The sequence below is a fragment of the Sphaerodactylus townsendi genome, linkage group LG08 (assembly GCF_021028975.2).
Source record: "Sphaerodactylus townsendi isolate TG3544 linkage group LG08, MPM_Stown_v2.3, whole genome shotgun sequence".
NCBI lineage: Eukaryota > Metazoa > Chordata > Lepidosauria > Squamata > Sphaerodactylidae > Sphaerodactylus > Sphaerodactylus townsendi.
In genome coordinates this window covers 5,104,831-5,176,707 of record NC_059432.1, presented here as the reverse complement: position 1 = coordinate 5,176,707, position 71,877 = coordinate 5,104,831, and positions in this window count along the sequence as shown.

The following is a 71,877-nucleotide window of genomic DNA, read 5'->3' as shown; positions in this document are numbered from 1 at the left end:
AAGGAGCCTTCTGTGTGCCCGCAGCTGAGTCACTCCAGCATGACCTTTAAGGGAAGGGGGATAGAAGGAAGCCCCTCGTGCGGCAGCTGAACAGAAGTGGCTGCTGCAAGTTAGGATCTTGCTCTTCTCCTCACCCTACCCTCGCCTGCTACTATGAAGGCAGGTGGCCCTAAAAAAGCCCATGGATTTTGCTCTAGAGGAAATCTAATGCCCCAAGTGTGTGGGAAGATTGGAGGGGGGGATTCCCACCACCACTACCACCATCGAAAAATAAGGAAAAGGCAACATAGTATTGGAGCTCGGAACACAACATCTTCCTCTTGCATCAACTTGGCTTTTTATTTGGGAGGGGGGTGGAAAACTCAGCTCTGGGGGGGAGGGAGGCGGAAAACTCAATTCTTGCCTCAGACTCCATTTTCTGTTGATACGTCACTGCCTGTAGTCTAACCTCTAGAAGCGTTTGTTTTTTTTTTTTTTTTTTTTTTTTTTTTTTTTTTAGTCCTTTTCCCCAGGGAACTGAATTCTGTTGTCTGGAGATCAGTTGTAATTCTGAGAGATTTCCAGGCTCAACTTGGAAATTGGCAACCCTACTCCAGGGAGCTCTCTGGGCCAACTTGATGCTAGGTAGAAAGCCAGCGTGGTGTAGTGGTTAGGAGTGGTGGACTCTAAACTGGAGAACCGGGTTTGATTCCCCATTCCTCCACATGAGCAACGGACTCTTATCTGGTGAACTGGATTTGTTTCCCTGCTCCTACATGTGAAGCCTGCTTGGGCTAGTCATAGTTCTCTCAGAACTCTCTCACCCCACCTATGTCACAAGGTGTCTGTTGTGGAGAGAGGAAGGGAAAGGAAGGGAAAGGAGTTCATAAGCTGTTTTGAGTCTCCTTACAGGAGAAATAGGGAGGTATAAATCCAAACTCCTCCTCCTCCTCCTCCTCCTCCTCCTCCTCCTCCTCTTCTTCTTCTTCTTCTTCTTCTTCTTCTTCTTCTTCTTCTTCTTCTTCTTCTTCTTCTTCTTCTTCTTCTTCTTCTTCTTCTTCTTCTTCTCTACCTGAAAAGTAGTCCATAGAAACAGTAATTGAATTACAAAGCGGAGGGAGTGCCTTTTTTCCACCTACAGTCTTTGCATTTAGAACTGTTAGCCTGCACTACTGTTCTGTCCACAATAGATCATACGATCATACCCAAAATCCTACATGCGTACTGTTGCAGAATCATGCATGCATCTTTCCCCCACCTTAAATTCCTGCCTGACATTAGTATACAGTCTGCTGTGTCAGGGAGAGTGAGATAAAAATCCAATAAACAAACAAACACACACACACACACACACACACACACACACACACACACACACACACACACACACACGCACACAGAGAGACACGTATACATACATACATATATACATAAATTTGCCCCATCTATACATTATGTAAGCTGCCCTGAGCCCATTTATGGGGAAAGGCACCCTATAAATTGAATTAGAAATAAAAATGAATGATGAAATGTCAGACATCATTCATTTACATGGGCCGAGCGTTCCTTGCGACTGCCTATTTGTATGGCACCCTGGGAGGAACGGTAAGCGCGTTCCCAGGGAATGACTCGCCTGACATAAGGTAGCGCTGCTGCTAAGCAGCAGCGCCGACCTGGCGTCGCTTCCTCCTCCCCCCAGCGAGCGGTCGGGCCAGGTTCTCCTGAAAAAAACAACAGCGGCTTTAAAGGGTTGTTTTCCCCGACTTAAGCGATGTTCCCGGCGGTAGCTGGATGCGAACAGCACCGGCGGAAGAGTGCGCTTGTTCCACCCGATCCCACTCACCTTGTCCTGCCGTGTCGTCGGCCTGCTGGTTACCTGGTGAAGCCCGCATACGCTGTCCTCCGGACCCCTGGAGGTGATTTGGACCGGGCAAAGTGAAGCGTCGACAGGCTTCAATGGACCAACAGGTCAGCTGATGTATTGCGAATTTTAAAGATGGAACGAAAGCGGCTCACACGGAGTCCGCCTGCCGTCTACCGGAAGCCTCTCCAGGAACTGGCCGCCCGCATCAACTGCGTACGGGCGGCCTCCGCCTCCACGGCCGTGCGGAAACAGCCTTAGTTACTGAATTTATAGCTTTCCTATCTGACTGAGGATTGCAAAATATTTTTTTAAAGCACCATCTAGCAGCATAAGATGTCCAATAGACAACGCAATGCTACAATTACAGGACAGCATGTACCCAAAAAGTATAAAATATGACAAGCCACAGACGAGGCAGAGAATTGATCACAAAAGCAGAAAACACTGCACTAACAGCAGGATGTTGCATACAATAAACAGTGCAAAAGGCTATAACCCCCAAACATGCCCAGCTTAGCCATTTCATTCTACAGCCTCTCTGTTTCCTTTGTAAAAATGGCAAATAGTTAATCCCACAATCCTAAAAACACATTCCCGGCAGTCAGAAAATGTCTGCGTCAGATTGCTCTCTTAGTCTGGAGCCTCAGGTCCTGAGGTCTTCAGAATGTGTGGGTGGATGCAATTTGTTATTTTATTTGGTGCCACTTCTCCAGCTCCAGAGGGCTTTTTGGCAGCACGGGGAGGTGAAAAGCAACGCCCCCCCCCCCCTTCCCAGGACTGCAAAACCTTCCATAAAATACCAGCTTGGGCTCAATGGGCTCAGGGTGGTGTAATTCTAAGCCCTGGGCGCCGGCATCCTGGGAAACAAAACCGGGTGGAAGCTGACTAGCACTGGCTCCATCCTTGGCCACACTTCTGGAACCCCCCCCCCCCCCCCGGCTGCACCCGCAGAGCTGGAAGGGATCCAGGACCAGCTTACACATTGGGCTCTGCACTGCATCTGGCCATCATGGAGAGCCGTGGCGGATGCCCACAGGTGGGTTTGCCCCTCCATTGGGCTAAGTGCCCTGCGGAGGGCAAATCCACCAGCGTAGGGCCCCACCGCCTCCATGACTCCCTTCACCTCCCCCGCACTCTGGACTGGGCCATTGCTCAATGGAGTACCTAGAGGTTATTCTGGACCCAGCTTAATCGCTGGAGGATGCAGCTGCAAACAATAACATTACTTTTTAAAAAGCATTTTACTGGTTTCATTTAGCCCAGAAGATATCCCCCTTCCTCACTTGGCTGATCTGGCCCTGGGGAGCTACACTGGTTATCTGGAGGCTAGACTAGTAGTGTAACACATGGGTCTGTCCTTAATTCCAGGTCATAAATTCTAGTTATTACAGAATGGGAATATTACAATCTTGATCCTCCTTGATCTGAGATTGCAAATGCCTTAGCAGACCAGGTGCTCAGGAGCAGCAGCAGCAGAAGGCCATTGCTTTCACCTCCTGAATGAGAGCTCCCAAAGGCACCTGGTGGGCCACTGCGAGTAGCAGAGTGCTGGACTAGATGGACTCTGGTCTGATCCAGCAGGCTCGTTCTTATGTTCTTATGCTCTTAATGCTGCAGCCCAGGTACTGCTGGCTGCTAGGAGAAACATGCATATCATCCCTATCTTGCACTCATTTCACAGGTTGCTGATGCGGTTACCCATGTACAAGTTGCCATCTGGAGATCTCCTGCTATTACAGTTGACCTCCAGAGGACCAAGGCCAGTTCCTCTGGAGGAAATGGCTGCTTTGAAAGGTGGTCTCTATCATGACATTATACTCTGCTGGAGTATACTCCCCCCCCCCCATCCAAACCATATCCACCCCCCCATATCCCCCCCCCAAATCTCCAAGTATTTCCTGACTCAGAGCTAGCAACCCTACTTGCTGATCAGTTAGTGGGTTTAATTCAAGGTTCTGGTTACCACCTACAAAGCTCTTACTGGCCTTTGCCCGTCATATCTGCAGGGCTGCCTTTCCCACTATGCCTGGCCCCAACTGCTTCATTTGTCCGAACCAAACCTTCTGAGAGTGCCATCCTGCGAATGGTTAAGCGTCCTGCGATGTGCGCTCCCTTCACCTCCTGCCATTTTTCAGGCAGGGAAACCATTCAGTGACCAGACTTGTCAGATTTTCCCACCTTTTTCCCTTCAGGAACTGAGCTGCTTCAGAAATGGCAGCCTTTGGTCACAAGAAGCACTTTCCCTCAGCCCTGTTGTATTTCCCAGAAGGCAAAGGATGCCCGTTGACTTCTGATTCCTTTCCAGACACTCCCCTCACTACGCGCACCTAAAATAAATATACTGAGGTAGAAGTAAACTTAAACAGTAACCCAGATTTATTTAACAAAGGAGATGGTAGGTTTTCCATTGCCTGGCTTGGTGCCACACTCCTGGTATTCCTTTGAAGGTTTCCCATCCAAATACTAGCCAGAGGTGGATTCCACGTAGCACAAATATATTGTCCTTAGGATGTTATAAAAAGTGTTTTGAGGAAGAACTTTGCACAGCTCTCTTCCCTAAAATGAGTTCAGCCCATTATATTCCAATTTTTTATATCTAGCCCAGCCTGATGAGCAAATGCTAGCTTAGCCTAGCCTGCCCTGCCTGCTGAGCGAATGCTAAGCAGGCAATAAATAAGAACATAAGAACATAAGAACAAGCCAGCTGGATCTGACCAGAGTCCATCTAGTCCAGCTCTCTGCTACTCGCAGTGGCCCACCAGGTGCTTTTGGGAGCTCACATGCAGGATGTGAAAACAATGGCCTTCTGCTGTTGCTGCTCCCGAGCACCTGGTCTCTTAAGGCATTTGCCATCTCAGATCAAGGAGGATCAAGATTGGTAGCCATAAATTGACTTCTCTTCCATAAATCTGTCCAAGCCCCTTTTAAAGCTATCCAGGTGAGTGGCCATCACCACCTCCTGTGGCAGCATATTCCAAACACCAATCACACGTTGCGTGAAGAAGTGTTTCCTTGTATTAGTCCTAATTCTTCCCCCCAGCATTTTCAATGAATGCCCCTGAACTTTAGTATTGTGAGAAGAAAAAGTTCTCTCTGTCAGCATTTTCTACCCATGCATAATTTTATAGACTTCAATCCTATCCCCCCTCAGGCGTCTCCTCTCCAAACTAAAGGGTCCCGCACGCTGCAGCCTCCCCTCATCAGGAAGTTGCTCCAGTCAGACAACCATCCTCGTTGCCCTTCTCTGCACTTTTTCTATCTCTTCGATATCCTTTTTTGAGATGTGGCGACCAGAACTGGACACAGTACTCCAAGTGCGGTCGCACCACGGCTTTATATAAGGGCATGACAATCCTTGCAGTTTTATTATTAATTCCTTTCCTAATGATCCCCAGCATAGAGTTTGCCTTTTTCACAGCTGCCGTGCATTGAGTTGACATTCCCATGGAACTATCAACTAAGACGCCCAAATCCCTTTCCTGGTCTGTGACTGATAGCAATGCTTCATTTCTCCTGCCCAAACCTTTTGTTTCCACCACTTGCACCCGCCATTTTGTGTGCCGCAGCAGGTTCTCTGTGAAAATTCCCCACAAAAGTTTCCTCTGCTTGCAGCTCATCCGTTTGCCATTTCACTGCAAAAAGCAGATGAATCAAGTTTGTTTTGCCTGGTGATCCTGCACACGTGTCATTTTTCCTTTTTAAAATTTTTAAAATATAATTTCCCTTTTTAAATTTTTGTTTTGAGGGGGATGTCTGTGAAACTACAGTGACCCAATTAGAAAAAACTGCAATATTTGTGATTTCAATGCCCTAAACTTTTTTCCCACATTGGGTTCCTGAGTTGCAGTGGGTTCTCCACCAATTGGAAGTGTTCACTTGGAGGAGGGCAAGAACAGGCAGCAGGGAAACAGGAGCAGCCAATCAGAATGCAGGAAAAATGGGACGTTTGGGCCTGCGTAGCTATGTATGCATTGTAATTTTTTTTAAGTAGTGGGTTCATGCAATGGGGCAGGAAGAAAACAGATTATTTTCCCCAACCTCAACTCGATTCCTTCACGGAAACTGGGCACCCATGCAAAGGAAAAAACAAACCCAGATTCAAAAATACCATTATTGCAACCCATTACTATTAGGCTGTGCGGAATCCGTCATTGCGGGAGGCAGAATCCCTAACACTCGCCTGGCAGGGAATTTTTTTCCGGAGAAGACTTTTTTTCAAAAAAAGAGAAAACAATGGGTGAGGTTTTGCTTCTTTTGGAGACCTCCTATAAGTAACACCAGTGTGATGAAGTTGTTAAGAGCAGCCGACTCTAATCTGGAGAACCGGGTTTGATTCCCCACTCTTACACATGAAGCCTGCAACTTGTGATCTTGGACCTGTCACAGTTCTCTCAGAACTCTCTCAGTCTCACCCTGCCTCATAAGGTGTCTGTTGGAGGGAGGGGAAGGGAAAGTATTTGGAGGCTGCTTTCAAACTCCTTTGGTAGAGAAAAACAGGGTTTAAAAACCAACTCTTCTTCTTTGGTGCTGTGTGGTTTCCGGGCAGTATGGCCGTGTTCTAGCAGCATTCTCTCCTGACGTTTCGCCTGCATCTGTGGCTGGCATCTTCAGAGGATCTGAAGATGCCAGCCACAGATGCAGGCGAAACATCAGGAGAGAAGGCTGCTAGAACACGGCCATACAGCCCGGAAACCACACAGCACCCCAGTGATTCCGGCCGTGAAAGCCTTCAACAATACATTCAACTCTTCTTCAATTCCCATGATATAATCTGACCCAAGGCAAAGCCAGCTATGAGCCAGTATCAGGCCATGCTTTGGGAATAGCTGGTCTGAAGTCCTCCCGGTACCTTTTAAACCCTGACACATGTTTTCCTTGCACAGAATTTCGTTTCCAAGTACCAAGTTCCAATTAGTAGCCCAAACGTTTCTGTTATCATCATGACCTGTTACGCGTTTAAGTTCCTCTGGTTTCAGTGGCACAAACTAACCCCCCCCCCCCCCGCCAAGGAAATTAAACCGCGGTGAAAAATACTTGACTTTCCCTGACTCTCACTCTCTTATTAATTAATATTGTTACCTTACCGCAGCTTGACCTTTCTGTTTCCCTCAAGAGACTTTGTTAGAACATATTAGCTTGGCTCAAAGCAGCAGAAGAGAATGATTTCAAATGTTTTCGGCTGGTTTCCTTTACGGAAGCCCGGCCGCTTGGCACACGGCACCCACCAGCTCCTTGGCTTTAACGTTTCAGCTTCCTGCCATGATTTGGGGGGGGCAGAGGGGGGTAGAAGGGGAGGGGGATGCCCCACCTATCGCTTGCACACGGAACCAGAAATGTTTATCGTACTCAACAGTACTTGGAAAATCCTGTGCTGAGCGCTCCTGGCCCACGCTAGCATTTCTAAATGCCTGGGATCTGAATGGGTCTGTTGTTGATTCAAACTGTCCTCTCCCAGTCAGAGGGCAATTTTCCCAGTTTCAGCCAACTTTGATCTTTCTCGTGTAACACTTCAGTCCCTGGAGTGGCCCACGAGGGCACCGTGGAGCCCCTCCCTGCGTGTGTACAAAGGGCTGTCAGGTTGCAGCAGCCAATTTATGGCAACCCACACATTGGTTGTCAAGGCAAGAGGCTTCCAGAGGAGATTAGCTATTGCCTCCTACCTCTGGGTAGAGACCCTGGACCTCCTCCCGTCCAACCCTGCTTAGCTTCTGAGATATGCCGAGATCAGACCAGCCCGAGCCATCTAATCTGGTCAGGGCTTGCTTCATGAGTATCAGGGATCAAAAATAAAGGGTCTGGAACAAAGGACCCAGTGAACCCAGATCACCTTCTTCCTCCTCTTCCTCCTCCTCCTTTAAAAGAGCAGCAAGAACTTCTTCCCTTTGTACCAGCTAATAGGTTGATGGAGCCAGTGGCGTAGTGCCAACAGAGCGGGGGGCATGACCCCCCCAGGTGCGAGCAGGGGTGGGGAGTTCCAGGGCGTGGCCATGGCGTGAGCGTGGGTGTGTGCCCTGGGCACAGTCAGTTCCCCCTTGCTCCGCCCCTGGATGGATCCCTGGCTTATCTGGCCTGGAGGAAAATTCTGACCCAGCCAGAGTTCCCCTGGGCATGTTAGAAAAGACCACAGGAGCCAAATGGTGCCTTAATGTCATGACTCCCTGGAAGCAGACAATGAAACATTTGTAGAAAGTTCAAAGGTTTCTCTTTTGCAGGACGCAGAGCGAAGCTTGAAGTAGCAAAGAGAGTTCTGGGGCTCAACCCAGTGCAGAGAGATATTATAGAACAAGAGACAGCACTCCCCCCCCCACCACCACCCGCCTCTTGTGTGAAGAGAACCAGGCGAGCTTTCACACAGCTCCAAACTACTGATAAGGCACCTGGTGAGCAATGCAAAGCAAAGCAACCCACCGTTGTCCCAGGCTCCCATCCCCCTTTCAAGGCCCAGCCTGACACTCATCCCTTCCTGCCCCCCTCTCATGATCTACCTAAAATCACCGAAACAGCATTCTTGTCTTCTCTTGATTTGACCAAAGTACAATAGCCCCTGTTGAGTCATTTTGGCTTCTAGGGAGAGTTCCGGCTCTGCAAGCTCAGTTGCAAAGATCTCCCAAGCCCATTTCAGCTTCCAGTTTGTTCCTGTTGTTGCCTCTAACCATAAATTATTTTAATGTGGCTCAAAATAGCAAATGCGAAAATAGCAGATGATAGAATATTGCCACTGTTTGTACATCAGTGTGAAATCGGTTTGTAAAAGTTTGCCTTGCTTTTTGGAGGTCGAGTGTCTAGAAGCACAGGGGGCCCTTCAAAAGCTCACTTCCTGAGCTCATCAGCTATGTGCAGAGCTTTGAGGGGAGAGGGCACCTGCCCCCTTTCATATGGATTATTTCCCTTCCCCTTCCCCTCAACGTACACCTTGGTAGGTAGGTGGGGCTGAGAGAGTTCAGAGAGAACTGCGACTGGCCCAAGGTCACCCAGTGTAACCTCAGCTTGTGGGTTCTGTGGGGCAGAACTTGGAATGAGTTTGCAACAACAAATTTTAAAAACAAAATGGTTTACTTTCTTAACATATAACATCAACATTTAACATCACACTTCAAGGTCCTGTTCAGGTTGCATTTTCAAGTCCTTCTAGTTAAAGTCTTGTAATGCCAAGTCCATTTCTTCTTGCAAGTGGGTTGGCTCCTGAAGACTCCAAGGGCTTGGTGAACAGGATTCAACATGATGAAGGTTTCCAGGAGAACTCTCACCCATTACAAACATAAAAAGAAACCCTGAAACAATAAACTCCAACATTTACAAAATAGCAAAAAACAAACAGCTACCTTCCCAGTAGTTCCCAACAACATTGTAGTTACCTTAACAAGGTGTTAAGGGCTTATAGAAACCAAGGTCCGAGTCTGGTAGCCTTGTCTCCTCCAAAGAGCTCTGCAGCCTTTTGCTGCTCTGAGTTTCCACCTCTTTCTGGGTCAACCCATTCTGAGCATGGGGGTTACACCAGCAGGCTTCATGTGCAGGAGCAGAGAAAACAAATCCAGTTCACCTGATAAAAATCTGCCTCTCATGTGGGAATCAAACCCAGTTCTCCAGATTACAGTCCACTGCTCTTAACCACAACAGCACCAGAAGCAGTCTGAATAAGAGGTCACCCTATTTATCTACACACCCACCTTGAGAGGTAGATCAGGCTAATAGATTGCATCACACACCAGCCAGTGAGCTACACAGGTAAACAGAGATTGTCCCTTGTATATTTCTCAGGCTTTACTTGCTGTACTACACTAGGCCCCAATTTGTTTTTTTTTAAGTTGTGAAATCTGCCCACTTCCACTTCCATCAACATGCCAAAGTGGTTCCTTGCACACCCGTGCCTCTCATGCAAAACTGTGGCCTTTTCAGCACAAATCTCCTAAAACGTTTGGCAAATGTCTTCAGTCCCTCTCCCCCACTTCACCTTGAAATGATTCCTGGCCTCCATTTTGTGATTTCTCCCTTTTTAGAAATAGCTCTGTGTTGAATCAGTGCTTCAGTGCTTCACAGTCTTGCGCTACGTTCTTTATTCCTCATATACTTGATACTTTGAAGACTGGCCTCCTAAAAATAAAAGAACAAGCAGAGAAATGCTGCAAATAAAAAGGGGAGGGGGAACGGAGGGCGAGCTGGGAAAATGGTGCCGAGGAAGAAGTTCAGGGAAGCAGAGAAGCCTGGGAAACATAGTTAGTAGATTGCACGGCAAACTGAAAACATTTTCAAAACATTTCAGCCAGAGAATAATTTTAAAACAGGATTCATATAAAATGTTTTGAAGCTGGAAATAAAACGTTTGGGGATAAAGCCACGTGGAACTCCTTGCAGGAAACGTTCTATTTCTTGCCTCTGAACGTTTTAAATAAATTGTGTGGAAAAGCCCAGAAAATCCACATATGCTAATGCCAACTGCTCAACATTTCTGCCCATGCTGGGCTTTGACAGGAAGCCAAGCAAACGGCGATGTCATCTGCTCAGTTATGAAGAAAACTTGTACCAACAGGCTACAATGATGACAACAAACTATGTCGGCTTGAGAGCTTTTTTATTTTCAGATTGGATACTGTGCAGCCTGCTGGACTTAATTCAAACATTGACTTCAGACCTTTCCTGTGATTCCTTAATTAACTGCACCTGTCTCCCTTGACTTTCTGCATAAATTAGGTTGCTTCTGTCTTGGGGTCAAGGGCATTTCGAGAGGCATAAGAATAAACCAATTGCAGAGCGTTGTCCTCCCTGGTATTTTGGCATTTTTTCTCCTTTATAAAATAATCAAATTGTTACTGGTTGAACGCTATAATTCCAACCATTTACTTATTTTTTTGTAGATTGTAACCATTATTGTACTTTGAAAAACCCTGACCTGCCTTTGTAAGTATTTTTATGTTTTGGAAATCAGTTTCACATGTAAATTGTAATTCTTTGTAACAAGTCTTTATTTTGTTTCTTTTCAGAACAGCCGTGAAGTTTAACGAGGCCAGTTGGTTAATTATCTAGAATCTGGCTAGCTGTTATATTTATATTTAGATTACATTGCCGTGCCGTTCTAACTTGTGTTTATATATATTACTCCAATGGGAGAATGTAAACAATTTTTCCAAAACATTTGGTTACTGTTTGTAAAATTATAAAATTATTTTGGTTACTTAAAAGTAAATTGCTACTCCAGTGGGAGAACTAATTGTTTGAAGTCATCATTGTAGCCTGTTGGTATAAGTTTTCTTCAAGTTTTCTTCATTTTCACTTTGGTGTGTACCTAGTCACAGCTTTTTAGAGCTCTCTCAGCCCCACCCACCTCACAGGGTGTTTGTTGTGAGGGGGGGAGGGCAAGGAGATTGTAAGCCCCTTTGAGTCTCCTTATAGGAGAGAAAGGGGGGATATAAATCCAAACTCCTCCTCCTCCTCCTCCTCCTCCTCCTCCTCCTCCTCCTCCTCTTCTTCTTCTTCTTCTTCTTCTTCTTCTTCTTCTTCTTCTTCTTCTTCTTCTTCTTCTTCTTCTTCTTCCTCCTTCCCCTTTTGCTTAGCATGGAGGAACCTGCTCAGTTATGGCAGGCCCTTTGCTGGGTCAGAGATGTTGTGGTGAGAGCCAGTAGAGAGTTTGGTTCCAGACACCAGTCTGGGAAAGTCAATCCAACTCAGGAGCAGCTGCTGATGTGGTTGTGTGCCTGCCACTGAATTATTTGGTCCTCAATGTCCTGGGGCAGCTGGGGAGAAAGAAGGGTAGCTAGAAGAATTTCTTGGGAAATTCTTGGGGATTGGGGGGTGGAACCCGGGGGAAGATGGGATTTAGGAAGGGGCCTCAATGAATTATAAATTCCTCCCTCCAAAACATAATTACATTATGACTACAATGTAAATGTGACTACAATGTAAATGGACTGATAACCCCACCCACATTACAATGCACTCAACCACACCTTTGCATAGCAAGTTCCACCCAAACGCTTACTGATTGGTTCCCCACCCTGGGACATGGACAATATATACCCCACTAAAAATTCCCTTCTCACTGGACACAGTGTGTAACAGACTTCTCTCTGTGATACACCTCTGAAGATGCCAGCCACAGGTGCAGGCGAAACATTAAGAACAAGATCTATCAGACCACGGCCACACAGCCTGGAAAACCCACAACAACCAGTTGAATCAGGCCGTGAAAGCCTTCGACAATGTTTATTGATTCAAGGTCCAAGACCTAACAGTTATCTGATATTGTGCTTCATGGAGGTCCATAATATCTTTTTTAAACCCATGAACAACACTTCATCTCACTGAAGAAAATTTCATAAGTTTATTATGTGCTGTGTATATTTGTCCGTCCTGACTACAAGTCAGTTTCATTTGGTGACCTTCAAGGTTTAGTGTTCAGCTTTTCTATAAAATTCACAGTTCTTTAAATCTTTATTGTGTTCTCTGCCTTCTTTTCTTTTTTAAAATTTAAACATCTAAAATACTTCAGCTTTTCTCTACAGATGCTCTATCCCTTGTGGCACTTCAGTATCATCACAATGTAATATTACACTGCTACTCATAGACAAAAAAATTTAAATGATTGCAAAATTAAGCCAATCAATTGAATATTAGGATCCTTTCATATAACTGATTAATTGGAGATTAATTTAAAGCATAAAAACTGTGGGTCTTTGACCAGTATCCATCTCATACATTTTTGTTTTTGTTCTGCCTGTACTCTTGCAAAAAAAGTGAGGATATATCAAAATGAACATAATAGAGACAAGAATATGGACAATTTCCTTAAAGACTGGAAACCCTTGTGGATTACTGACAGAAAATATAGCCAAATAGAAGAAGAAGAAGAAGAAGAAGAAGAAGAAGAAGAAGAAGAAGAAGAAGAAGAAGAAGAAGAAGAAGAAGAAGAAGAAGAAGAAGAAGAAGAAGAAGAAGAAGAAGAAGAAGAAGAAGAAGAAGAAGAAGAAGAAGAAGAAGGTTGGATTTATATCCCCCTTTCTCTCCTGTAGGAGACTCAAAGGGGCTGACAAACTCCTTTCCCTTCCCCCCCACAACAAACACCCTGTGAGGTAGGTGGGGCTGAGAGAGCTCAGAGCTGTGACTAGACCAGGGGTCTGCAACCTGCGGCTCTCCAGTTGTTCATGGACTACAATTCCCATCAGCCCCTGGCAGGGGCTGATGGGAATTGTCATCCATGAACATCTAGAGAGCCGCAGGTTGCAGACCCTTGGACTAGCCCAAGGTCACTCAGCTGGCGTGTGTGGGAGTCACAGGCTAATCTGAATTCCCCAGATAAGCCTCCATAGCTCAAGCGGCAGAGCGGGGAATCAAACCCAGTTCCTCCTGCTCTTAACCACTACGCCACTGCTGCTCTCAATAGGAAAATAATGGCAGGATTTGAGATTTAAATGAAAACAGTGGGTTGGACTAAAATAGTTTTATAAGGGCTAAAAGTGAAGGGAATGCTAATATCAACCATAAGCACGAAGCTAGATTTGCGTCCCGATTCATAATGTGGTAACTGGAAGTCACCATTTGTACATGTAGAGATGTCTTTGAAATGTGTGTGTGTTTTCATTATTGGGGAGAGGAGATCAGATTTGTTTTTCCCCCTCTTTCTTTCTTTCTTTCTTTCTTTCTTTCTTTCTTTCTTTCTTTCTTTCTTTCTTTCTTTCTTTCTTTCTTTCTTTCTTTCTTTCTTTCTTTCTTTCTTTCTTCATGTGATGTTTATATACTCAAAATAAATTTTAAAAATTCATAAAAAATGAATATAATAAATACTGGTTTTATTCCAAAAACACAGGTAATTCATCTAACAGATTAGAACAGTACCTTTTAATGTGAATGTAAAGCCCTGCAAGACGAAATCCAAACTAGAAGGTCGGGGAGGGGGGGGGCACATGAGATGTCAAGACTTTCTGTGCGTCCTTCGCGAGATTCCCCTTCTGTGCGTCCTTCTCAAGATTTTACCTTGTGCGGGCTGCAAAAACAGATTGGACATCCTCGCTGGTTTCTCTAGCTTGCTAGAGAGGGCCCAGTCAGAGCCGGCTGGGGTGATCTCAGCTATGGTAGGATGACTGATCCCTGTCAACTGGAGATCAGTTGTAATTCTAGGAGATCTCCAAGCTCCAGCTGAAGACTGGCAACACTAGAAAAGATTGCTGCAAAAGACAGCGAATTGCATTTTGTTCCTCTGGCTAGCTGTGTTTGCCGTCTGCCAGTTCTGATAACAAATCTTGTCACTTCCTGTGGTTTGGGAGCTGGATTAAGTTTAATTTGGCTTTGCTGAGAGTACAGGAAGCTTCTCGATTCTTGTTTCTTGTTCCCCTATCAGGCAAACATCTAATTCTAGGCTCTATTTAAAGCATTATGATAACGGAAGACAAAACGACTGCTGTGTTAGACAAACTGGACCCTGGTTAACAGTGCATTTGGGGGATCCAATTTAGATAAAGCTCAGGTTGCTTATACATTTAGCAATTTTATTCATTTATTTGTCCAAAGGACTGTACTTTCCAGCCAAAGAAGAAAACAGAGCTAGTTATTCAGGGCTTAAATTATACCCTTGCTCTGGCTATCTGTCTCCTGTTGAGCAACTTCAAATTGAGTAATAAAACTTGATGACTGCAGTTTGGAGTCAGAATCACAAACTGTTCAAAGTAGATCTGGGATTGCAGCAGGCTATTCGCTTTCTCTTTTATGTATGTATGTACTTTATTGGACTTGCTACCCCACCCTTTTCCAGCCAAAGTCAGGCTCAAGGCGACTAACATACACAAGTATATAATATACAAAATTGAGTGTAAGCTATAATAAGCATAAATACTAAAAACGTTAAAACTACAATATCAAAACCAATAAAATTCCTAAAGATGGTGGTTAACAGTTCATTTCAGGTTGCCATTCAAGGCCCCAACCTAATTAGAACAAGGGGACCCTAATCTGGAGAACCGGGTTTGATTTCTCCATTCTTCTACATGAGTGGCAGACTCTTATCTGGAGAACTGGATTTGTTTCCCTGCTCCTACACATGAAGCGTGCTGGGTGATCTTGGGCCAGTCTCAGTTCTCTCAGAACTCTCTCAGCCCCACCTACTGCGAGACCGCAGTCCCAAAATAAAGCGACCTGTAGTTTTCTTTTAAAACATAAGACTTTATTGAGAAGTGAAGCATGTGAGAGATAGACGATTTCTGAGGAATATAGAAAGAACCAAACCTTAAATCCCTGCTGCCCTTGACCCGCCCCCTAGCCGGGCCCAAGAGCCGCAGTTACAGTAAGATAACAAAGGGAAGAATACCAACATTCAAATACAGAGTTAACATTACAAAGGATAGGGGCTTGGCCACACCTTGGAGAGCTGTGGCTGCATTTTAGCTTTCGTTTCCTGGAAGGCTGGAAGGGGGAGTGGGGATGAGCCAAGGGGCCCATCCTGACATTCCGCCCCCCCCAAAGGCCTCCCTCATGGATGCGGGCATTATGGGTATGCTTTATGGAACACCTGTACTAAGCGTAGTGCGCTCACCAGCGTCCACCCACTAGTTCATTCAGGGTGTTTGTTGTGAGGGGGGAAGGGCAAGGAGATTGTAAGCCCCTTTGAGTCTCCTACAGGAGAGAAAGGGGGGATATAAATCCAAACTCTTCTTCTTCTTCCCTCCAGGAAATGGGTCCATGCCACCAAGTACTGCAGTCTCTTCTGGTAGATGCGGGAATCTAAGATGCTGTGCACCTCCTGGGGTAGTTCTCCTCCTACCCATTCTGGCGGAGGAGCCTCTTCTTGCATGTGCCATTTGTCCGGAGGGGGCGCTACCTTCAGCAGGCTACTATGGAATACCTGGTGCACCCCCCGGAACCTCTTGGTTCTGGTCCATGGGTTGCGTGAGCCAAGTGGACTCACGCTGCCCAGCCACCTTGGCCCCCCATCACGGCTGCCGAGAGGGGGCCCAACAGTAGGGTGATCCAATGCTCACCCCACCATTGGTGCTTTGCGCGGCACCCAAGTGAGGCTCGTGTTGGTCGGGGACAAGGGCATCCTTCTCCTCGTCACCTAAGTCCGGGTCGCGGGGTGTCTCGTCCTTGTCTGGAACTTGCCCCGTTCCCTCATCAGGTTCTCCAGTGAGGGGGCTGCCTGTCGTTCCATCCGTTCCGGCCATGGATTTGAGTGCGGGTCAACTGGGAGATCCTGCTTAATGTCAGACTCTCGAACGTGGAAATAACAGAGACCGTAGGAAAGTCCAAAAGCAGTTTATTCCAGGTGATACGAAGAGTAACAATGTAAAGCAGGATCTGAACTAGAGAGCTCAGATCCTGGACCTATATCCTTTCTCTTTCTCTCTCTCTCTCTCTCTCTCTCTCTCTCTCTCTCTCTCTCTCTCTCTCTCTCACACACACACACACACACACACACACACACACACACACACACCCTGTTTCACCCCACACCAAATGTCCACTACAGATTCTACTACAATTACACTATAGAGCTTCAAAGAACCTGGGAACCTTTCACACCTCTTTGAAGATGGGCTGGTGCCAGGAGATTGCCAGGAAGGGAAGAGAGAAACAGGGAAACATTTGCAATTAACACACAGCAAGACATCAAGGTACTGACAGGCATGGTATTGACAACACCATACATCTATATGGGACATTCCAATATTGGCCATTTAATCAACTATTTTCTCTTAATAATCCCTACCACGGAATTTGCCATTTTTCACTGCCCCGTGTGCTGAATCAACATCTACTTCTAGAGAAAGATTGTCTGCCTCTGTTTTATAGCAAGGCCTGAAGCCAGATGAGTCAGGCCTGAGCCATATGAGGCCAATGAGTCACTCAGAAAACCACTTAGTTGCCCCATCTCCATATTTTCAATTACTTTCCCCACAAAAAAGGGAGATTAGAACTGAATCCACGCAATACCTGTAATTAGGACCAACCCAGTGACACATAACAGTTTGCAAGCATTCCAGTTCCCCGGTTCAAGCCAGCGGACTATAAATAAAGTATATAAATCTTGTTCTTCCTGGGTTGTATTCCCCTTGAGGGGGTTAGCACGAAAAAATAAATAAAAATATAAAAAGTAAAAAAAACCCTCCATACTTTTAAAGAACATTGTGATTTTAAGGACTGTCAGATGTCAGGACGTGGTGGAACTTCCAGCAGGCAAAAAATCAGTTTTGAGGTTGGTGCTGGCCCTTAATTGGCCAGAATCCTTTTATACGGGGAAATGTTCTTATTTATTGGATAGCCCATTGTCTCTTTCAGAGATCTGGGGCAATCTCCCTCTATCGAAGCAGGACTGTTCATACTTAGCAGACTCTTAACTTTCTCCCAGGAAGCTTTAGCCAGCCTGTCAATGCCGGGCTGTAATCTACTTGGGGTTGCTTTTGTAAGAGAACATCATTTGGGGGGACCAGGCAAAAGGAATGCATACGATATGAACAAAATGGCACTCTAGACCTCTTCACTAGCTGACTGACTTGTCAATTGACCTCCAAATCAGAATGTATCTAAGACACTTAATTGGCCAGTCTCAGTTCTCTCAGAACTCTCTCAGCCCCACCTACCTCACAAGGTGTCTGTTGTGGGGAGAGGAAGGGAAGGGCATTGTAAGCAGCAGTGGCGTAGGAGGTTAAGAGCTCGTGTATCTAATCTGGAGGAACCAGGTTTGATTCCCAGCTCTGCCACCTGAGCTGTAGAGCTTATCTGGGGAATTCAGATTAGCCTGGGCACTCCCACACACGCCAGCTGGGTGACCTTGGGCTAGTCACAGCTTCTCGGAGCTCTCTCAGCCCCACTCACCTCACAGGGTGTTTGTTGTGAGGGGGGAAGGGCAAGGAGAGTGTAAGCCCCTTTGAGTCTCCTGCAGGAGAGAAAGGGGGGATATAAATCCAAACTCCTCCTCCTCCTCCTCCTCCTCCTCCTCTTCTTCTTCTAAGCCACTTTGAGACTCTTTTTGGTAGAGAAAAGTGGGATATTAAAAAACCAAATAATTGAATCACAGAATCATAGAGTTGGAAGAGACCCCAGGGGCCGTCCAGTCCAACCAGCTGCCATGAAGGAACACACAATCAAAGTACCCTTGACAGATAGCCATCCAACCTCTGTTTGAAAACCTCCAAAGAAGGAGACTCCTATACACTCCAAGGAAGTGTTGAACAGCCCTCACTGTTAGGAAGTTCTTCCTAATGTTTAGGTGGAATCTCTTTTCCTGCATCTTGAACATCACTCCTTGTCCTAGTCTCTGGAGCAGCAGAAAAAAAGCTTGCTCCCTCTTCAACATGACATCCCTTCATATATTGCAACATGGCTGTTACATCACCTCTTAGCCTTCTCTTTTCCAGACTAAACATACCCAGCTCCCTAAGTCGCTCCTCATACGGCATGGAATCCAGACCTTTTGCCATATTGGTTGCTCTCCTCTGGACCCGTTCCAGCTTGTCAAAATCCTTTTTGAACTGTGGTCCCCAGAACTGGACACAGTATTCCAGGTGAGGTCTGACCCATGCAGAATAGAGTGGTACTGTTACAGCTTTTGATCTAGACCAGTGTTTCCCAACCTTTTCAAGGTCAGGGTACCCTTGTATACTCAATGCGGCGAAGACTGTTCCCCCAATAAGAGAACAGAGAAATGCTGCAGATAAACAGGTGAGGAGGAACTGAGTGAGCTCCGAAAATGGCGCCGAGGAGGAAGTTCAGGGGAGCAGAGAACCGCAGGAAATGTAGTCAATAGACCGCACAGCAACTGAAGACATTTTCAAAACATTTCAGCCAGAGAATTGTTTTTAAAAAGGATTCATTTAAAACATTTTGCCCCCCCCCCCCCCACCCACCCATCCATCCATCCCCCCACCCCCCACCCCACCCCCCCTCCCCCCCCCCCACCCACCCCCCCCCCCACCCCCCCCCCCCCCCCCCCCCCCCCCCCCCCCCCCTCCCCCCCACCCACCCACCCCCCCCCCCACCCCCCCCCCCCCCCCCCCCCCCCCCCCCCCCCCCCCCCCCCCCCCACCCCCCCCCCCACCCCCCCCCCCCCCCCCCCACCCACCCCCCCCCCCACCCCCCCCCCCCCCCACCCCCCCACCCCCCCACCCACCCCCCCACCCACCCCCCCCCCCCCCCACCCCCCCCCCCCCCCACCCCCCCCCCCCCCCACCCCCCCCCCCCCCCACCCCCCCCCCCCCCCACCCCCCCCCCCCCCCACCCCCCCCCCCCCCCACCCCCCCCCCCCCCCACCCCCCCCCCCCCCCACCCCCCCCCCCCCCCACCCCCCCCCCCCCCCACCCCCCCCCCCCCCCACCCCCCCCCCCCCCCACCCCCCCCCCCCCCCACCCCCCCCCCCCCCCACCCCCCCCCCCCCCCACCCCCCCCCCCCCCCACCCCCCCCCCCCCCCACCCCCCCCCCCCCCCACCCCCCCCCCCCCCCACCCCCCCCCCCCCCCACCCCCCCCCCCCCCCACCCCCCCCCCCCCCCACCCCCCCCCCCCCCCACCCCCCCCCCCCCCCACCCCCCCCCCCCCCCACCCCCCCCCCCCCCCACCCCCCCCCCCCCCCACCCCCCCCCCCCCCCACCCCCCCCCCCCCCCACCCCCCCCCCCCCCCACCCCCCCCCCCCCCCACCCCCCCCCCCCCCCACCCCCCCCCCCCCCCACCCCCCCCCCCCCCCACCCCCCCCCCCCCCCACCCCCCCCCCCCCCCACCCCCCCCCCCCCCCACCCCCCCCCCCCCCCACCCCCCCCCCCCCCCACCCCCCCCCCCCCCCACCCCCCCCCCCCCCCACCCCCCCCCCCCCCCACCCCCCCCCCCCCCCACCCCCCCCCCCCCCCACCCCCCCCCCCCCCCACCCCCCCCCCCCCCCACCCCCCCCCCCCCCCACCCCCCCCCCCCCCCACCCCCCCCCCCCCCCACCCCCCCCCCCCCCCACCCCCCCCCCCCCCCACCCCCCCCCCCCCCCACCCCCCCCCCCCCCCACCCCCCCCCCCCCCCACCCCCCCCCCCCCCCACCCCCCCCCCCCCCCACCCCCCCCCCCCCCCACCCCCCCCCCCCCCCACCCCCCCCCCCCCCCACCCCCCCCCCCCCCCACCCCCCCCCCCCCCCACCCCCCCCCCCCCCCACCCCCCCCCCCCCCCACCCCCCCCCCCCCCCACCCCCCCCCCCCCCCACCCCCCCCCCCCCCCACCCCCCCCCCCCCCCACCCCCCCCCCCCCCCACCCCCCCCCCCCCCCACCCCCCCCCCCCCCCACCCCCCCCCCCCCCCACCCCCCCCCCCCCCCACCCCCCCCCCCCCCCACCCCCCCCCCCCCCCACCCCCCCCCCCCCCCACCCCCCCCCCCCCCCACCCCCCCCCCCCCCCACCCCCCCCCCCCCCCACCCCCCCCCCCCCCCACCCCCCCCCCCCCCCACCCCCCCCCCCCCCCACCCCCCCCCCCCCCCACCCCCCCCCCCCCCCACCCCCCCCCCCCCCCACCCCCCCCCCCCCCCACCCCCCCCCCCCCCCACCCCCCCCCCCCCCCACCCCCCCCCCCCCCCACCCCCCCCCCCCCCCACCCCCCCCCCCCCCCACCCCCCCCCCCCCCCACCCCCCCCCCCCCCCACCCCCCCCCCCCCCCACCCCCCCCCCCCCCCACCCCCCCCCCCCCCCACCCCCCCCCCCCCCCACCCCCCCCCCCCCCCACCCCCCCCCCCCCCCACCCCCCCCCCCCCCCACCCCCCCCCCCCCCCACCCCCCCCCCCCCCCACCCCCCCCCCCCCCCACCCCCCCCCCCCCCCACCCCCCCCCCCCCCCACCCCCCCCCCCCCCCACCCCCCCCCCCCCCCACCCCCCCCCCCCCCCACCCCCCCCCCCCCCCACCCCCCCCCCCCCCCACCCCCCCCCCCCCCCACCCCCCCCCCCCCCCACCCCCCCCCCCCCCCACCCCCCCCCCCCCCCACCCCCCCCCCCCCCCACCCCCCCCCCCCCCCACCCCCCCCCCCCCCCACCCCCCCCCCCCCCCACCCCCCCCCCCCCCCACCCCCCCCCCCCCCCACCCCCCCCCCCCCCCACCCCCCCCCCCCCCCACCCCCCCCCCCCCCCACCCCCCCCCCCCCCCACCCCCCCCCCCCCCCACCCCCCCCCCCCCCCACCCCCCCCCCCCCCCACCCCCCCCCCCCCCCACCCCCCCCCCCCCCCACCCCCCCCCCCCCCCACCCCCCCCCCCCCCCACCCCCCCCCCCCCCCACCCCCCCCCCCCCCCACCCCCCCCCCCCCCCACCCCCCCCCCCCCCCACCCCCCCCCCCCCCCACCCCCCCCCCCCCCCACCCCCCCCCCCCCCCACCCCCCCCCCCCCCCACCCCCCCCCCCCCCCACCCCCCCCCCCCCCCACCCCCCCCCCCCCCCACCCCCCCCCCCCCCCACCCCCCCCCCCCCCCACCCCCCCCCCCCCCCACCCCCCCCCCCCCCCACCCCCCCCCCCCCCCACCCCCCCCCCCCCCCACCCCCCCCCCCCCCCACCCCCCCCCCCCCCCACCCCCCCCCCCCCCCACCCCCCCCCCCCCCCACCCCCCCCCCCCCCCACCCCCCCCCCCCCCCACCCCCCCCCCCCCCCACCCCCCCCCCCCCCCACCCCCCCCCCCCCCCACCCCCCCCCCCCCCCACCCCCCCCCCCCCCCACCCCCCCCCCCCCCCACCCCCCCCCCCCCCCACCCCCCCCCCCCCCCACCCCCCCCCCCCCCCACCCCCCCCCCCCCCCACCCCCCCCCCCCCCCACCCCCCCCCCCCCCCACCCCCCCCCCCCCCCACCCCCCCCCCCCCCCACCCCCCCCCCCCCCCACCCCCCCCCCCCCCCACCCCCCCCCCCCCCCACCCCCCCCCCCCCCCACCCCCCCCCCCCCCCACCCCCCCCCCCCCCCACCCCCCCCCCCCCCCACCCCCCCCCCCCCCCACCCCCCCCCCCCCCCACCCCCCCCCCCCCCCACCCCCCCCCCCCCCCACCCCCCCCCCCCCCCACCCCCCCCCCCCCCCACCCCCCCCCCCCCCCACCCCCCCCCCCCCCCACCCCCCCCCCCCCCCACCCCCCCCCCCCCCCACCCCCCCCCCCCCCCACCCCCCCCCCCCCCCACCCCCCCCCCCCCCCACCCCCCCCCCCCCCCACCCCCCCCCCCCCCCACCCCCCCCCCCCCCCACCCCCCCCCCCCCCCACCCCCCCCCCCCCCCACCCCCCCCCCCCCCCACCCCCCCCCCCCCCCACCCCCCCCCCCCCCCACCCCCCCCCCCCCCCACCCCCCCCCCCCCCCACCCCCCCCCCCCCCCACCCCCCCCCCCCCCCACCCCCCCCCCCCCCCACCCCCCCCCCCCCCCACCCCCCCCCCCCCCCACCCCCCCCCCCCCCCACCCCCCCCCCCCCCCACCCCCCCCCCCCCCCACCCCCCCCCCCCCCCACCCCCCCCCCCCCCCACCCCCCCCCCCCCCCACCCCCCCCCCCCCCCACCCCCCCCCCCCCCCACCCCCCCCCCCCCCCACCCCCCCCCCCCCCCACCCCCCCCCCCCCCCACCCCCCCCCCCCCCCACCCCCCCCCCCCCCCACCCCCCCCCCCCCCCACCCCCCCCCCCCCCCACCCCCCCCCCCCCCCACCCCCCCCCCCCCCCACCCCCCCCCCCCCCCACCCCCCCCCCCCCCCACCCCCCCCCCCCCCCACCCCCCCCCCCCCCCACCCCCCCCCCCCCCCACCCCCCCCCCCCCCCACCCCCCCCCCCCCCCACCCCCCCCCCCCCCCACCCCCCCCCCCCCCCACCCCCCCCCCCCCCCACCCCCCCCCCCCCCCACCCCCCCCCCCCCCCACCCCCCCCCCCCCCCACCCCCCCCCCCCCCCACCCCCCCCCCCCCCCACCCCCCCCCCCCCCCACCCCCCCCCCCCCCCACCCCCCCCCCCCCCCACCCCCCCCCCCCCCCACCCCCCCCCCCCCCCACCCCCCCCCCCCCCCACCCCCCCCCCCCCCCACCCCCCCCCCCCCCCACCCCCCCCCCCCCCCACCCCCCCCCCCCCCCACCCCCCCCCCCCCCCACCCCCCCCCCCCCCCACCCCCCCCCCCCCCCACCCCCCCCCCCCCCCACCCCCCCCCCCCCCCACCCCCCCCCCCCCCCACCCCCCCCCCCCCCCACCCCCCCCCCCCCCCACCCCCCCCCCCCCCCACCCCCCCCCCCCCCCACCCCCCCCCCCCCCCACCCCCCCCCCCCCCCACCCCCCCCCCCCCCCACCCCCCCCCCCCCCCACCCCCCCCCCCCCCCACCCCCCCCCCCCCCCACCCCCCCCCCCCCCCACCCCCCCCCCCCCCCACCCCCCCCCCCCCCCACCCCCCCCCCCCCCCACCCCCCCCCCCCCCCACCCCCCCCCCCCCCCACCCCCCCCCCCCCCCACCCCCCCCCCCCCCCACCCCCCCCCCCCCCCACCCCCCCCCCCCCCCACCCCCCCCCCCCCCCACCCCCCCCCCCCCCCACCCCCCCCCCCCCCCACCCCCCCCCCCCCCCACCCCCCCCCCCCCCCACCCCCCCCCCCCCCCACCCCCCCCCCCCCCCACCCCCCCCCCCCCCCACCCCCCCCCCCCCCCACCCCCCCCCCCCCCCACCCCCCCCCCCCCCCACCCCCCCCCCCCCCCACCCCCCCCCCCCCCCACCCCCCCCCCCCCCCACCCCCCCCCCCCCCCACCCCCCCCCCCCCCCACCCCCCCCCCCCCCCACCCCCCCCCCCCCCCACCCCCCCCCCCCCCCACCCCCCCCCCCCCCCACCCCCCCCCCCCCCCACCCCCCCCCCCCCCCACCCCCCCCCCCCCCCACCCCCCCCCCCCCCCACCCCCCCCCCCCCCCACCCCCCCCCCCCCCCACCCCCCCCCCCCCCCACCCCCCCCCCCCCCCACCCCCCCCCCCCCCCACCCCCCCCCCCCCCCACCCCCCCCCCCCCCCACCCCCCCCCCCCCCCACCCCCCCCCCCCCCCACCCCCCCCCCCCCCCACCCCCCCCCCCCCCCACCCCCCCCCCCCCCCACCCCCCCCCCCCCCCACCCCCCCCCCCCCCCACCCCCCCCCCCCCCCACCCCCCCCCCCCCCCACCCCCCCCCCCCCCCACCCCCCCCCCCCCCCACCCCCCCCCCCCCCCACCCCCCCCCCCCCCCACCCCCCCCCCCCCCCACCCCCCCCCCCCCCCACCCCCCCCCCCCCCCACCCCCCCCCCCCCCCACCCCCCCCCCCCCCCACCCCCCCCCCCCCCCACCCCCCCCCCCCCCCACCCCCCCCCCCCCCCACCCCCCCCCCCCCCCACCCCCCCCCCCCCCCACCCCCCCCCCCCCCCACCCCCCCCCCCCCCCACCCCCCCCCCCCCCCACCCCCCCCCCCCCCCACCCCCCCCCCCCCCCACCCCCCCCCCCCCCCACCCCCCCCCCCCCCCACCCCCCCCCCCCCCCACCCCCCCCCCCCCCCACCCCCCCCCCCCCCCACCCCCCCCCCCCCCCACCCCCCCCCCCCCCCACCCCCCCCCCCCCCCACCCCCCCCCCCCCCCACCCCCCCCCCCCCCCACCCCCCCCCCCCCCCACCCCCCCCCCCCCCCACCCCCCCCCCCCCCCACCCCCCCCCCCCCCCACCCCCCCCCCCCCCCACCCCCCCCCCCCCCCACCCCCCCCCCCCCCCACCCCCCCCCCCCCCCACCCCCCCCCCCCCCCACCCCCCCCCCCCCCCACCCCCCCCCCCCCCCACCCCCCCCCCCCCCCACCCCCCCCCCCCCCCACCCCCCCCCCCCCCCACCCCCCCCCCCCCCCACCCCCCCCCCCCCCCACCCCCCCCCCCCCCCACCCCCCCCCCCCCCCACCCCCCCCCCCCCCCACCCCCCCCCCCCCCCACCCCCCCCCCCCCCCACCCCCCCCCCCCCCCACCCCCCCCCCCCCCCACCCCCCCCCCCCCCCACCCCCCCCCCCCCCCACCCCCCCCCCCCCCCACCCCCCCCCCCCCCCACCCCCCCCCCCCCCCACCCCCCCCCCCCCCCACCCCCCCCCCCCCCCACCCCCCCCCCCCCCCACCCCCCCCCCCCCCCACCCCCCCCCCCCCCCACCCCCCCCCCCCCCCACCCCCCCCCCCCCCCACCCCCCCCCCCCCCCACCCCCCCCCCCCCCCACCCCCCCCCCCCCCCACCCCCCCCCCCCCCCACCCCCCCCCCCCCCCACCCCCCCCCCCCCCCACCCCCCCCCCCCCCCACCCCCCCCCCCCCCCACCCCCCCCCCCCCCCACCCCCCCCCCCCCCCACCCCCCCCCCCCCCCACCCCCCCCCCCCCCCACCCCCCCCCCCCCCCACCCCCCCCCCCCCCCACCCCCCCCCCCCCCCACCCCCCCCCCCCCCCACCCCCCCCCCCCCCCACCCCCCCCCCCCCCCACCCCCCCCCCCCCCCACCCCCCCCCCCCCCCACCCCCCCCCCCCCCCACCCCCCCCCCCCCCCACCCCCCCCCCCCCCCACCCCCCCCCCCCCCCACCCCCCCCCCCCCCCACCCCCCCCCCCCCCCACCCCCCCCCCCCCCCACCCCCCCCCCCCCCCACCCCCCCCCCCCCCCACCCCCCCCCCCCCCCACCCCCCCCCCCCCCCACCCCCCCCCCCCCCCACCCCCCCCCCCCCCCACCCCCCCCCCCCCCCACCCCCCCCCCCCCCCACCCCCCCCCCCCCCCACCCCCCCCCCCCCCCACCCCCCCCCCCCCCCACCCCCCCCCCCCCCCACCCCCCCCCCCCCCCACCCCCCCCCCCCCCCACCCCCCCCCCCCCCCACCCCCCCCCCCCCCCACCCCCCCCCCCCCCCACCCCCCCCCCCCCCCACCCCCCCCCCCCCCCACCCCCCCCCCCCCCCACCCCCCCCCCCCCCCACCCCCCCCCCCCCCCACCCCCCCCCCCCCCCACCCCCCCCCCCCCCCACCCCCCCCCCCCCCCACCCCCCCCCCCCCCCACCCCCCCCCCCCCCCACCCCCCCCCCCCCCCACCCCCCCCCCCCCCCACCCCCCCCCCCCCCCACCCCCCCCCCCCCCCACCCCCCCCCCCCCCCACCCCCCCCCCCCCCCACCCCCCCCCCCCCCCACCCCCCCCCCCCCCCACCCCCCCCCCCCCCCACCCCCCCCCCCCCCCACCCCCCCCCCCCCCCACCCCCCCCCCCCCCCACCCCCCCCCCCCCCCACCCCCCCCCCCCCCCACCCCCCCCCCCCCCCACCCCCCCCCCCCCCCACCCCCCCCCCCCCCCACCCCCCCCCCCCCCCACCCCCCCCCCCCCCCACCCCCCCCCCCCCCCACCCCCCCCCCCCCCCACCCCCCCCCCCCCCCACCCCCCCCCCCCCCCACCCCCCCCCCCCCCCACCCCCCCCCCCCCCCACCCCCCCCCCCCCCCACCCCCCCCCCCCCCCACCCCCCCCCCCCCCCACCCCCCCCCCCCCCCACCCCCCCCCCCCCCCACCCCCCCCCCCCCCCACCCCCCCCCCCCCCCACCCCCCCCCCCCCCCACCCCCCCCCCCCCCCACCCCCCCCCCCCCCCACCCCCCCCCCCCCCCACCCCCCCCCCCCCCCACCCCCCCCCCCCCCCACCCCCCCCCCCCCCCACCCCCCCCCCCCCCCACCCCCCCCCCCCCCCACCCCCCCCCCCCCCCACCCCCCCCCCCCCCCACCCCCCCCCCCCCCCACCCCCCCCCCCCCCCACCCCCCCCCCCCCCCACCCCCCCCCCCCCCCACCCCCCCCCCCCCCCACCCCCCCCCCCCCCCACCCCCCCCCCCCCCCACCCCCCCCCCCCCCCACCCCCCCCCCCCCCCACCCCCCCCCCCCCCCACCCCCCCCCCCCCCCACCCCCCCCCCCCCCCACCCCCCCCCCCCCCCACCCCCCCCCCCCCCCACCCCCCCCCCCCCCCACCCCCCCCCCCCCCCACCCCCCCCCCCCCCCACCCCCCCCCCCCCCCACCCCCCCCCCCCCCCACCCCCCCCCCCCCCCACCCCCCCCCCCCCCCACCCCCCCCCCCCCCCACCCCCCCCCCCCCCCACCCCCCCCCCCCCCCACCCCCCCCCCCCCCCACCCCCCCCCCCCCCCACCCCCCCCCCCCCCCACCCCCCCCCCCCCCCACCCCCCCCCCCCCCCACCCCCCCCCCCCCCCACCCCCCCCCCCCCCCACCCCCCCCCCCCCCCACCCCCCCCCCCCCCCACCCCCCCCCCCCCCCACCCCCCCCCCCCCCCACCCCCCCCCCCCCCCACCCCCCCCCCCCCCCACCCCCCCCCCCCCCCACCCCCCCCCCCCCCCACCCCCCCCCCCCCCCACCCCCCCCCCCCCCCACCCCCCCCCCCCCCCACCCCCCCCCCCCCCCACCCCCCCCCCCCCCCACCCCCCCCCCCCCCCACCCCCCCCCCCCCCCACCCCCCCCCCCCCCCACCCCCCCCCCCCCCCACCCCCCCCCCCCCCCACCCCCCCCCCCCCCCACCCCCCCCCCCCCCCACCCCCCCCCCCCCCCACCCCCCCCCCCCCCCACCCCCCCCCCCCCCCACCCCCCCCCCCCCCCACCCCCCCCCCCCCCCACCCCCCCCCCCCCCCACCCCCCCCCCCCCCCACCCCCCCCCCCCCCCACCCCCCCCCCCCCCCACCCCCCCCCCCCCCCACCCCCCCCCCCCCCCACCCCCCCCCCCCCCCACCCCCCCCCCCCCCCACCCCCCCCCCCCCCCACCCCCCCCCCCCCCCACCCCCCCCCCCCCCCACCCCCCCCCCCCCCCACCCCCCCCCCCCCCCACCCCCCCCCCCCCCCACCCCCCCCCCCCCCCACCCCCCCCCCCCCCCACCCCCCCCCCCCCCCACCCCCCCCCCCCCCCACCCCCCCCCCCCCCCACCCCCCCCCCCCCCCACCCCCCCCCCCCCCCACCCCCCCCCCCCCCCACCCCCCCCCCCCCCCACCCCCCCCCCCCCCCACCCCCCCCCCCCCCCACCCCCCCCCCCCCCCACCCCCCCCCCCCCCCACCCCCCCCCCCCCCCACCCCCCCCCCCCCCCACCCCCCCCCCCCCCCACCCCCCCCCCCCCCCACCCCCCCCCCCCCCCACCCCCCCCCCCCCCCACCCCCCCCCCCCCCCACCCCCCCCCCCCCCCACCCCCCCCCCCCCCCACCCCCCCCCCCCCCCACCCCCCCCCCCCCCCACCCCCCCCCCCCCCCACCCCCCCCCCCCCCCACCCCCCCCCCCCCCCACCCCCCCCCCCCCCCACCCCCCCCCCCCCCCACCCCCCCCCCCCCCCACCCCCCCCCCCCCCCACCCCCCCCCCCCCCCACCCCCCCCCCCCCCCACCCCCCCCCCCCCCCACCCCCCCCCCCCCCCACCCCCCCCCCCCCCCACCCCCCCCCCCCCCCACCCCCCCCCCCCCCCACCCCCCCCCCCCCCCACCCCCCCCCCCCCCCACCCCCCCCCCCCCCCACCCCCCCCCCCCCCCACCCCCCCCCCCCCCCACCCCCCCCCCCCCCCACCCCCCCCCCCCCCCACCCCCCCCCCCCCCCACCCCCCCCCCCCCCCACCCCCCCCCCCCCCCCCCCCCCCCCCCCCCCACCCCCCACCCCCACCACCCCCCCCCCCCCCCAACCCCCCACCCCCCCCCCCCCCCCCCCCCCCCCCCCCCCCCACCCCCCCCCCCCCCCCCCCCCCCCCCCCCCCCCCCCCCACCACCCCCCCCCCCCCCCCCCCCCCCCCCCACCACCCCCCCCCCCCCCCCCCCCCCCTCTCCCCCCACCCCCCCCCCGCCCCCACCCCCCCCCCCCCCCACCCCCCCCCCCCCCCACCCCCCCCCCCCCCCACCCCCCCCCCCCCCCACACCCTTTTACCTCATTTTCTGCTGCCATCCACCATTTCAGGTGAGTGATCGTGACCCCATAAAGTTTTCAAGGCACTAGCAGAGGTATTTTGCTATTACTTGCCTCAGCAAACCTGAACTCCCTTGGTGACAGAAGCGGAGCTGCAGTGGGGACATCCCATATTACCCTGCGCTGGATACCGGCATTGCGGTCGCGTCAGCCGGGGTAGAGTAATGAGAATTAGGGCGATGTCGAGGGTAGGAAAATTATGTGGGGGTGGGGCGTGTGGGGGGCATTTCAGGGGCATTTCAGGGCATTTAGGGGTAGGTGGGGTGGGGCAGGAGTGGGTGCGTGGGCAGTTCATGTCCCAGCCGCAGTTTCCTTTCCCTTCGTCACTGCTTGGGGGTCTCCCATCCAAGCACTAACTAGGGGTGACTCTGCTTAAAGTCCAAGATCTGATGACGTCGGGTCAGGCTGGGCCATCCAGGTCAGTGCAACTCCCAAAACGGCAAGATAGTCACAGGCGTGGTGGGCTCTGCAGCCCAACACAACTTGTCCACGACTTGTTTACAGTGGTCAGCCTCAATCACTCACCAGTTCAGGTCACGTTCTGCCTGTTACAAACAGGCACCTATCATTCCAACTGTGTCTGAGCCAACTCAGATGTGCCCAGTTTGCACACGTACAATGCTTGCTCTGACAATTAGGCCTCTTTTCTCACAGTCCCTACCATCCATCTGCCTCGGCAGCATTGATAGCATGCCTAGTTGTAGCACCTGTTCTTCGGGGTAGCCTTCCAGAGGCAACGGAAGAGCCTTCCTTTCTGCCCTTCCGACAGCTAGGCTGTTCGGAGGACATTTGCTTCCAAGCTGCTAGGGTTGTTTAGCAACCTGTAGCCAGGGAGAAGTAATAGCTGTAGTTTGTCTCATTTTTAATTCATGTGCGTCTTTACACGGTTTTGTTTTTAGTGGGTTGGTTGTTAGCGGCCTTGAATTTACAGGGAGGCCGACTGTAATGTTCCAATAAATCACCCCAAAAAAGTTCCGAGTAATTCACAGTGCAGAGTTTTGATTAAAATTATGTTGGAAATGGCCTCCACTCTTTAAATATGAACAATTATGAACTTTGTCATAATTACATACATACAGGCCCTGATACGTGTATCAATGACTTTGAGGTTGTGAGGGGAAAAGGGAAACTTTTAAGGTTTCTCCATGGGATTGTGATCAAGACAAGACTTTTGCAAAGCTGAGATCTCTCAGAAGACAGTAATAGACTAAGTGCAATTCTATGAACACTGTCTTGGGACTAAGCCCTGCTGACTTATGATCACTTTGCAAATTAGTGAAGTAACTATGGTGCATTGGCAAAGACAGCGAGGGGTGAAGAGGAGACTGATAGGCCTGGAAAGAAGTAGACTTTTATATCCCACTTTTCTCTCACTTATAAAGTCTCAAAGTGGCCGGAAGAAGAAGAGTTTGGATTGATACCCTGCCGTTCTCTCCTGTAAGAAGATTAATAGAGGTTTACAAACGCCTTCCCTTCCTCTCCCCACAACAGATCCCTTGTTGAGCAGTTGGGGCTGAGAGAGTTTGGGGAGAATTGTGATTGGCCCAAGGTCACCTGGCAGGCTTCATGTGTAAGAGCAGAAAAACAAATCCAGTTTTCCAGATAAATGTCAGCCACTCATGGGGAGGAGAGGGGAATCAAACCTGGTTCTCCAGGTTACAGTCCACCGCTCTTAACCACTCCACCATGCTGGCTCTCTCGGCAATCACAGTTCCTCCTTCTCCTAACAACAGACATCTTGTGAGGCAGATATGGTTGAGAGAGTTCTGAAAGAACTGTGACTGGCACAAGGTCACCCAGTAGGCTTCTGTGCAGAGGGGGTTCTGACAGGGCCAACTTTCCCCCAACCATATGCTAACTAGGAAGTACGTGCAGGTGACACCCTTAGTGGGCACATTTGTGGGGTTTCTATCTGTAAACACTACCCAACTCCATCAGCAAATGACTTATAATCAGCCGGAAGGCTCATGAATAGGCGGGGGAAGGAAGGACACATTTATTAGTTATTTGAAACATTTTTACGCTGTCTTCCATTTATTTAGTTATTTAGTTATTTATTTCTCTCTCTCTATATACACACACACACACACATATATACACACACACAGAGAGAGAAATATATCTATATCTATATCTATATCTGTATATATCTGTATCTGTATCTGTATCTGTATCTCTCTCTCTCTCTCTATCTATATCTATATCTATATCTATATCTATATCTATATCTATATCTATATATCTATATATTTCCTGTCCATCACCAAAGTGATATATATATCACCAAAGAGATATATCTATCTATATCTATCTATATCTATATCTATATCTATCTATATCTATATCTATATCTATATCTATATCTATATCTATATCTATCTATATCTATATCTATATCTATATCTATATCTATATCTATATCTATATCTATATCTATATCTATAGCTATAGCTATAGCTATCTATCTATCTATCTATCTATCTATCTATCTATCTATCTATCTATCTATCTATCTATCTATCTATCTATCTATCTATCTATCTATCTATCTATCTATCTATCTATCTATCTATCTATCTATCTATCTATCTATCTATCTATCTATATCTATATCTATATAGATATATCGATATAGATATATCGATATAGATATCGATATCGATATAGATATAGATAGATATAGATATAGATATAGATATAGATGATATAGATATAGATATAGATATAGATATCACCAAAGATATCACCAAAGATATCTATCTATCTATCTGTATATTTATTTCCTGTCCATCACCAAAGTCCCTGGGTGGGATACAATTGCAAAAATACAATCATATAAAACCATCAAAAAATCTCCTTAATAAACCATCTGCATCCCCTCCAAGCCTGCCCTCCTAATATATATATAATCATCCAACCCACATGAAGACCATCCCAACAAGTTTCAGGAGAGAGCTGGTACAGGAGAGAGCAGGTACTAAAAAAAGGAATAGTATAAGGGAAAGTATAAGGGAGGGGGAGGCACCGGAGGAATGACCGATACGCCTGGCTAGAGAGGTCAGGTACCTAAAACTCCTGCAGAAGTGATGCCTGGTGAACCTCCAGGGGAGCATGTTCCAGAGCTTCAGGGCCTCCTCAGAGAAGGCCCTCCCAGTGACCCACCCCTCCTAATTGTCAGGGAGCGCCCTTGGCAGCAAAGAGCCCCTGACATCAAACGGGGCTATGGTCTCTGCAATGATCCTGTGCTTCCTGACTTCGGCTTCCTGCCGCATTTGTGCTTTGCAACCTGTAGTATGTAGATTGCACCCAAGCCCCAGTGGGGCTGAGAACCCTCTCTGTCTGTCGGCTTGAGAACCAACAGTTGTCACCTTCTTGCTCTGTAATGCTTTACTTCGATGTTCCTGGGAACGAAAGGGAGGAGGGCACCTTTGGGACATTAAAGGGGTACTAGAAGAGCCAGTTTTTCGAACTGGCTCCTTAATCTAGGCCATGCTGCTGACTGCCGATAAAGATTTCTGAACACAATAATTGAATCCGATATTGGTCCAGATCCAGGGCTTGACACTAATCTCAGAAGGTCTGTATGGGAGGAGATTTGTAAGGCCCAGGCTGTGTGGTACCAGCAACTTGAATTGGTCCCGGCAGCCACTAGGGAACTAGTGCGGTTCCCTCGGGACAGGTGTTATAGGATGACATCCTGAAATATCTTCTTGCAGCTGACCTACCACATTCTGCACCAACTCCAGCTTCTGGACCGTCTTCAGGGGCAGCCCCCATAGAGAGTGTTACAGTAGTCTAAATGGGAGGTTACTAGTGCATGGATGGCTGTCACCGTCCAGGTAAGGGCAGGCCTGGTGAACCAGCCAGAGAACCTGGTAGGTGCTCCTCACCACCATTGCCAGTAACAGTGATAGAATCAAGAATACTGCCCAGGCATTGCAGGTATCGCACCCCAGCTTTCTGGAGAAGAACCAACCCCAATCAAGATCCACAAGGTAGAAAACATTAAAAAAATTAAAACATTTGAGTAATAAAAAATCAGTTAAAATTATAAAATAATTAAATCAAAACACATAAACAGCACTAGACGAAGGGCCAAAAATTGTTATTGGGGGTATGCTGGATGAACAAAAAGCCTTCACCTGCTGGCAAAAGACACTGGCAGGAGGAGACAGAATAATCTCCCTGGGGGGGAGGGGAGTTCCAAAATTTTGGCACCATAACTGAGAAGGGCCTTTTTTGGGCTACCACCAATCTGGCTCCAGCTGGTGGGGCCAATGGAAGAAGAGCCTTTGAAGATGACCAGAGTACACCGGTAGGGAGGAGGCAAACCTGATACTATGTTGGTCCCTGGCTGTCAATACACCCCCCCCCCCTCTTTTTAGGAGATTTGATTGTAGGTGCCATCTGTTATGCTGATTTAGTGTGCTGCGTTTTAATGGGGTGGGGTTTATTTTATATAGAGCCAAATTAATTAATATTTAACTTATTGTAGTCTTGATTTTATTGTGCTCTATTTATGGTTGTTGTTCACCACCCTGAGCCCTCCGGGGGAGGGCGGCATATAAACAAACAAACAAACAAACAAACAAACAAACAAACAAACAAACAAACAAACAAACAAACAAACAAACAAACAAATCAATCAATCAATCAATCAATCAATCTTGAATTGAGTCCTGAAGCAAATTGGAATCTAGTGTAGATGGAAGACAACTGGAGTGATGTGACTCCTACCATCCACGCCAGTCAACACTAAGGCAACAGCACTCTGTACCAACAGCAGACTCTGTCTGGTGAACTGGATTTGTTTCCCTGCTCCTACAGGTGGAGCCTGCTGGGTGATCTTGGGCCAGTCACAGTTCTCTCAGGACTCTCTCATCCCACCTACCTCACAAGGGGTCTATTGTGGGGAGAGGAAGGAGAAGGAGTTTGGAAGCGGCCTTGAGCCTCCTTACAGGAGAGAAAGGCAAGGTATAAATCCAGACTCTTCTTTTTCATTGTCAGACCTATCAAGTGGTGAGGAATAGCAGCAAAGAAAGGTTACTTCCAGCATCAGCTGCTTCACGTCCATCCCAGTTATTCAGGATAGCTCAACTTTGGATGATGCCTGAATCACGTGAACCTTTTCTATCCCAGGTGCAGACAATTAGCTGTAATACTTCTGCCGTGCTTTTTAATATGAACATTTGCAAGTCTCTGTTCACTTCTTCAGAAAGGTGCATGATATGTGAAGAGTCCAGCTAATGGATAAAAAAGGAGGCCCTTGTTCGTGGTGAGTGAAGGGACTTTGGCCAATTACACACAAGGCAGTTGCTGTGCAATGGGGGCAGATGTGCATTGCCGCAAGATTTCTTATACACATGTATTTCCTCAAGCCCCGCTTTCACTTTCTATTCTCCCTGCAGCAAGCGAAACCACTTCTAGCATGAATTTAATTTTGCTTTGCAGGCCATGAGCACAACTTTGTCCCAGATCTCTTCCGTCCGCCCACGGCCAGCATACCTTGTCTCACCCACCCACTTCCTCGTGTTGCTTTGCATGTTTCCCCCCACCCTCCTCCCTGTCGCCAACTCCTTCCTGCTTCTCTAAATGCTTGTATAGATACATTGATATCAAGCAGGGTCTCTCTCTGGCTCCACCCCGCCTCCTCCACTCTGTTTCTGCCCTCCCCAATGATCGAGAGGGTATTTTTAAAACTTTCTTGCAGACAAACTTCTGTTTGAAAAACAAGTCTGTCTTTCTTGCAGCAAAAGTGTGTGTGTGCGTAGGGGAAGGGAGGGGAAGAGACTATCCATGAGATCTGTGTCTTTAAGCCTGTTGATGGGCGGAGTTAAGAGAAGCATCAAAAGGTGAGGCCAGTTGAAACTTCAGCAGGCAGCTGCAGGGCAGGCACCTGGCTGCCTTCTTGTGTGTAAACAGAGAAATGCAAGGATGCCCTCTGCAAGCCCACTGCATTGAAAAGAGTCCTGATGTAAGTGTTCCCTGCATAATTGGCCTTTAAGCACAACCAAGGAGTGGCCAAATCCATAAGGATCAGGCAAGAAAGCCTTGGGCGCTGGAGGGCTGTGGGAAGGACTATGGTTCAATGGAAGAGCCTCTGTTTTGCATGTAGGGGGTTCCCAGGTTCAATCCCCAGCATCTCCAGTTAGAAGGACTGGGCAGGAGGTGATGCGAAAGACCTCCGCCTGAGATGCTGGACAACGGCTGCCAGTCTGAGTAGACAATACTGACCTTGATGGACCCAGGATCTGACTCAGTACAAGGCAGCTTCATGTGCTCCATGATGCATTTAGGTAGAGGCAGTGGCTCATTGGTAGAGGCAGTGGCTCATTCTAGGCATACAGAAGGTCCCACATTCGATCCCTGACATCTCCAGTTAAAAGTACCAGGTAGTAGGTCGGGTTGACAGCTCCAGGTTGGGAAGGACCTGGAGATTTTGTGGGTGGAGCCTGAAGAGGGTGGGGTTTGGAGAGGGGAGGGACTTCAAGGGGAGATACTGCCATTGACTCCACATGCTGAGTCGACCATTTCTCCCTGTCGCCTGGAGATCAATTGGAATAGCAGATTTGTAGCTGCCACCAGGAGACTGATAGCCTTAGGGGCTGTTGATATGAAAGACCTCTGCCCGGGATCCTAGAAAGTCACTGCCAGTCTGGGAAGACTTCCCCATAGACACTTGAAAGGACATTTGGAGGCAGGAAATAAAACGTTTCCTCCAAGGAGTTCTACATAGCTTTTATGCCAAAACGTTTTAATTCCAGCCAGAAAATGTGTTAAATGCATCCTCTATTTTAGCAATTCTTTTGTTGAAATATTTTTTAATTGACTTGCTGTGTGTATCTCTTTAAAATGTTTCCCGCACCTCTATTTGTCTCGACTATTTTTGTCAGCTCTAGTTTTTTTTAAAAAAACATTTAAAACAGGAAACGTTTTGAGGGGGTGAGGGTGAAAAAACAGGAGGGCGGGGGGGGGAGATCGAAAATGTTCTGCAAGTGTTTTGCAAACATTTTGGGGCGGCTTGTGCGGAAAGGGCCATGATACTACTGACCGTGGTGGGCCAAGGCTTTGATTCAGCATGAGAAACTTCACGGGTGTTCACGTGTGGGTCAGGGCATCAAACAAACGTCTCAAAACGATTTCAAAAGTTTCAAAGAAACAGATAAACAAAAACCCACTCCGGCATGGAAACTGAACGATGAAAAGGGACAGCCTGACACACAAGCCACCAAATTACATTTCAGATTTCCTAAATTAGTTTCTCTATCTTGTTTTCATTGGAAGCATTTTCCTTTCCAGCTGGCTGGATGGCCCCCACGGTGCCTTGAAAATCACACCAAGAGCATTCCTGAGGCTTCTTGGAGTTGCCTCCGCTCATCCCACTGATGCCAGCTTGCTCAGGGGTGGTTTTTGGGGAAAGGAAGGCCTTGTTCAGAAAGGGGAAGCTGGGGAGAAAGATTGTCTGGGAGCCAGAGAGATTTCATTTGAGGGTTTGCCACGCTTTCTGGGTGGCCTCGGTATCTCACCCCGCTAATAATATTTCCATTTCCTCATCTGCAAAATTGAGAAAATAACACATATTCAGCAGACTGGAACTATTTTCAGTGGGAACAGGATCTTTGCCACAAGCAGCACAAGTCACAGAATTCAAACCTTCCAAACAAGCTAATTGTGATCAATACACTAATAGTCAGAGGAAGTGAACAGCAAAATTATAGGAGGCTCTGCAAACTCTTCCAAATAGACAGTTTTCGTGGGGTGGGGTGGTGGGTCTGCATGGGACTAGAACATGGGAGATTGGGGAGGGGTTGCCAACCTCTGTTGGGGAGCAGGGGTCCCCTGCCCTGCTGCCGATCTGCTAGCAGGGGACTTAGCAGCAGGAAAACTGGACCTCAGCCTGCATCTCCGGCAATGTGTCAATGGGCCTTTCCCCACTTTTCCCTCTGCCGCTGTCGCTGCGCGCTGCTCTCAGCGTGCAGCATCCCTGGTGCGCGTCCGGGCATCCCCATGACCCCGCGCTCTGCGCCAGGGCGTCCCCATGACCCCTCAGAGCGCAGCATCCCTGGCATGCGTCCGGGCGTCCCTACGACCCCGCGCTCTGCCGCTGTCGCTGCGCGCTGCTCTCAGCGCGCGGCATCCCTGGTGCGCGTCCGGGCATCTCCATGACCCCGCGCTCTGCGCCAGGGCATCCCCACGCCCCCTCAGCGCGCGGCATCCCTACCGCTGAGGGGGCGCGACAGCGACAGCGTCAGGGCGGCTGCGCTATCGCCGCCCCTGTCGTGGGGAGTGCAGGGGGACCCCGCGCTACTTGAGCAGAGTAGTGCGGGGCTTAAAATAAGTGGGGAAAGGCCCAATGTAACTTCTGGCACTTGCTGTAAGTGACACCATCATGTCGCTGGCGTCACAGGGACATGATAGCTGTATTTAAATATTTGAAGGGATGTCATGTCGAAGAGGGAGCAAGCTTGTTTTCTGCTGCCTCAGAGACTAGGACCAGGAGTAATGGAATCAAGGTGCAGGAAAAGAGGTTCCACCTAAACGTTAGGAAGAACTTCCTGACCGTCAGGGCTGTTGGACAGTAGAATTCGCTGCCTCGGAGAGTGGTGGAGTTTCCTTCTTTGGAGGTTTTAAAACAGAGGCTGGATGAACATATGTCAGGATTAATTTGATTGTGTGCTTCTTCATGGCAGGGGGTTGGACTTGATGACCCTTGTCGTCTCTTCCAACTCTATGATTCTGTGATTCTATCTCTGCCTGTTGGGCGAGTGGTCAACAACATGGCCCATGAAGTTCAATATGACTAAGTATAAGGTGATGCCCATTTAAATATGTGCTAATGGGTGTAAATTGGCTGAGACTGACATTGAAAGATATCTTGAGGATTTAGTGCAAAACATGATGTGAATATTGATCCAGTGAATGGCAGCAATGAAAAAGGCAAATAATATACCGTACACTATTTGGAAAAGGACTGAAAATAAAACAACCAATATAGGAAAGTCCTTGCATAAAGCTATTCTGTGACCTCATCTGGAATACCCTGTGCAGTTCTGGCTATTGTATCTTTAAACGGATGCTGCAAAGATGGGGGGGGGAACCCATTATTCAGGTGTACAACACCTTTCCGGTGAGGACAGGCTGGAGATTCTGAGATTTCACAGCCTAGGGAAAAACAATGAGTAAGGGAGGGCAGGATAGAGGTTGATAAAAACTGTGCAGGGGGTGGGAAAAGCAAAAAGAAGGGGTGCTTTCTTCTTTCCCCATAATGCTAGAACTTGGGAGCACCCCATTAAATGTATTGAAAAACACTTGCAGGTCAGACAAAATTATTCTACACACAACGAGTAATAGAACAGCAGAGTTCACTGTCAGAAGAGGTCCTGATTATGAGGCGTGAAGGTGAGGATATGGGTGGAACATGTGATGCTGGTAATGTAATTGTAAGGAATCAGCAAGGTCCAGTCCAAAAGAAACCTTAATAGTTCTTTATTGAGCTAGCTTTCATGATTGTCTACAGGCAATGCAGATTCTAAACCCGCCCCCCTTGTCGGGCAGCCGCTTTTACGGGCCTCTATTCCCGCCAAGAGCTGAACATAAACAATTAACAGTTCCCACCTAGCAAACCAAAAGCAGTTTCACACAGGGCTATATCACACAGATGGGAAGCAAGGTTAATCAAGTGATAACAGACGTATTGGGCAGTCAGCCCAACATAGCGAAGGAATCTCCTCCAAGGCCAAACTACCAACTATAACAAAGGCACAACCTTACAGTCATCACCATTCCTACCTTGCTCCCAGGGAAAACCTGGCAGTGGCATACAGAAGCGCTGGGAATCGGTAGAGTTTCTAAGAAGCTGCCAGAGATCCCCAGAACTACCCTACATCACTGCCAGGTTTTCTCCAGAACCGACAACAACATTACTCTTTCTCTTCTCCCACCAGTGGTCAGAGCTCCAGCAGGAGAAACAGGTTGCCTGCAGATTTCCCCCATAGCAGGAGGGAGGCTGGGACCCCCTACATGCTTCAGTATTGTTGGTCATGGTTTTTAAAAACTGTGAAGCCAGACTCACAGGGGAGAGGTCCATCAATGTCTGTTAGCCAGATAGACAGACAGACAGAAAGCGTTTACTGGCATATAGAACATACCAAATAATTATGATCGAACAGTAAACAAAATTCAGGATAAGGTATAATTACAAATTACAGACAATAAATAAACAACAATCCATCTCCCAATCTTATCTTGGTGCAACTTTATAACATTTTGCAAAAACTTTTGCTGCTTTGTCGCTTATTTCAAAATTGGAAGGATTCATGAAAAGGAAAAGCTTTGCAGAATCCAGAAAGTCCTTCCACTTTACTCCAGTAGGGATTAGATACTGTATTTGAATTCCCAAATAAAAGGGACAAAAAAATGGAGCATTCTGGGTAGTTTCAATGCTGCTCGCAGCAATGCCTATCTGAATAGGCGACATTTTGATATCTTCTGTGGAGAATTTCAGATGGCATCACATTGAATCTGGCCAAAGAAGAAGCTCCATGTTGGTTCGGATTTTGGAGATGGTAAAGATATGTGGCAGTATGGCCAGCACTAAGTAGAATCCCCAATCTCAAAGGGCCACAGGCCTTATTCCCTGCCCTATTAGACACGAGGGCGATCTGGCTGTGACATTTATCACTCCATTGATTAACAGAAAAAGAAGAAGAATTGGATTTATATCCCCCCCCTTTCTCTCCTATAGGAGACTCAAAGGGGCTTACAAACTCCTTGCCCTTCCCCCCTCACGACAAACACCTTGTGAGGTAGGTGGGTCTGAGAGAGCTCAGAAGAACTGTGACTAGCCCAAGGTCACCCAGCTGGCGTGTGTGGGAGTGCACAGGCTAATCTGAATTCCATAGATAAGCCTCCACAGCTCAGGCGGTAGAGTGGGGAATCAAACCTGGTTCCTTCAGATTAGAGTACACCTGTTCTTAACCACTACGCCACTGCTGCTCACAGGTGTGATTCATCTGATCTAGCCAGCTAGGCAGGTGTCCCCTACCTCTCTCACCTCTCTATATGCATCCCTCTAGCGTGGTGTACTGGTCAAGAGTGGTGGACTTTAATCTGGAGAATTCGATTTGATTCCCCACTTCTCCACATGAGCAGTGAACTCTTATCTGGTGAACTGGATTTGCTTCCCCATTCCTGCACACAAAGCTTGCTGGGTGACCTTGGACTAGTTCAGGGGTCTGCAACCTGCGGCTCTGGAGCTGCATGTGGCTCTTTCAGCCTTATACTGCAGCTCCACGTGGTCTGGAGGTCGGAGGGTAGCATGGGCATGTCCCTCCAGGAAAAGTGAGTGGAGGGACCAAACTGGAGGCGCCTCTGTGCAGAGCCGCCTCTCCGGCTTGGTAGATCTTCGGGGCCGTGGAAAACAGGTCCAAATGGCTCTTTGGGTGGTAAAGGCTGCTGACCCCTGCACTAGTCACAGTTCTCTGAGAACTCTCTCAGTCCCATTTATCTCACATGATGACTGTTGTGGGGAGAGGAAGGGAAAGGAGTTTGTAAGCCACCTTGAGTCTCCTTACAAGAGAAAAAGGCAGGGTATAAATCCAAACTCTTCTTCATCTTCTTCAGCCTCAGCGTCTCCTTTGCTCGACCTTCCAGTGCTGCTGTGTGGACCGGATAGACCACTGGTCTGATCCAGCAGGCTATACTGTGGCCCGTGGCATCTGGAGGGCCGCAAGTTTGACACCTGTGATCTAGCTTATGTCTATCTCTGTTGATTATATATGCTGCTATGATTATTGTTGCCTTATAGCTTATGATGTTATGATTATTGATGTTCTTGTTTATAATTCTATGTTTATAATGTTGGGTTTATTTGTCCCGTACTAATGCTCTTTGTTGCTTGATGTTATGAGCCACGATGCACTGTCATTGTTCAATCACCTGACCCTTCTCGGGAGGCTTTACAAATCAAATAATGCAATGCAATGCAATGCAATACTTAGGTTCTTGCATTATGTTCTTCTCACTTGCCGGTGCTAACAATTTGAATATCAAGATTTCTCATGGTTCTGAAGCAATGGTGAAGATATGCTGCCCCCAAAATAATTTCTGGGTAATAATAATTGGTGGGCACTTGGGCACTTGTCCTGGAAAAAAAAAATCTTATAATACGGATGGCAGTTCCTCCAAGGTAATGAAAGGAACTTCATGATTCCTGTTCATCAGAATGAAGCCAAAATCAATTCTAGCAATTCCAACTTAGAAATGAGCGAAAGGGTATGCTCTTGTGGTGAACAACAAATTGAAACATTGGCACATCAACTGCTTTGCTGCCCTAAATTTGCTAAAATCAGAATAAAATATTCCAATATACTTTCTAGGATAACTAGTGAAATGGGAGAATCAGGTAGACTTCCTTTCCTTCTGGACAATTCTGACAATGAAACTTGTGAATTGGTAGCACGATTTTTACTGGAGGTGATGCACAATCAATAATTTATATTCTATCTTAAACCTTTGTATTTGTGTACCTTTTATCTCAGGTTTTTTATTGTGTTATGATTATTGTTATGCCAAATAGGCTTATTATTATTATATAATTCTAGCAATTATAGGCCCTCAAGTGTCTTTTGCGGCATCAAAATGGTATAAATTATAAAGTCTACACATGCTCCCTTTTTTTGGGAGAAAATTAGAAGATTAGGCTGTTTTTGACAATTGTGCTCTACCATATGATCTGACCTGATTATTTATTTTCATCTTTCATCTTGGTGACCTTTGGTCAGAACTTTTTCCCTGGAAGACTCCTGGATAATTTCCCTGACGTTAGAAAAATAGGACTGAGGCGCCTCATTTAAAAACGAGGTGGTTTTTCGTAGTGAGCTTCTTGGAGCGTTTTGGCCTGATGCGGCACATTGCTTGGTGTTATCCACACGGAGAGCTAAGGTTACATTACAGATCTGCCGAAGCTTTCAAGACCCCCAAAGAACTCTAATTATGAAAATATTCTGGCCATCCTGACTCCACTGTCCCCACAAAGAAAACCCCAAATGTTATTTACTTATTTGTTACAGTTGCCAGAGTCTTGGGGGTGACGGGAGTGGGGTTAACATTTCCTTATACCTTGGTTGACAAATGCAGCCAGTCAAGAAAGATTGCTTGGTTCCTACATTATTTCTTAGGAAAAGCATTTTGTAGCAAGTAATTATATGTTGCGTGTTGAGAAAGCAAAAGGAAAGCCCCTGCTGGAACCAGCACAGACTGTTTCTGTTAGGTTTTCTTTTTCCATCTGTAATTAAGAGAAAACATATCCGAAGAAAAAGGCATCCTCATGATCCAAAGGAGAAGTATATGGAAGCTCTTGCAGAGCTTGTGACCTTGGCTGTGGATGGAAATTGCATATCTCTGGCAAGTCTATAACAGGGTTAGACTTCAGGGAATCTGAGATCTGTGATTTTCCATTCTACAGTGAAAATCTCACACTTGCATATCTTGGAAGTTGCCCCAAACAGGGGCTGCAAGTACTTTTGTGGATCCATGGAATGAAGATTAATGTGCAATTGGGGGATTCCACACAGCATAAATATAACGTCTTTAGGACGTTATAAAAACATACATTTGGGGATTTTGTGTTCCGACAGCATGGGAGAACACAGGCATTGCCAGTCAAAATGGATCTTTCCCCCCCACCTGCTTCATGGAGCTCTTCTCAGTAGAACCTGCCGCCATCTTGTATTATCCATGGAGATTCCCCATGGAGGTTCCCTCTGCTTACAACTCATTTTCACGTGATTTCACCATAAAAGGTAGATGAATAAAGTTTGTCTTGCCCAGCAATCCCATGTATGTGTTGTTTTTCCTTTTTTGTTTTGTTTTGAGGGGGATGGCTGCAAAGCTATAGCAACATGATTACAGAATCTGTGATAAGCACGTTTGGTGTTGCCATAGCTTCACAGACATCCCCCTCAAAATGAACAACACAAAAAGGGAAAATGACAAGTGTGGGATCTTGACTGAATTCCTGCTCCGTGAAGTTTAGCTTGACCAGTCACTCCCCTGTAGGCCTGTGTGCTTTGGGTAGAAAGAGGCTTCAGGCTAATGGAGCCCAGACCTGCTTAGATATTGAGATAATGGCAAACTGCTCCTTAAGAAGAACATAAGAACATGGAACAAAGCCCAGCTGGATCAGACCAGAGTCCATCTAGTCCAGCTTTCTGCTACTCGCAGTGGCCCACCAGGTGCCTTTGGGAGCTCACATGCAGGATGTGAACGCAATGGCCTTCTGCAGCTGTTGCTCCCAAGCACCTGGACTGTTAAGGCATTTGCAATCTCAGATCAAGAGGATCAAGATTGGTAGCCATAAATCGACTTCTCCTCCATAAATCTGTCCAAGCCCCTTTTAAAGCTATCCAGGTTAGTGGCCATCACCACCTCCTGTGGCAGCATATTCCAAACACCAATCACATTGCGTGAAGAAGTGTTTTCCTTTTATTAGTCCTAATTCTTCCCCAGCATTTTCAATGAATGCCCCTGGTTCTAGTATTGTGAGAAAGAGAGAAAAATTTCTCTCTGTCAACATTTTCTACCCCATGCATAATTTTATAGACTTCAATCATATCCCCCCTCAGACGTCTCCTCTCCAAGCTAAAGAGTCCCAAACGCTGCAGCCTCTCCTCATAAGGAAGGTGCTCCAGTCCCTCAATCATCCTCGTTGCCCTTCTCTGCACTTTTTCTATCTCTTCAATATCCTTTTTGAGATGTGGTGTATAACTTGTTTCATGGGGGGATCTTCTTACAGTCAAAGTTGCTTTCCTTTCATGTATACACACTATTGCACTTCAGACTAGCACCCATTCTTGTAAAATTTTATTTATTTATCTCAGTATTTGCATGCAAACAGCCAGTGTGGTACAATGGGAAGAGTGTCACGCTAGGATTTGGGAGAGCCAGGTTTGGATCCCAACTCTGACATGGAAGCTTGCTGGATGATCTTTGGCCAGTCACCCACTCTCAGTCTAGCCTACCTCACAGGGTTGTTGTAAGGATGAAATGGAAATGTGAACTGCTTTGGGTCCCCACTGGGGGAAAAGATGGACTAGAGCAGCAGTGGCGTAGGAGGTTAAGAGCTCATGTATCTAATCTGGAGGAACCGGGTTTGATTCCCAGCTCTGCCGCCTGAGCTGTGGAGGCTTATCTGGGGAATTCAGATTAGCCTGTGCACTCCCACACACGCCAGCTGGGTGACCGTGGGCTAGTCACAGCTTCTCGGAGCTCTCTCAGCCCCACCTACCTCACAGGGTGTAGTGAGGGGGGAAGGGCAAGGAGATTGTCAGCCCCTTTGAATCACCTGCAGGAGAGAAAGGGGGGATATAAATCCAAACTCTTCTTCTTCTTCTCCTCTAGAAATAAAGTCCATAAATAATTCCCTTGAGACTCAAGACAGCTTACAATCATCCAATAAACTCCATAGACTCCCGCAACTAAGAATGTGCCCACAAGCTCAAACCCCCGTATTTGATTTAACTACTTGAAGCCATCACAGTGTTGTCACAGCTAATGAGCTATGTGACCATTTTCTTAAAGGACAGGGTACGTTTTATGCAGCACTTTTTTGAGGAGGTAGGGTAGGCAAGCGCTGACAAACCCATTTTACCTCCCCCAACTTCAGCCGGGCCGGCCAGGCATGCTCCCCCCCCCCCCTCCCAGGATGAATGGCTCTCCATTTGACAAACAGGAAATAAGGAAGAAAAGCTTCACTTGGAGAATTCAGGCCTCGGCGAGAGAGGCAAAACTTCCACACTTCCCTAATTGCTCATTAGGACAAGTCATCTTTGTGGTTCCTTCCCCCCAGAGTCTTCTTTTCCTCGGGGCCCGGCCATTGTGCCCCAGACAGCTCAAGGGGAGGACAAACGAACTAATTGATTTGAAGTTAGGGGGCTGTGAATAGGGCAGCTCCTTTGGGCGAAGTGATTAATAATTTATACCCCCGGGGCCCAGGGGGGCCTGAACAGCCCCTTTCTCATGGAAAACGGCCCTCTTTCGTCCTCCCTTGACTGCCTCACTGCCTCACGAAGGACTGCCTCACGGTCGGAGAGCAGCACCGCCTGAAAGGGCGTCCATTTTGGGGACATTTGTTCAGCTGAAGATTTGCAGGCAACTTATGAAACTGCCCCACCAGTCTTTGGGACCGGCCTGTTTTTAGTACAGCTCTGAAAATAAGAGGGAGAAAAGTTGTACTCCCAGACAACTGATTTCAAAAGCCGTTTTGCTAAATACCCCGGACAAGAAACATTGTGTCACGACATCGCTTTAAGGGAAAATCCAGCAGTGGCACAGGGTAGCTCTAGGAATTGCTACAAAATTATGGTTTTACCAAAGAGCCACTTCCTGATTTTTCCCAGAAGTGACATAACCATGCAGCCAAAAGTGTGTCCCCACTCTCACTCTTCCACTGGCTACCATTTTTGCCCCCAATTGGTAGCTGCTATAAGTGGGGGAGGAGGTCATGACCATTAAGACTTCGGTGGTGTCATGGCTTCAGGGAAAAGCCATGGCAAGAAGAGGGCCCAACTGTTACTGTGCTGCCTGGTAACTTTTAATAGCTCCAGACCAACCAGCTCTTGGCAGCGCAGAGGAACAGAAACGGGACCCAACACAGCGAGTATAGTGAAATAGTAAAAGAGTTTATTGAGATGCTGACCTACGTGTCAGCACCTCCACACCACAGCAACTGCAGCCGCCTAGCAGCTTTACAACAACTTATATGCACTTTCTCCCGCCCGGGAATCTGGGAGGATCCAAGACAGCCTGCAACCAATCATTTACAGATACATGGGAACCAATTAAAGGGCAGTCCCTTCTTGAATTTCCCGGCAGAAGCAGGGCGAGGCGATGACGTAGGCACAGGCGGAAAAAACACAAAAGAGTCCTTTGGGTGCTTGATGCCAGGAAACGAACCTAATGACGTTGGCACCCTTATCTGCCTGTCGATGGGATTAGGCAGATGGATGTGCTTCTTCCGGGGTTCCCTTTTGTCAAACGTCCATTCATGGTTTTTGCAAATGAAAAGGGACATGCCCAGGTGGAGCAGGGGTGGATTTCTGCCTTGAGCCAAGGAGGTTTCATGCAGATACGAATACAAAATACAACTACAATTCCTACTTTCTATCCAATACAACTTTTTCCTATCTAACTTATAAAGAAATAAAAACATAATTTCACCTTTATTAAAAACAAGGTCAGAAATGGAATAAATCATTTCTGACTCCGCTCTCACAACCACCTATGAGACTGGGGTTCGGGTGGGAGGTTGATGACTCTACAGTGAATGTGTGAGTTGCTTTTTGAAAAGCTGTGGAGAAGAAAACTTGCTCACCACTCCAGACAGGGTGGGGTAGGTGTTAGCAAAAGTTAGCAAACGCAGATGAATCTGGATGGTGGTCGCCACCATTTTGGACAGAGGGTGCAGACAAATGGGGAGAAGGGAAATAGAGCCTCTGGCTCCCTAATAGGGTGGGCAGTCTCCTGCCAGCAGTCTGCTTTGGAGGAGCAGGATGATAATTGGTTTTTTTTAAGTGATGCAGGTTGTGTTGCTATGGCCTCTTCCGCACATACAGAATAATGCACTTTCAATCCACTTTGAAACTGGATTTTGCTGTGTGGAACAGCAAAATCCACTTGCAAACAATTGTGAAAGTGGATTGAATGTGCATTATTCTGCATGTGTGAAAGGGGCCTATTATGTCACTTCCAGGATAAACCCATAAGAGACGTAGGGGAGTCCTAGGAATCAGTTGAAACCATAGAGTTTCTGCCAATTCCTAGAGCTACCTTACATCATTTCTAAGTTTTCCCTAGAAGGGACAGCTATGTAGCCACCATCATAACCCCCGATGTCCTTGCCTTCAACCTCTCACCAGTTGTTGAGTCCTAAGGGGAACAGAAAGAAAGAGGCAACCCCCCCCCCCCCATGTTTTTTTGTGTGTGGGTGCCACTCAGTCACAGTTGACTTATGGCAACCCCATAGCTTTTTCAAGGCAAGACACATTAGGATGTGCTCTGTTCGGATATAAACCTGTCCAGTTGCTGCCGGCCTCTGCGTGGGCTGAGAGGGTTCGGAGAGAACTGTGACTAGCCTAAGGTCACCCAGCAGGCTTCAGGTGGAGTTGTGGGGAATCGAACCCAGTTCTCCAGATTAGCGCTTGCTGCTCTTGCCCACCACAACATGCTCATTTTAGCCATATGAAAAGCACTATGTGATACTAAGTTATGTTTAGGCATACACCTTTTGGATCCCCCAGATCTTGGAGCAAATCTGAGCTGCCAGGGCAGGGAGACTTTTTGCTACAGTGGCGTAGGAGGTGAAGAGCTCGTGTATCTAATCTGGAGGAATCGGGTTTGATTCCCAGCTCTGCCGCCTGAGCTGTGGAGGCTTATCTGGGGAATTCAGATTAGCCTGTGCACTCCCACAAACACCAGCTGGGTGACCTTGGGCTAGTCACAGCTTCTCGGAGCTCTCTCAGCCCCACCTACCTCACAGGGTGTTTGTTGTGTGGGGGGGGAAGGGCAAGGAGATTGTAAGCCCCTTTGAGTCTCCTGCAGGAGAGAAAGGGGGGATATAAATCCAAACTCCTCCTCCTCCTCCTCCTCCTCCTCCTCCTCTTCTTCTTCTTCTTCTTCTTCTTCTTCTTCTTCTTCTTCTTCTTCTGAAGTGCCCAGTGGAGCCACGGTGGGCGCGATGTCATACCGATTCTGGTGAAGAGGAATCCGAAGAAGAGCCTGCATTCCCACCGGATCTATACGCCCCCTCCCATCAAAGAGAGCTGGGAGGATGAGGAAGTGGGCCGTTTCTGCGGGATGCCCAAGAAGCAGCATATGGGCCCGTGAAGCGCCAGCTATGGGAAGAGGAGCGAGAGCAGCTGCAGCAGGAGCGTGAAAACCTGCAAAGAGACCCGGGAACAGCAGGCGCCAAAAGAAATCCAACTTCGAGATTGGACCGTGCAAAAGGCGCAACAGCGGCAATATGTGCGGAACTTCATAAGGTCCATGATACAAGTCCTGGAACACTCCAAACTGAGGACTTACAAGCGTCAGCCTTGGCGTTCAGGCCTTCGCGTCAAAGCCGATGAACTAACTTCACAGCTGTTCAGCAGGAGCGAACTGGCCAAACTGGAGCGAGAGAAAGCAGCTTTGCATGTTTTGCACGCGCAGGATACGCCATTACTTCGCGGAGAGAGCTAAGCCCGCCTTGGAAAGGGAACTGAAGAAACAGCAGAACAGGATGCCCCAAGTTGGAGTCACGCTGTCACTGGTACAATAGCGCCAGACGCCAGGCAGCTGCCGGAGTCCTGCCTACTGGCAATAGCATCCTGCCCACCTTCAAGGACCCGGCTCCCACGCAGAACCACCAGCTTTACGGCGTTGGGTACCTCCACCTCCACGGTTCAGCCCCCTCTTTACCTTCAACCCTGCGCCAACGCGCCCCTTAGCCCAGTGAAATTTATCAAAGGCCCGTGGAGAGGATAGTACAGACCTCTCAATACCTGCCGTTTGGATGGGACGGCTTCAAGAAGCTTCCTACTTCATCGCTACAACTCGATTGCCCACATGGGAGGACTATGGCCGATTTATACCCGGTCTGAGCGAAAAAAATCACGGGACATCGGTTTCCGCGTCTTCGGATGAAGTGACAGCCGACTGGTTTGTGACTCTTTTTGAATCTGCAAGATGAGGATACTCGCATACGGTGCCGGCGTTCCTCCAAGCCTTAAGGGCTCGCTTCCAAGATCCAGTGCGAAAATGAAGCCATCCGCACCATCAAATCTATTCAACAAGGCAACGGCTTCGTTTGCAGAATTTGCCCGTGAATTTAGATGCTGGTACTGCTGGCTCCCTCTGGAGTGGCCTGAAGCGCATGCGAGAATGCCAGAATGCTTCTTGGATGCTGTCGACTGACAGCAAGCTGGTGGCGAAGCGGTTGTTCTAATCCGGATCCCCGCACTATTGCTTTGATTGGGATCGAAACTTAGGATCCCAAAGGTGGCGTCTTCGTTTGGAGATGCGCTCGTGCGAGAGGCCACCGCCCAAAACCCACGCTCGCGACCCCCCCAAGTCAAAATGCCCAGCAGCCTCTACACCGAGACCACCTCCGGTAGCGATGCGCCGTCTGGGATTGTCTTTACTGCGGAGGACCGAGGTCATCTAGCCGCCAACTGCCGAAGAAGCAAAGCCATACACGCTCGATTAGCAGCACCCCATCTGCCAAACCACCACGCAAATCCGAGACGCCCTAGCGAACTCGTCCTAAGGGAGTTACAGAAGGCGACCGGAGGAGGGAAAGCAGCTGTTTGCCTCTCTTCAGCCCCATGGATATGGGTTCGACTCCAGATCGCGGTGAGGTAGAAGGCAAAGCTGCGCTCCCGATACGATTCAAAAGCGTTTCTGGCCAACCCCACTAAGCATGCTTTCCGTATTATAGCCTGAAGCCGGCCCTTGTAGATTCTGGGTGCTCCCATTTGTTTAATCTTTGACCCCAGGTGGCGGGAGGAGAACTAGGTCTAGACAGTCCCCTGGCTATTCAGCCCATACCCGTTCACCCAGATAGGGCGGCAGCCCTCTCCGGAAGGATCGAAGGACCGGCCCAGTTCAAAAGCATGGCACGGTTCTCCTCCGCTCGCTGACCATTGGGAGAAAGAATTGAGTTTTATTTTGGCCAGTGGCTAATAAAACGCTCCGCCATAGTTCTGGGCGGCTACCATGGTTGTTGTTTGCATGAACCAAAGGTTCATTTTGGAGAAGGATCTTTAGGAATTTACTGACCCTCCCTGCGGAGAACACATGAATTAGGAAAACTTCATTCTCCTGACGCCCCCCCCTGGCTTCATCAGCGATGCAGCAGCTCTAATTGCTTCGATTCTACCCGGCATTCCACCCGGCTTGCAGGAGTTGTAGCCAAGAGTATTTCAGGAGCAGAATGCAATCAATTGCCACCCCATGAGAGACACTGACTGCGAATAAAGTAATACAATGCCAGAGCAACTGCCCAAAGGTAGAATCTACGCGCCAGAGTCCCAATGAGGAGAGGAACCCGTTGCCTTCCCTGGAGCAAAGAACCTACCGCTTTCGCCCGGGTTCATCTGGTGAGCTACAAACACACATGCTGCTCCTGTATTGTTGTAAAAAAAAAAAGGATGGATCTTCTGACTCTGCACAGACTGCCGAGGACTCAATCGCGGTCTCCCTGTCCAATAAATACCCTTTGCCATTAATCAAAGGACCTTTTTTTTAGATGCATTGGGCAAAGGGGCGCATTTTCACTAAAGTTGGACTTGAGAGGAAGCTTACTACAGGAGTCAAATTGCGGAAGGCTATGAACATTGGCTGCGTTTTAACACAGAAATTTGGACAGTTTACGAGTACTTGTAGTATGCCATTCGGGTTAAAAGTAGGGCCCGAAGCTTTGCATGGCCCTTATCAGCGAAGTTCTCCATGATTTATTATACAAGGGAGTAGTGGTGGCAATACTTAGATGGCGTTTTAATTTGGCTACACGTATGGAGGAGCTTTTGAAGCATTGGGTTGGGAAGTATTAGAAGCAGCTTGCTCAACATAACTCCCTCTTTGCCGACTTTCTAAAATGCTGAACACTAAACCTCCTCGACTATTTGGGTTACGGATCTCTCGAGGGAGCTAAAAAAGTGGATCCTGCTAAGGATTTGATGCAGTCTCTCAATGGCCTGCCCCTGTCGAAAGGAACTCAATCTTTCCTGCAGGGTTTGCTAATTTCTATCGTGACTTTATACCCCAATTAAGCTGGACGGCTCTACTCCACTCACAGACCTCTGCTACGCGCACTAAGGGTAAAGATCCACAGGCTGCCAAGCCCGGGACCCCCTTTCCTGGTCTAAAGAGATGTCTTGAGACGGCCTTTCAGCTTTTAAAATCAGCACTTTTACTACAGAACCCTATCCTGGAAACACCCCTGACCCGGATCTACGATTTGTGGTTCCGTGGATTTTTTACTCGGACAAAGCGGCAAGGCAGCCCTGTTGCAGAAATAAAGATGAAGCCAGGCTGGTTCCGTGTACGCTTATTTATCAAAAGAAATTCTCGGGGTGCTGAAGCTCAAACTGTGGACTGCTTAGGGGATACAAAGAGACTGCGGCCATCAAAGTAGCGCACTTTCCGCCGGCTTGGCACTGGTTGGAGGGGGCTAAACACCCCTTTCAAGTTTGAATTGCGGATCACAGAACTTCGGCAGCCTCCTCCACCCCTCAAGATGTCCACGAAACGCTCCGTTGGAGCCGATTTCTTTCTCGTTTCCTGCTTTCACTGTCACATTTTCCCGGAAAAAACCAATAAACTAGCTGATACGCTTCGGCGCCCTACCGGGGAGGGTGGAGCTGCGCACTTACGGGATATTCCGGCACATGTTCTCTCCCCTCCCAATTGGGGCTGGCTGTCACTGCCGATCTCAAGGCGTCCACTCCTCCTTCTCTACCCATTCCCAGCCTGGTCTCTCGCTTTCCCTCACGAAGAAGGGAACTTCGGGGCGGGGGCTCGCGCCCGAGCCACCAGCGGAGGAAGGTGACTCCCAATTGCCACCCTGGAGAGAATGGTGTTTGGCCGGAGAGTTGTTGATGCGTGCCTCCCCTCCGTGAAAGCAGGTTCTACCGAGGCCTGTCATGATGCCGCTGTTCGGCTGGACATTTGGCACCTACAAAGCTCTGCATTTTGGCCCGCCGGCGGCAATTTTTTGGTGAAGCTGTCGCCAATGCGCAAGGACGATGAGACATATATTAAAAGGTTGCTCTGTTTGTCGCGAGGAAGCCAAGAGCGTTCGGAAGAAAACCCCATGGTCTGTTGGGAAACGCTCTCCCGGTGGCCTCCCGCCCCTGGGAAGTCATCTCCATGGATTTTTTATTACCGGATTGCCAGAAAAGCCAGAACGGCACCTGCGGTCTTGTGGGTGGTAGTGGACTTATTTTCCTAAAACAAGCCCATTTCACATCCCATGTGCTTCCATCCCCTCCGGCTCCTCAAGTTAAGCGTCTGTTCCATTCCAGCATATTTACGCTCGTCTACACTCCACCCCGTTAAAGGGTGGTCTCCGACCGCGGAGCCCCAATTCATTTCAAAGTTCTGGAAAGCTTTTCTGCCGCCTGGTTTTGTTGGGGGCGTGCCCGGTAATTACCGCCCCCTACCGCGTTCGAAAGTGAGCGGTGAGACAGAAGAGCGAACAGAACCCTGGAGCAGTATTTCACGTTGTTACACCAACTACCACCAAGACAATGTTGGTGCGGAGGCTAATTCCGTTTGCCAGAATACTTTCGCCTATAATAATGCGGTTCATGGCGGTACAAAAAAAAGACCCCGCTTCGAAATTGTGTCACAATTAGACCGGTCCTTCCCTCCGTTGCGCAACTACCTCGCGGAAGCGTTAAAGTCATCCTCGGAGTTTCAGCGAAGTGGATTTCATCTCTGGCGAGCGAGGTGGAAAATGGTCCCGGAACTTTAACCTTACAACAGGCTAAAGACTCCCAAAAACTGGCAAAGTGGATAAGCACCGCTTTCAGATTTCCCTTTCGCGTGTGAAGCCTGGGTGTATTTGTCTACACCAAAAAATCTCAGAGGCGTTACGCCATTTTCAAAGAACTAGGCAAAGATTAGGTCGTGGGACCTTTTCCAGATTTACTAAAGAGTGATTAATGATGTCACTGCCGATTGGACCTTGCCTAATTCTCTAAGTAATGTAATCCATCCTGTCTTCCATTCCAGTCTGCTCAAAGGAGGCTCCGTTTCCGATGCCTGTACAGCGACCGCCCGGAGAGACCCCCCACCGACTATAATTGATGGCCACAAGCATTCACGAAATTAGTACAGCCATCCACTGGACTCTCGTTTTAATGCATCAGCGCTTGCAATATTTAGTCTAGCTTGGGTGGGGTATTCCTCTGGAAGGTATAATCAATGGGTTTATTCGAGAAAATATTGACGCCCCGCCCTCGATTTCTGCTTTCCATCCAGCACCTTTCACTTCCTGAAACCTGGGGGGGGAGAAGTCTTTTAAAGGAGGCAGAGTGTAAAAGGATTCAATGGAGTATTGTTGATGAAGCGGGTCAAGCCGCCCACCAGCCTTGACTACATTCCACAACCCGGGCGATGGAGCCAGCTTCTGCCTTGGAGACCTTATCTCTGCAGAGGAGATGCAGACCTCCGTTTCCCATAGGAATCGGGGAGAGGATGGGATGGACTAGAAGTTATAACCTGTGCCTCCTGGCGGAGAACCCTTATTCCTGCCGCGGTGTCACGCATTGAAGCTTTCTAAGATAATGTCTGAATAAAGCGGTCTTTTACACCCAAAAAGCCTTTATTTTATTTCTTAGCTTCTATGGAATTCCATACACAACCCCCCCCCCCCTCATGTTTATTTATTGTGTGTGGGTTGCCACTAGAGTCACAGATTGACTTATGGCAGCCCATACGCTTTCTCAAGACAGGAACACATTATTTATTTATTGATTATATTTATATACCACCCTGCCCCGGAGGATTAGGATGTGCTTTGTTCGGATATAAACCTGTTCAGTTGCTGCCGGCCTCCACGTGGGCTGAGAGGGTTCGGAGAGAACTGTGACTGGCCTAAGGTCACCCAGCGAAGGCTTCCAGGAATGGAGTTAGCGAGAATCGAACCCAGTTCTCCAGATTAGTGCTTGCTGCTCTTGCCCACTACAACATGCTCATTTTAGCCATATGGATAGCACTATGTAATACAAAGTTATGTTTAGACATACACCTTTTGGATCCCCCAGATCTTTGAGCACATCTGAGCTGCCAGGGCAGAGAGACTTTTTGCTACAGTGGCGTAGGAGGTTAAGAGCTCGTGTATCTAATCTGGAGGAACCGGGTTTGATTCCCAGCTCTGCCGCCTGAGCTGTGGAGGCTTATCTGGGGAATTCAGATTGGCTTATGCACTCCCACCTGCCGCCAGCTGGGTGACCTTAGGCTAGTCACAGCTTCTCGGAGCTCTCTCAGCCACACCTACCTCTACAGGGTGTTTTGTTGCTTGTGAGGGGAGGCCAGGCGAAAGGAAGATTGTAAGCCCCTTTGAGTCTCCTGCAGGAGAGAAAGGGGGGATATAAATCCAAACTTCTCGTCAACATCCTCCTCCTCCTCCTCCTCTCCTCCCTCCTCCTCCTCCTCCTCCTCCTCCTCCTCCTCCCTCCCTCTTCTTCTTCTTCTTCTTCTACATAACAGACCGGCAGAACGTGACTAAGGAGAAGGATAATCCCACTCCCACAAAAAAAAAGCCGCGCTTTTCAGCCCCCCTGCCACCTGGGACGAGGCAGACACATCCTAAAATCGTCTTCCCTTTCAGCACCATATCCATATGGGATTTTCCATTCATTGCTCGTCCACCCGCCTAACCCACCATTCAGGTCCGTGAGTTCCAGGCTGGCACCGGCCAATTCTAATTACTTCAGGGGACCGGGATGTCGGGGTGGGAGTGGGGAATTAACTTCACTTAGTCCTGCTCCCTCCCTGTTTTGAGTCCAGAGTCATTACAGAAGGAATCTAATTAAGTTAATTACTCTGGTTGGCTCGTTCCATCAACGCCTCGGTGCCACTGGACCGTGCTAATGTGGAGCTCTGTTGTTCAGGGTGTGCAATGTGAGAACCAGGAGACCTCGACGCTCCATCGCTGACATGGTTTTACAGATGCAGGTTGCCTCCTTAGGCAAAGCCAGGGGGGATTTCTAATCAAGCCGCCCTCAGGCAGCAGGATCCTGAAGTGATTAAAGCGAAGGTCCAGTGGAGGTGAGAAACATCTAACGATCATTGAACAGCCCCGAAAAGGGATTCTTGGATTTGAGTTTTCTAAAAGAATATGGGCGAGGGGCAAAAAAAATCATTTCTCCTGTCCAAGCCTAAAAGATCTTCTAGGGCAGTGATGGTGAACCTTTTCCGGGACAGGTAAGTAGGTAACCCAAAACCCATATTTATACATGAAAGTGCCAATCCAGCAAATTTAACTTAGATACACAGGGTTCCAGTTTAGAAAAGCGGTGTGGTTGGAACTCCAAAGTACTTGTACGTTACTCAGGAGTAAGCTTAGTGAAACAGCTGTGCAGCGGCTTCGTCGGGTAGTCAGATCCCTGGGAGGGTTTGCTCAGAGCAAGCCCATTACCCAATAACCGGAGCTTACTCCCAGGTAAAGGATCATGCCAGACCAGCCCTATGGATGTGGCGTGTGTGGAAGGTGTTCCACCCCTCCCGCGAGTAAATCTGTCTTGGCGATTACTTACTTACAGAGAGGAGCTCAAGGTGCCACCTCTGGCACCCGTATAGGTGCATCACTATTCCTGGCAGTGATGGTGGCAGACCTTTTCGAGGGCCAGTGGCCAAATTGCAGCCGGGAAACCCGCTTATTTATCGCCAAAGGGAGTGCCAATCCAGCGAATTTAACTTGAATACTGAGGTTTCAGTTTAGAAAAAGCGGTTGGCTCCAAGGCCGCAGCGTTACTCCAGGAGTAAGCTTAGTGAAGCAACTGTGCAGCGCTTCAAATGGGTGAATCGCGATCCTAGGAGGGTTTTGCTCAGAAGCAAGCCCCGTATGCCCGACAACGAGCTTACTCCCAGGTAAAGGATCATGCCCAGACCAGCCTAGATATTATTGTGTATTATTGTGTGGAGGTGTTCCACCCCTCCCACATGATAAACTCTGTCTTAGTAGTGCCCACAGAGAGGGCTCCTGAAGTGCCACCTCTGGCACCCATGCCCATGGGTTAGCCATCACTGTTCTAGGTTTTTTCTATTTAAGCCCTTTTCAGGTAGCATGCCTCTGTACATTCAGCCAGGGCTACGAGTCCATTTTCCCACCCCTTCCCCCTCATAATATTACTTCACTTGGACCAGAGTTTTCATCTTATACATATGTAAATCTCTCTCCCAGGTGGTTCATTGATGACGATGAAGAGTTTGTTTTTATACCCCACTTTTCTCCGCTGAAAGGAGATTCAAGGTGGACAACAAACTCATTCCCTTCCTCTTCCCATAACAGACACCTAGTGAGTTGACGGGGCTGAGAGAGTTTTGAGAGAACTGAGACTAGCCCGGGGGCACCCGGTTGGCTTCAGGTGCAGGAGTGGGGAAAAAGAAAAGCCCGGTTCACAAGACTAGAGTCCATCGATCATTACAAAGGGGAGCAGTTCTGGCTCACTGTGTATAATCCCTGTGCCTTGAGTCCCTGTGAAAAAGGTGGACTATAAATGACATTAAATAAATATGACCCGTGTAACAGCACCCACTCCCTGAGGGAAGACGCAGGTCCCAAAAAGCCTGTTGCTGAGGGTGGGTAGCTGACTTTGTTGGCCTAAGGCCAACTTACACACATACAGGTTTTTCAAAGAGAAAATCCTGTCAGGGCAAACTAATCTATAGTTTTCAAATGCTGCCACCATAAACTGAAGTAAAATAACTCAACTTAGGCCCCTTCCGCACACGCAGAATAATGTGTTTCAAACCACTTTCCTGCAACTTCATTTTACAGAGTGGATTTTAACAATTCGCACAGCTTCAAAGAGCATTAGAAGCAGTTTGAAGAAGTGCATTATTCTGCATGTATAGACAACTTAGGCCCTTCGCTGCACTTGAAATAATGTGTTTCAAACCACTTTCACAACTGTTTGCAAGTGGATTTTGCTATTCCGCACAGCTTCAAAGAGCATTGAAAGCAGTTTGAAAGTGCATTATTCTGCATGTGCAGAATGAGCCTTAAAGAGAGGCTTTTGAAAGCTTAAACACAAAACTGAATTTTTGTTTAACAGACTTCTCTTCTCAGGATGATGGTTCAGAGAGGCACATAATCATTACTTTAGGGTAGATACTTCTTAGATGTTACAGAACAGTTTCAGTGAAATTGGCATTTAGTACAGGCTTTAGGGTAAACCTTCCATACACGGCCCAGAACCCACTCCCTAAACAACCACCCTTACCTCCAAAGGGATTTTACTGGCTTAGGAGGCTCTCCGTGTCATAGGTTTCCCTTTCGTCTCCCACCAACTTAGGCCTCTGGCCTTTGGTATTCACTGATCCTTCCTCTCAGCCTCTCGGAGGTCACTTAGAGCAGTGGTGGCGAACCTTTTCGAGGCCAAGTGCCCAAACTGCAACCCAAAACCCACCTATTTATCACAAAGTGCCAACACAGCAATTTAACCTGAATACTGAAGTTTTAGTTTAGAAAAAACGGTTGGCTCAGATGCGTGTGTTACTCAGGAGTAAGCTTGGTGGTAGTCGGTGCTTTGCTTTGAAGCAACCGTGTAACTCTTCCAATGGGTGAATCATGACCCTAGGAGGGTTTACTCAGAAGCAAGCCCCATTGCCAGCAACCGAGCTAACTCCCAGGTAAACTAACTCCCAGCTAACTCCCAAATCGCGCTTTAGTTCTTTGCATGAAAATCAGTGGGGTTTAACAGTGCTTAATAGGGTGACCTACACTGCTTCCCCAAAACTAGGTCTTAGGTTTAATGCTAATAATCGAGCCCAGCGTCTCAGGCCAGCCTAGATGTGGGGGGGGGCACTCTGTGCGTTGCCCACAGAGAGGGCTCGGAGTGCCACCTCTGGCACCCGTGCCATAGGTTCGCCACCACTGACTTAGAGGAATCTGGCCACCTGGCCTTCCTCTCTCTGTCTCTCATTGACCTCACTGCCACTAGACAAGATCTTAGACTGACTCCATGGAAGTGACGGGAATCCCTTTTCGTCACGCTGACTCTCGGTCTGCTTCAGAACGCCATCCCAGACAAACTTCCAAATATGTATTATTGGAGTAGCATCTTAGAGACCAACAAGGTTTTGGGTGCACATCTGACAAAAAGGAGTTTGGGTTCTTTTGAAGACATTCTACACCACTGTTAAAATAAACACTTCTGGTTAAAGAAGCTTGGTCAGAAATCTCCACAGAGGAGCATGCCATTAACCGGGATGAATGCTCTCTAGATTTCCGAATGTGGTAATGCATCGGCTTCTCTTTTCTCAATGGTAATTGTACCACTAGGTAGCTGGTAATTTGGACCATCTGCCCTCCTAGAGAGGAGAGCCCTAGCTGTCTAGAGTGGCAGATGCTACAGATTACCAGCTACCCAGTGGTAAAATTACCACTCGGTTGCACCTGTAATCACCTACTACAGTGAGCAAAGAGAAGCCGTTGCATTCCAGGGTAGATTAATTGCTCTTCACTCAGCAAAGGTATTTCACCTAAGGGAAAGCAGGATATAATTAAAATTATCTGGCAAGGACCGAAGCTCAAAAACCTCCCAATGTAAATGCCTTGGATGACAAGTTCCCACTTCTAGTGGCTCCGTCTCCACGCTGAGTTCTTAGCTGGAGAATTCAACTTGCCTTTGGCGTTCTCGGCCCACGCCGAGCGTGATCATCTCAACTGCAGATCTGCAGCTGAAGACGAGAATCCATGCGCCCCTTGCATGTCTTCCTTTCCCCTTCCGGCGTGGGTGGCGATACGGATGCTTTTCAAGACCAGAAATACACGTCTCTGGCTCAGCCTCTTACAAAGGGGAGCAGCGGGAATAGGAAAGGTTCTTGCAGATAGAGAACAAACCCCAGGCATCTCTCTCTTGGAAATGTCTTTGGATTAATCTCTTTCTTAAAAAAAAGAAAATATAAATCCATCAAAAGATGCATGTAAAGGGTTTGGATGTGGTATGAAACTGCGGAAGCCAAGAATCAAGTTTAGCGGCTGCGTTATCAACCAAAGCAGGTCAGAGCTCACTGCTATGGGAGGCTCTTCCAAACATCAGAAGAAGCTACAACAGAATTTCTAATAATTTCTAATTGCCAAAATGCATTAGGAAATTCCTGGAGATTTGGGGGAAAAGTTTGGGGAAGGTCAGTTTTGGGGAGGCGAAGGACTGCGATGGTGAGTAATGACATAGAGTCGTGGTGGCGAACCTATGGCACTCCAGATGTTCATGGACTACAATTCCTATCATCCCCTGCCAGCATGGGCATGTTGGCAGGGGATGATGGGAATTGTAGTCCATGAACATCTGGAGTGCCACAGGTTTGCCACCATCTGGAGTGACACAGGTTCGCCACCACTGACATAGAGTCTCCCATCTGAAGCTGTCCTTTCCTCCAGGTTAGCTGATTTCTGTAATCTGAAAATCAACTGAAATTCTGGAAGGTCTCCAGACCCCACCTGGAGGTTGCGGAACAAAACCCCGCCCACGCAGCAGGTCACAGTGAGAGCCTAAACAGCTACTCTGAATCATTTTCAAGGAGGATTAATTTAAAACGTTCTGAGGTGGCAAATAAAACGCTTGGGGGTCAAAGCAATGCGGAACTCCATGGAGGAAACATTTTATTTCCTGCCTCAATTTTTTTAAAAAGGTTTGTGTGGAAAGGGCCCAAATGTTAAAAATAAAAAAGAATACTCCAGCAGCAGCTTCTGGAACCTCAAGCGACTGACCTCATAGATTGGGCTGACCCTCAGGAGCCGCAGAGGACTCGGAGAGAGCCATGGACATCTCCAGCCCAAGGCCAGTAGCCCAAGGGCTGGAGATCTCCCAGAATTACAACTGATCCCCAGGCTACAGAGATCTGTTCCCCTGGAGTAAAGGGTGTGCTTTGGAGGGGGGCACTATTGTGTCCCGTTCCAGCTGAACTGCCTTCCCTTCACAATTGGTTCCAGCTCCAGATATCTAGGAATTTCCCAATCTGGAGCCGGCAGTCCTTCCAACAGCCATCTGATCAGCAGGAACAGGCACAGTACGGTGTAAGTTTGGAATGGCCAGCCGCCTCGAGCCACAGGAGGGCTAGGAATATGTTAATAAATGAATGATAAATTCTAATAAATTCAACATGGCAGTCAAGACCGCTGAGCATCTGATGTAAACTTTAGTAAAACTTTATACTGCCTTCATTCTTTCCTTCAGTGGATCAGGGGGAAAAATGCCCTGAAAGGCCAGGAGAGAATAAAGGCCCCAATGAAAAGATCAGTCTGACCAACTCCGAATGTTGTCTTAATTCTGTTTTCATGGCAGCACACACATCTGTCTGCCCCTTTGAATCTATCATAGTTTTCACACGTTTCTTCTCAAGCTATTAAACGATGCCAGTTTAATGTTCTCACCCTCTCCCATTTATCTTTTGGAGTATCTCACTTTGCTCGGGCGTATCACTTCCTTTCCTTGTATCGCCCACATCGAAATCCGCTTCCGCGGTATATTGTCAGAATAACGTGGATGAATGCTGGTCACTGCAGGTGGTGGTGGTGGTGGTGGTACTGTGAATCAACTGCTCTCCACCTCTTCTGGAGTTCAAGATTAGCAAGGGGAAAAGTGACATTAAAAAAACCCTTTCTTTGCTGGGCTAACCACCCCCAGCTTCCGCACGCACATACCAAATGCTTGTTAAAAAATGTTACACCTTTTTTCTAAGAAAGATATAATCAGGTGCCTCCAGCGATGTCACACAGTGATCCAGCCAGGTGCCGAATCTTCCCTTCAAAGATGCTTCTTCTCATTTGAAGAACAGGTTACTGTTACCTTCCATGAAAAAAATATCACTTTCCAATTTTAAAAAAAACACATGTTTTGAAGGGCTGTCATTGAAGGAATGCGCCCTTATAGCCAGAAGGGTACCAGAATTTTCAGTAAGAACAGAGTCAGAAAAAACTGCCACATAATGTATGTACTTTTACTTGGAGACTTCAACACGACTCTAAGGCTTCAGATGCCAAGAGTGCAAAAATTGATCATAGGTAGAAGTAGATTCGAACCCATGGCCACCCGAAAGAGGAACAAGAATTCTGGGTATAAGCCTTCAAGAGTCAGTGCACCGTTCATCAGATATGAAAATCTTGCAGGCCTGTCAGATGGCAACTCAGCTACCCTCTGAAACCACATTGATGTTAGGTAATAAATGTTGCCTTCTGAGGGTGGGACTCTGCTGGAATAAACATTTTGGCCATAGCCATTTGATTAGCCAACGAAAACAGAAGCGTGAGGCGTAGCATGGGTCTTGAACTGGCCTGTCTGCTTCATAGCGAAGCTCCAACGGGAGGATTCCCTGTTTTGGACTTCGCTCCGCTGAAGGGCTCTGCCGGGCGGACGCTCCTGGCAAGATGTGATCCCCATTTGCCGGTTCGGCAGGGCGGTTGCCTCTTGCCGCCGTCGGCACTTCCAGATCATTACCCATGCGCCACCGCCGAACGGCTATGACAGAAACATGCAACAACCGAACAAACCCAGGGAGAGGTGGGTGGGCAAATCGCCGGCTGGCCGAAGCACATGGCCAGAACAAAGGAGGGCTTTCCCCTTTAAAGGGTCAATCCGCCCTCCCCTCCTGGTGACGTCAGCCCTTGCCCAACATGGCCCGGGCTTCGCTTCCGCCCTCAGTTAAGCGGAAGCGGTCACCTTGGCTCCACCCATCCCACCCCCAGAGGCAACCGCAGCCGGTGGGTGATTCACAGCTGTCTTTAGCATGCAATGTTATTTTACCCAGTCTCATTGTATTGGGTCAAACCTGGTGATTTGGGGGAAGAATCAAGTCCAGACATTGTTCACGTGTTTGTTTATTTTGAAAATGTACATGCCACTTCTCCACAACAAATTCAACATGCGTGTGTTCATGTCTTCAAAGACAGCTCATTGAAAATTTTGAAAACTATTTATTGCCTGAATTGGCGGGATGACCAGAGTACAAACATGTACTTTTCAGGTTGAAAAAGTGCCCAGCACAGCAAATATTCCGGGGAAACCTTTGGCAAAAAGCTGTAGGTATGACAGAATGGCGGCACTTGAAACTTGTCTGAACTAAGAAGAAGAAGAAGAGTTTGGATTTATATCCCCCCTTTCTCTCCTGCAGGAGACTCAAAGGGGCTTACAGTCCCCTTCCCCCCTCACAACAAACACCCTGTGAGGCGGGTGGGGCTGAGAGAGCTCCGAGAAGCTGTGACTAGCCCAAGGTCACCCAGCTGGCGTGAGTGGGAGTGCACAGGCTAATCTGAATTCCCCAGAGAAGCCTCCACAGCTCAGGTGGCAGAGCTGGGAATCAAACCCGGTTCCTCCAGATTAGATACACGAGCTCTTAACCTCCTATGCCACTGCTGCTCCTACGCCACTGCTGCTCCTATGCCACTGCTGCTAAAGTTAGGAGGTGCCTTTTTTGAAGATGTCCGTAGGACTTCTTAACCTGGCCGTTCATAATTGGCCCATGTTGGCTAGAATGAACACATTCTCCTCAAGGGTATTAGTATCATCGCATCCCATTTCAGGAGAGACTTTGCCTACGTGGAGTGAGCATGTCTGATTCAGTCCAGCATATAGTCTTAGACTGCCATCTCCATGATGGACTTTGCAGAGAACTTTTGTTACCTTTATTCCAGTCTATAGGATTTTTCATAGGGAGCACGTAATTCAGCACTTATTGACTGAGCATGTTCCCAACATCTCCATGGTGGCTGCAAAAAAATTAGCAGAAGTTTTCTTAACATATCGCTATGTTCTCCATTTTTCTATCAATACGGTTTCCCATTTAAATTTCTATCTCTGCTGACACTTTGTGGTGTTTGTTATACTTTTGTTTCTTCATTCTGATGGTATGCCAATCAACGTGTTGTGTGTGTGTGTGTGTGTGTGTGTGTGTGTGTGAGAGAGAGAGAGAGAGAGAGATGGTTTTAGGAATTAAATTTCAGAGTACCTGGAACACCCTAATTCCTTGTACCAGAGGAGTAGCTAGGGAAAATGGAGCCTGGTTCAAAATCTGAGTTTTGCACCCCCCACCCATGGGCGCCCGCGGGCATAGCTGAGCCATACGGTGCACACTCTTTGTTTTCCGCCCCAACCCTCCTCGGTGCCCTGCCTCCCCACACCCCAGTGGGGTTGTGTAGCCCTGCCCCCACACATTGTGTAACTCCACCCCCTGCGTGTCCCTGCTGCTGGCTCCTGCTCTCTCCAGGGTCTTGAAAGGGCAGAAGCCTGCCTGCATGGACCCCAGGAGGGTGGAACAGAGGCATATCTAGGGAAAATGGAGCCCAGTGCATAATTTGAGTTTTAGCCCCCCACCCGCTCCAATTCTCCTAGACACAGTGGAGGGGGGGGGAGAGAAATCGAGCCATCTGCCAATCTTACGGAGGAGCACCCAGGTCTACCACTTGGGAAGGCTGAAAGGGGCCCAGGTCTATTGCTGGGAAGGCCGGAAGGGGTGGAGTTGGTGTGCTGGCAAGGGCTCTGTCTCCGAAGGGTCAGCGCCCTCCCTCGACCTGTGGCGCCCATCTTAAAGGGAGAATCTGGGGTCCCCAGTTTAAACACCATTGAAAGTGATGCTGTTTGGGGCTGGATTCCCCCCCCCCCCCAAATAACCCAGCATCACTTTCAGTGTTGTTTAAACTGGGGACCCCAGATTCTCCCTTTAAGGTGGATTTAAAAGGAGAATCTGGGCTCCCCAGTTTAAACAACACTGAAAGTGATGCTGGAATCCACCCCCAAACTGCGTCACTTTCAATGGTGTTTGAACTGGGGAGCCCAGATTCTCCTTTTAAGTCCACCATCAAGGGAGAATCTGTTTAAAAAACATTGAAAGTGATGCTGTTTTGGGGTGGATTATCCCCTACCCTGAAACAGCGTCACTTTCAATGTTTAAACTGAGGACCTCAGATTCTCCCTTAAAATCCATGCCGAAGGGGGTCAATTTAAAAGGAGAATCTGGGGAATTTTTTTTGGGGGGGGGTGCCTGCTGTCAGGGGTGCAATTGTTAAGATAGAAGCACCAAAATTTCAGGGTATCTTTGGGAGGCCCTCCTGATGATACCATCCAGGTTTGGTGGAGTTTAGTTCAGGGGGTCCAACCTTCATTCTGTGAGCCTGCGCAGCTACGCACGTGTGGCAGGAAATTTTTTTTAAGTGCCTCTTTATGAAGGTGCAAAAGCAACCTAGATTGTTTCCAAGGGCTTCAATTGCTGCCTGCATGGCACTCATGTGAACAGGAAAAAGGAAAACAGGTTCCTTTTAATGACTGTGTAAGGAATTCCATAGAAGCAGAAATAAAAGGCTTTTGGGAGTAAAAGTCCATTTATTAAGACATCTTAGAAAGCTCAAGTACACGCAGTGGCAGGAATGGCACTTCCCGCCAGAAGCACAGGTTATAACACCATTTACCCCATCCCCCCTTCCTGCTTCCCACATGGGAGCAGGTCTTCATCTCCTTGCAAAGATAAAGTCTCCGCCCGATTGCATACTGGCCACTCGCGCTGGGCTGTGGAATGCACTCAAGGTTACTTCACCATCAACACCATTGAATCCTTTACACTCTGCCTCCCCTAAAGACCCACCTTCCCCCAGGTTTATCTTTGAAGAAGCAGTGGAAACTTAAAGGAAATAAATTAGAGGGGTCTTCAATATTTTCGGAATAAACCCATTGATTATACCCAGAGGAATATCCCACAAGAGACTAAATATTGCAAAAGCGTTCTGCGGTTAAAGCGAGAGTCCAGGATAGCGTCAATTTAAAGTAGTGCTGGCGGCCCATCAATAATAGTCGATTAGGGGCCTCTCTCGGTGGAATTAAGTGCAGGCATCCCGAGGCCGAGGAGCCTCCTTGAGCAAGCTGGAATGGAAGACAGGATGGATGTTACTAAGAGAGTTAGGCAAATCTAAAGCGGGCAGTGACATCATTAATCACTTTAGTAATCTGAAAAGGTCCACAAACCGTCTTGCCAAGTTTGGAATATTTATGCACGTCTCACAGAGATTTTTTTGTAGATAAATACACCCAGGAGCCCACGCATGAGAGAGAAAATCCGGCGGTGTTTATCGCTTACAGTTTTGGAAGTCCTTTGCTTGTTGTAAGGCGGTCTGGACCGACTTCCATCCCTCGGCTAGGGATAGAAATCCATTGTTGAAATTCTGGGGGGTCCCAAAGCTGCGGTGGTTATTGGCAGCTTGGCCGGGAAGGAGCGACCAGACACAATTTCAAAGGGGGGTTTTCTTAGTACTACTATGAACCGCGTTGTTGTAAGAAGTACTCCATGGCGGAATAGCTTCGCACCAATTGTCTTGGTGGTAGTTGGTGTAACAAGCGTAAAATACTGCTCTAGGGTTCTACGGTTAGTTCTCTCCGTCTCGCCGTCACTTTGAGACGTGGTAGGGGAAGCGTGACGGCGGCATTTAACAGCCCCAAAAGCGCTTTCCAGAACCCGAGAGGATGAATTGGGGGCGGTCGGGCATTTCCTATGAGGCGGAATAAGGACGGTAAACATGATGTTGAATAAACAGCCGTGCCAACTTAGGGCCGGAGGGATGAAGCACATGGAATAAAATGGGCCTTAGAGAATAAGTCTACCACCACCACCCATAAAACGGTGGTACCCATGACTTCGGGCAAATCTGTAATAAAATCCATGGAGATGACTTCCCAAAGAGGCGGAGGCTACGGGAGAGGTTTCAATAGTCCATGGGGCTTCCCGGGATGGTTTTGGCTTCTGCACAAACCGAGCAGCCTTTGTCATATGCCTCAATGTCTTTCGCATTCATAGCCACAGAACTGCGGGCTAAATGCAGAGTTTTCAAAAGCCAAAATGTCCAGCGAGCGGGCATGCGTGGCAAGCTTCAAGAACCTGCTTGCGGGAGGGAGGCTGCGTGCCAACATTCCCCCCCCTCCATGAAGCTCCCATTCTCCAAAGCGTGGTGGGAGTCTCCTTGGAAGCGCTGGAGGCTCGTGCAGCCCGCCCTCCTCCAGTTCCCGCAGGAAAGGAGAGACGAGACTGGGAATGGGGGGGTGGAGGAGAAGTGGACGTTTGAGATGGGGTGACAGCCAACCCCAACTGGGAGGGAAAGAACAGTGCGTGGAATGTCTAAATGCAGGCAGCTCCACCCCCCTCCCGAATTGCGTGAGCCGATCAGCCAGTTTGTTGGTTTTCCCAGGGAAAAAAATGGACTGTAAAGAGAAGCGAGAAAGAAATGTTATGAAGTTGTTTTCACGGACATCTTGAGGGTGGAAGAGGTTTTATGATCCGACCAAACTTGAAAGGGTGCCCATTTCCAGCCAGTGGCCAAGTGGAAGTGCTACTTTGATGTGCCAGTCTCTTTGTCTCCCACAGTCCAGTTGAGTTAAATGCCAGAAGATTTTTTTAGACAAATAAGCACCGCAGGAACCAGCCTACCATCTTTATTTTTTTCTGCAACAGGGCTGCCCCAAGTGCTTTGTCGAGGCATCCGCGTGAACCACAAGCGGGAGATCTGGGTCAGGGTGCTTTAGGATAGGTTCGTTAGTACTTGCCAGATTTTAATAGTTGAAAGGCTGTTTTGACATTCCTCAGACCAGGAAAGGGGGGCCCGGGCTTGGCGGACAGTGGATCTTTACCCTTAGTGCGTAAAGAGAGGTCTGTGAGAGGAGAGTCAGTTCAGCGGGCGGGGTATAAAGTCCACGATAGAAATTAGCAAAACCAAAGAAGCGACTGGAGTTCTTTGCGGTTGGTGGGGGCAGGCCATTGGAGGACTCGCGTCAATTTTAAGCAGGATCCATTTTAAAGCCCTGGTGAGATCCGGTAACCCAAATAGTCAATGGAGGTCTGATGAAAGCAGCATTTGGAAGTTTGGCAAAGAGAGTTGTCAAATAGCGTTTCAATACTTCTCGAACCAATATTTCATGCTCTTCTATGGTTTTGTGAGTAAATTAAGCGTCATCTAAGTATACAACAACTCCCTTGTACAGTAAAATCATGGAGAACCGTTGATAAAGACCATAAAAACCGGAGATTTACTTAACGAATGGCATTATTAAATATTCAAACTGTCCAAACTTTGTGTTAAGCAGTCAGGTGTTCATAGCCTTCAGCAATTCTGACTCTGTAGTAGCTTCTCTCAAGTCCAATTTAGTAAAAAATCGTCCCTTTGCGAGTGCATCTAAAAGGTCCTTGATCAAAGGCAAAGGATATTTATTGGACAGGGGAGACGCGTGAGACCTCGATAATCTGTGCAAAGCAGTAAAGACCCATCTTTCTTTTGACAAACAAAGCGGGGCAAGTGTGTGTGTTTGGTATGCCGATATGAACCAGCGAGCAAGGTTCTTGTCCAAGAAGCCACGAAGTTCCTTCTCCTCATTAGGACTCATCGCGGTAGATTACCTTTGGGTAGTTGTGCCCCTGGTTGTATGACAATTTACAGTCAGTGTCTCTGTGGGGTGGCAACTGATCGCATTCCTGCTCCTGAAAAACTCTGGCTAGATCATGATATGCAGGTGGGATGCCAATAGAATCGGGGGCAATCACTGAGGAAGCCAGGAGAGTGCTGTCCAGAGGCGTTGGGTTTTCTCCCCAATTCATGTGTTCACCGCAGGGAGGTCGGTGAATTCTAGGGATCGTTCTTTCAAATGAACTGGTTCATGCAACAATAACCAAGGCATGCCCAAAACTATGGAGTGTTTGGCCACTGGCCAAAATAAAACAATTTTCTCCCAATGGTGGTATAGCGGAGGAGAACCCGGCTGTGTTTTGTACTGGGCGGTCAGCCCGTTCGGGGGGGCTGCCGTCCATTTGGGTGAATGGTATGGAGCTTAACCAGAATTAGGTCAGACCTAGCTCCTCTGCCACCTGGGGCGCATTAAGCAGTGGGAGCAGCGGCGGAATCCCACACAAGGGCGAGGCCTGTCGCGGTGTGTTTAGCGGGTTGGCCAGAAATGCTTGAACAGTAATGGGGCTGCGCTTTGCTTTCCCGCAGCGTCAGGGTAGGGCCCATGTCCATGGGGCTGAAGAAGACAGCGGCTGCTTACCTCCACTCTGGGTTCGCCGCCGGTAGCCCGCTTTAGGCAGAGCCTGTAGGAAGTGACCCTGACCTGTGGTGGTTTGGCAGGGCAGTGCGAGCTGGAAGTTGGTTTTGTTTCTTGGGACAGTTAGCGGCTAGATGACCTGGCCTCCGCAGTAAAGACACAATCCCAGTCGGCAGCGGCGTTCAGAAGGTGGTTTCGGTAGGGCTGGGAAGCGGCGAGGTGGACCCACAGTAGTGAACAGGCGTGGGCGGCCTCCTTGTGGCGTGGCTAAGCGAGGCGCCACTTGGGACCCCAACTGGATCAATCTGCAATAGTGGAACCCGAATTAAAACACCGTTTCCAGCGTAGCTTGCCGTCCACAGCATCCAGTATTAGCATTTCATGCGTTCCAGGCCACTCAGGAGGAAGTCGAGCAGCGGCCGCCGCAAATTCCGCGAGGCAAATTCTGCAATGGGCGTTGCCTTGCTGGATGGTTTTGATGGTCGGATAGCTTCATTCTCGGCGCCCTGGATCAGCTAGCTCGCTAGGCTTGGAGGAATCACGGGCACTGTCGCGAGAGTCCTCATCCTGCAAATCCAAAAGAGTCCACCGAACCAGAACGCTGCCCCATCCAGGACTGAGCGATGTCCACGTATTTTTTACTGGCGCTCAGACCCGGTTATAAATCATCATAGTCTTCCAAGTGGGCATTGAGTTGCAAGATGAAGTAGGGAAGTTTGGAAGCGGTCCCATCAAAACGGGCTGGTATCGGGGGCGATAGTAGCCCGTTCGGCTGACTCTTGGCGCCTGCTGGGGAGGTGGTTCGCGGGTTGAGCAGGTTGGGCAGGCAGCTGTTATGCGGGGGGGGGCCGGAATCGCGCTGGCGGTGCCGCTGGCGTTTGGGTGGCAGGACCCAGATGCGTGGCCCCTGGCACCGGCATGATCAGTAACAGCATAGACTCCAACTTGGGGCTTCCTGGTCTGCTGCCTCCTTAGTTCCCTCTCCACCGCGGCGAGATGCCTCTCATTGCGAGTCAATGCACCCTGGTGCGCATGCAAAAGCAGCTTTTTCTCGTTCCAATTTAGCCAGTTCGTCCCGTTTAAGGGCTTCAGTAAGCTCACTTTGCGTGCGCAGGGCTTGAACGCTTTAGCGTTGCCGTTGTAAATCCACTCTTGAATGTTCCAGGACTTTATCATGGACTGACAGATTCTGGGCATATTGTCGTTGGAGGCGTCTTTGGTACGGTCCAACTCGAGCTGGACTTCTTTGCGTTGCTGTTCCCGGTCCCTCTGCAGGTTTTCAGCGCTCTTGCTGCAACTGTGCCCGTTCCTCCTCCCATAGCTGGCGTTCACGGTTCCATGCGGCTTGGGCATCTCGCGGTCGCCCCACTTCCTCATCCCAGTCCTCTCGATGGGAGAGGAAACCGGTCGGCTGGGAATGCAGGCTTTCGCCGGACTCTTCGTGCGTCTGGAAGCGAGACATCGGAACACCGTAGCCGCCGTAGCCACCGGTGGCTCCCCGAGAGCACCTCAGGTGCGGTCGCTGGCCCGGGATTAGGGGGGGCCGATTGGGAAGCGGTACGGATACCCCTCCCAATTCCAGGTTTAGTCCCGGTGTCCTTTGGACGGGCCCCAGTGCTGTGCCCCGGTGGTTCCTTGGGAGCCTCACCAAAATACGAGTCCAGGAATCGTTCAATGGATTCCTGGGTTGCCGCTTTATGAAAGGTGGTCAGGCCCGTCTCCTCCATGACAGGTTGCATCTGAGGTTTTGTAATCCACACGTAAGCGGGTAGAGATCCGATCCACAGGCATTTCGATCCATAGACAGCGCCCCAAGCGGCTCATGTAAGTCCCCATGGTCGTCGTCACGTCCCTCGTTCCAACGGAGTAAAGGAAGACTCGTGCTGATACGAGGACGGGAAAGAGCCACCAGCGAGGCCCGTTCTCCTGCCGGTTCCTCCAGATCCAGAAGGGAAAGGTCGGAGCCCTCTTTGGGGGCTACCGCACCTTCCGCAGTAACATTCAACCTCTCCATCGCAAGACAAGAGGTCCACTGCACAGGAATATAGATGATTTAGGATTCCTGCCACAATGTAAGGAATTCCATAGAAGCAGAAATAAAAGGCTTTTGGGAGTAAAAGTCCATTTATTAAGACATCTTAGAAAGCTCAAGTACACGCGGTGGCAGGAATGGCACTTCCCGCCAGAAGCACAGGTTATAACACCATTCACCCCATCCCCCCTTCCTGCTTCCCATGGGAACGGAGTCTTCATCTCCCGCGCAAAGATAAAGTCTCCGCCGATGCATCTGGCCCATCGCCCGGGCTGTGGAATGCACTCAAGGTTACTTCACCATCAACACCATTGAATCCTTTACAGACTGCAATCCATTATACTTTTGCTGTGGGGAATCCACGGCTCATTCTGCACATGCAGAATACTGCACTTTCAAACTGCTTTCAATGCTCTTTGAAGCTGTGCGGAATGGCAAAATCCACTTGCAAACAGTTGTGAAAGTGGTTTGAAAACACATTATTTTGCGTGTGCGGAAGGGGCCCACCAGAGTGATATTACTTAAATAAGGATAAGAATGGCTTTATATAATTCATGGCCCCATCAAAAGGGGCCACTTGGATCTGTTGCTGAAGGCAGCGTGGGCTTACTCTGGCTGAGGTGCTCTCCTGGGGGCATTTACCCCAGCGAAGGCGTGAATCTCCACAGCAGTGGGGCACAGTACAGAAAGCTGCGCCAGTGGTTCTGTCCCTCCACTGCCACGGCCAGTGTAGTGAGGGCAGTCTGGGAGTGTGGCCAGGGGAGGAGTTGGCGCTAGTTGTCTTCCTCCTGGCCATTGCTCTTGTTGTGCCAGCTGCTGGGGCTTTGCACTTACCCCACCTTTTTGGTGACCTAAGTCCATTAAGCCCAACGGGGGCTTTCCAGTGGTGGGGAGTCTTGTTTGTGTTTTCGGCTTCTCCATGCCACTGGGACTGCTTTGGATGGGGCTGCTTAAAATGATAAAAATTAAGGAGCAGCAGTGGCATAGGAGGTTAAGAGCTCGTGTATCTAAGCCCTTTGGGGGTAGGGCGGTTTACCAAATCGAATGAATGAATGAATGAATGAATGAATGAATGAATAAATAAATAAATAAATAAATAAATAAATAAATAAATAAATAAATAAATAAATAAAATAAAATAAAATAAAATAAAATAAAATAAAATAAAATAATCTGGAGGAACCGGGTTTGATTCCCAGCTCTGCTGCCTGAGCTGTGGAGGCTTATCTGGGGAATTCAGATTAGCCTGTACACTCCCACACATGCCAGCTGGGTGACCTTGGGCTAGTCACAGCTTCTCGGAGCTCTCTCAGCCCCACCCACCTCGCAGGGTGATTGTTGTGAGGGGGGAAGGGCAAGGAGATTGTAAGCCCCTTTGAGTCTCCTGCAGGAGAGAAAGGGGGGATATAAATCCAAACTCCTCTTCTTCTTCTTCTTCTTCTTCTTCTTCTTCTTCTTCTTCTTCTTCTTCTTCTTCTTCTTCTTCTTCTTCTTCTTCTTCTTCTTCTTCTTCTTCTTCTTCTTCTTCTTCTTCTTCTTCTTCTTCTTCTTCTTCTTCGACTTGCTTTCTAACATGTGTTGGGGTGTGTGTGTGTGTGTGTAAGTTTGTCATTTTCAGCCATCAGTTACATATTGTTCTATTTATAATTATATTGTGTTGTTTGATTCTCTCTTTAAATTTAACATCAATAATATATATATTAAAACAACAACAAATGAACAAAGGATGGGATGTTGGGAGCGTTCTCCCCGCTCCCTTGCTGTGCCGTTAAGTGGCACTCTTAGAACATTTACACCCTACTCAACCTCTTGCCCTTTACGCCGTCAGGTCAGGTGCTGACTCCATGGGATACTGGACTGAATCCATATCTGTGTTCCAGGAATACCTGTTGTTGACAACATTCGATAATTGCCGAAAGAATATCTGGGAAGTATTTTTTTACAAACGCTAGGAAACGTAATTCTCTGTCCTTTGGGTTTTTTTCCCCCTTTTCGAGCCAGTTTCTTCTCAGCTGTAATTTACTCTTTAATGTACCACTTCCCCATTCTCTGAGAACACAGTCGCAAAGTATTTAAATTCCAATTGAGTAGGCCAGTAGTCGAGGGAGCTGGCCACTAAAGCTAGAGGAAGAATAGGAATTTTGGCCAGAGGACAGCGTTTCAAGCCCCCCCAGGAAGAGAAGTGGCAAGTTTCTCTTATTTTCACCTCCCTAGAAATGTAAATCAAAAAGATGGGGGGGGGTAGGGGGGGTGGAGCGGGTGGAGCAAAGGAAAATAGATTGAGTTGTGCTAAGTTTTCAGACAAGGATCAACTACACAAGAGGGCCATTGAATAGCTGTGAAATTTGGATTTGAACC